The sequence below is a fragment of the Cantharellus anzutake genome (genome assembly GCF_015039405.1).
Source record: "Cantharellus anzutake strain C23 chromosome Unknown EI90scaffold_85, whole genome shotgun sequence".
In the NCBI taxonomy this organism is placed as follows: Eukaryota; Fungi; Basidiomycota; class Agaricomycetes; order Cantharellales; family Hydnaceae; genus Cantharellus; species Cantharellus anzutake.
This window is the reverse complement of record NW_024067035.1, coordinates 144,631-216,091: the sequence shown is the minus strand read 5'-3', so window position 1 is coordinate 216,091 and position 71,461 is coordinate 144,631. Positions and strand designations below refer to the sequence as shown.

Here is a 71,461-nt window from a genome sequence, read left to right as displayed (position 1 = left end):
CCAGCGGCTTGGAATGCGGGATTGATAACCGAAGTTAATGGTATTGTGGGTGAATGAGCGGGGATGCCTGGATGACTGAAATGTCATGTGGCATGGGAAAGCGGGGAACAGGATGGCAAGGAGACAACGGCAGTGCAAGCCAGACTACAAGTAGCCTGACCAGCTGAACACTCCCCCCTGGAGATGTGCTCGTTCTGCATTGGCAATACCCCCCCTGGGAGCAAGCCAATTGGCGTCGTCTGGGTTGGAATGGGTGAGGAATGCCTAAGTTAACCTACTCCCAGGACTTTGGAAGAGGCATCGGGGTGCAAAGCAGTGGCAATCATGAGATCAGTTGCACGCTTGCCAGAGGTTTGGATGTCGGATTTGAATGAGTGGAGGGGTGCCTATCTGAACTGCTTCCAGGACTTTGGAACAGATGCCCACAAGGGCTCGGGGTGCCAGCGGCTTGCTAGCGGCGTCAGAGGGGTCGGATTGGAGATCAGGATTGGTAGAAGTCGGGTTTCCAAAATCTGATTGAGGTCGGATTGGGACTGATGGGGGTTGCGATAAGACTAGATGGTGGGTCAGAAAGGACAGGAAGTGGCTCCTGCTCAGGCTCGCAGATTGGGACACAATCTGTAGCACAGAGTGGTATAGCCAGAGTCGGGTTGGAACTGAAGTGTCGTGCATCCAGTGAATAAGATATTCAGCGACCTAAAAACCCCATCTGAGTGCCTATCCAAGGCCCCAGACGGTCACAGAATGCGGGTTTGAGCTATACTAGCATCAGGGACCCAAGAATCCCTACTGAGAGCAATCCAGCTTCAGTGGGAGTGGTTTTCGTGTGATTATCAGCCATGGGAAAGATCCGTGATCAGCGACGTGGCACGGTATCACGGGAAAACTGAGATCGGAGTCAAAACTAGGAATGATGTTGAGACAACCTAGGGAGAGAGCTCTAATATACTGTTAGACACTGGTCCGGGGTCGGCACCGAGGGTCGCCGTTGCAGGCCGCTATAGGCTGCGATGGCCATGATGCCATGAACAAGGCCCGAGGGTAGGGCATTTGGCCTCAGCGACTCTAAAGGAGCGCTGTGCCCCCTAGCTGTCTCTTGGCCCTCATTTCAGACTTACTGGGGTTGCCTTGCTGGGGTCAGGACTTAGGAGGTCATGGTCAAATCGATATTAGAGCTAAGGTACAATAAAGTATCCTACAGAATATATATAGGGAGAAAGAATGAATGGAAGCGGACCCGGGCTGAAGGCCGAAGGGTCCGGAAGCAAAAGGGAACAAAGAGCGGGGTTGGCCACACAGCGGCTGGCAATGACCGAGGGTCAAAACAAACAATAACAGATAAATAAAGGAAGGAGCATAGGGCCACGATAGCAGCGATGGTATCGTAGCGGCGCTGGACTCGGAGTTGGGCCGGAGTCGGGTGTGGGAATGGTGGCAGCCCTGTAGGGGCCAAGTGGGCAGGGTAGAGGAGTCATGCTGGGCATGGTGCCAGAGGAGGACTCGGGGCAGGAAGGTTGGTGTGGCAGTGGGGGAGTCGGTCTAGCATTGGGGAACCACGGGCAAGTGGGGAGTGAGTGGGGAGTCCTCAAGGAGGATAGGGATGAGGGTTGGGGCTCGTGCTCACGCTCGCGCAGTGGGAACAGGCTCAGGCAGCATCGGGATGGGCGGGGAATGGGCTGGAATCCATGGCCATGACACCATATGCCAAAGATGTGCTTAACAGCACCACCCTTGGACTACCCAGGAGTGAATGACTTCACCCAAAAGGTGAAGGAAAACCTAATGGCAGTGCATGACATGATATATACAATTGTGCTGCCCAAACAGTCCAGATGAATAAAAAGAGATGCCTGGACCCACCTTTGAGAAAATGCGAGCTTGCATACTTATCCACAGATAAGTTGAACCTACCTGAAGGAAGGGCAGGCAAACTAAAGCCCTTGTATATAGGTGTCAGGGCAATAGCCCCAAACCCCGAGTCCAATGTAACAACAGTGTATATAGAGTCACATGGCTAAGCGGCAACTTCCGGTTACCACTTAACACCATTGTAACACTTATTGTCTGGTGTGATGAGCAACCCCATAAGACCTCACACTTTTTTAAGTGTATGAGGTGTGTTTAAAAAGTAAACACAAACCACCAAGCTCTAACATCTACATCAATCTGACTCGGTAGCACTTATGGCGCCTAAACACACCTGCAAGGGCAAAGTCACATCTGCAGCAACAATAAAGAAAAATGAGTGGTTCATAAAGGAACTGCAATCTCCCATCATGGGAGATTCACAACAAAAGTTGTCATCAGATGATGATGAGGATCAACACAATCCTCAAAAACAACCACTTCAGGGCCAGTCCCTGAGGGTTCAAAAAACTTGTGTGGAGTAAGTGCGGGGCCCAATACCCCTAGAACTCCATGTTACACAAATCTTACCCACATTGGGGAAGATTGTTAGATACAGGTGGATTCGGATGATTCCGGAAGGGAATCAGAGACTTAGTGTGGAAGGACCTCAGCCTCAGTGACTCATGCAGAGCGCTGTGCCATTGCTGGTTGTCCTGGGGTCCCTAATTTTGGATCTAGCAGAGGGAAAGTCTCTTAGGGGGGGAATCAAGTCGATTTTGGACTGAGGTTACAAGTTACTAGGTACATTGTATATAAGGAGGGTGTTACAAGAATGGGTTCCAGGGAACCCAACCTGAACCGTTTGGCTCACTAATGGAGGTGGCTGCATAGCCATCGGAGGGAGAGTGGAATGGGATGAGTATCTGGAAGTACAACCTGTGGGTTGGCCAATGGTAACTTGGCACTCCTGGGAGCATACCGGTAGCAAGTATGATGTGGGCTCCTTGAGGGAGCCACCTGGCTGTCTGCTAATGGGGACTTGGCGCCCCTGGGAGCGTGCCGGTAGCGGGTGTGCTGGGAGTGGTTGGCTAGCGGTGACTTGGGGCTCAATGGAGCGTACTGGTAGCGTGGGATACTGGGACTCCCAAAGGGAGTCACCCAGTTGGTGGCTATCGGTGACTTGGCGCTCACAGGAGCGGTAGCAGGAGTTGTTGGGGAAAGCGGGCTGGTGGACCAGTGCATGGTAGTGGGTGACCATGGGAAGTGGGACCCGCAGGTGCGTGGCCAGGCATCCTGGAGCTGCCTGGACCATATCCCTCTCCTAAGGAGGTGGGATAGGCTACAGTTCCTGATAGGGAACTTCTGGTTGGAGGGGAGTGACTGCTCAACCACCCAGTGGACTGGTGGGAACGGGCAGCAGGAGGTTGGGCGTGGGAATGCCCTCCTCATTGCAGTTTTGTCATGGAGAGGATGAATAGGGAGGTGGACATGGTTCTGAGGTTACAGGTTGAGTTTACAGTGGTGCCAGCACAATGGTGAGGATGTTACAATTGCGGTACAAGGTTTGTGGGTTATGTATTCGATAATGAGAAAACATTTTCAGCATCTGCCTTACACATCATATGACTTCTAACTATCTAATAGAAAAGTTATAATGGTCAAGGGAAGTCCCTTGAAACTCAACAAATCCCCCAGCCAGCACCAAAACCCGGTGGGAAAGCTTGGCATGGGGTTTGATGGAGAAGTAAAATGGGGGGAGGCCCTTTACGATGTCTTTGACTTAGATTCGTATTTCAACACTGAGGATGAACCTGAGGATGATCACAAAGACCCCGATTTGGATCTGTGCCTCAACAAAAACGAGGATAATTTTGAGAAACCCATTGAAACCTTTGACCTTAAAGCATGTCTTGAGGATGAGGACCTCTGCAACTTGGCCCTCCAAGTCATGGATATCTATGACCATTTTGACGATGAGGATTCCCGCCAAGTGGCGCATAGCACCCCCGAACCAGTTCTGTGCCTCGATGCCGAGAAATTCAACAAGATCCTGCTTGAGAGGCGCGATTTGGACTCTCATTCCAGCAATAACACTCCCTGCGCACTTGACAAGGATTATGATCCTGATTGGGAGGAGTATCTCCGAAAGACTAAAAGCCAGCAGCCACCCAGGATTATCGAGACTCAAGCAGACGATCCTTCGCCACTCACGCAAGATACTAGCTCTAGCCAGGTGGTATTCGAGAGCTTTGGCCTTGAGTCCCAAGGCGATGACAGTAGTAGCACTTGGTCCATCGGCACGGATGACCAAGCTGAGAATTACTATCGGCAGCTCTTGGAATCTGAGCACATACGCGAATTCGGGCGCCCTTATCTTGGTGCCAGTACTACGTCTAAGAAACCCTCATTTTTGGCTATGGTAACCGCGAAGATTCAAGGACAAATTAGCAACCGTCCTTGCACTATGCTAATTGACACCGGCAGCGAGCTCAACATCATGACAAGCGAGCAAGCTTATGGTCTAGAACTTCCAGTCGACCCTACTGGCGCCATGTGGGCTCTTCGCGGTGTATCTGGACACCAAGTCGCCTTAGAAGGTCTTTGCAGAGACGTACCCGTTACCATTGGGGGAATTGAAGTTACCCACAACTTCTTTCTTACGCGAGATACCCTTCATGGAAAGGATATGATTCTAGGTCAACCGTGGCTCTTCAGCCACTCTACTAAGATCGAGTATATGCACGATGTAGGGATGGTAATTCAAATCTGGAATGAGGGAAACCGAGATAGCGGAGCATCCGTCCGCATCAAACTTCCGATTATGAATGCCCCGCGAAATGTTTATCCTGTTCAAGCTCGTCATTACGCGAGAGCTGCTGCCACCACATACAACATTAGTACAGTGAGATCTGGGTCAGATCCCCAGACATCAGAGCCGCCACAGTTCCTGAGCCGCTTTCCTTCGACATTCACCACGCCAGAGACAGAGCTTAAAGAGCTAAGGCCTGACGGCCTCGATCATGTACTAGCGGACCGTAACATGGAAGATCCAGAAGTCCTTAGAGCGCTTAAGAATGCTTGGATACCCTCCAAGATACCCCATGGTCTGGGATTCACGGATTATGTTGAACGGGTCAGCCTAGTCAAGGGACCGGGCTTGAACTCAGCTAAGGAAACGTCGACTGAGATGGAATGCTTTCCATTCCCCATGCGCGATTCTGGTCTCGTATACGCCTCAAATTGCCCTGAGCCGGCAACCCGAGTGACATCCTTGACTGCACTACTGGAGCAAAAGCTTAAAGAGCCAAGGCCTGACGGCCTTGACTATGTTCTGGAAGGACGGGAAGCAGCCCATGCTGAGGATTCAAGAGCTGCTGCAGGTCCCTTGGCACTGTCTGGTCCGAATTCTACGGGAATTGTCGAGCACGTCGATACCGCTAAGGGAATGGCTGCAGCACAAGATTTCGCGTGCACGCATCATGAGCCCGTTGTCGCAGAGTCATTGCCTGTAACCGCTCAGAACTCAGAGACTGGATGCACCGTTGTCAAGCCTGAATCAACGGAGGCAGCAATGATAGCTCGCATCGCACCGAAGTCCTTCACTGGACTTGATATATGTTTTCTGGTTAACTTCTTGACTGCTCAAGAGAAGCCCGTTGTCCACGCCGAAGTCATTGAAGTCACACACCCGCCAGAAAGCTGTGAACGCTCCAGCGGGAGCCATGAGGATTCCTTATGCCGATCCCTAGAGCTTAGCCCCAACAGTTATGACAATCGGGTTGAGAATCCAGATCTGGAGTTCCCTCCAAGCCAGCCGCGATGGTTAGGACCGCATATGGTAGACAAGAGACTTCGCAGCGGCGCCCTTGTGTTGCAAGAGTTAGATCGTGAAGAGTCAATAATCCGAGAACCCGTTAAGCTTTCCGAAGGTTATGAGGAACCAGACAACGAGGCAAATTATGCGTCCTACGCCACTAAGCCTAGGCACCCGACGCCACCCAAGCCCTGGGAGCTCAAGGGCGAGAAGCTAGCTGAGTATTGGCAAGAGAAATACGAGCGCGTGCACGCCAGAGCCGAGAATCCAGACCTGAGGTTCCATCCAAGCCAACACGAACATGAATTCGAGAAGTTCATCGATGAGGACAACCAATTTTGGAATTCCCGCCATGCCACTCAGCTTAAGGAAGACGGTGACCTGAAGACCTTGCCTCCCGGCCGCCCTGACTTATTCGATTGGCTGCCCTGGGGCGGAAAGGGCTCTTACGTTCCTCAGAATTCTTATTCCACACCAAGCGATCCCGAGCATGAGTTAGAAGTTAAGTTATTATTGGGCGGGCCGACTATTGAGGTTATATACTCGGACAAGAGCCCCATGCTTGTTGCCGCTCCCGCCACTGAGGCCAGCGGCCCGACTAATGACGAAACTCCCTTAAGAACTATGCAACGCGAGCTCGACCACTACCCCCTGCCTCCCTTCGAGTGCTCCATGGGCTATGGAAACCCTAATGCGCCACACACACGTCGCCGTAGGAGTCGAGGACGCTATCGACGCCGCCCACCAGAACCCAGCCGCGAAAGACTTCAAGAAGGCAGACGCGCCTTCCGACGATCCCTCATCTGGCAGCAAGAGACAGATGACAACAAGACAGCACCTAGAAGAACGGCATAGCCATTCCTAGGGTCAACTCCTGTGGCGTCACCCGTCCAGAAGGCTGCACAACCCGCCGATAGTCTCACTAGGCTAAGTGAGATGCCTGTAGCCATAGTACTAGCGCCAAAGATTTCACTTGCAAGGGATTTTATCATCAAGACCAATGAGTGGACCCGTCGGGTTAGGGACATAGACAAAGACTCCGTCAAGAAGTTTGTTGGAACTATGCCTGAATTCAAACCACCCGCTGTGATCCCCAGAGACCCCAAGGATGCACCCGCTGACGTTGAGCCAGTACCTAAGTCTCCCAGCCCCATGGATGAAAACCCTAAGGCGGAGCGAGATGTTAAAGGGAAAGCACGGGCCCATACTGAAGAGGATTCTGCCTCGAAGAAGACCTCTGTGTCACGTAGGAGTTCTCGTCGGGAATGACATCAATTCCGTTGTCCCCTCCTCATGATAAGCCAACCACCCGGGCCCATGTATTTATCCACTTGCCAATGCAACGTGCCTGCCATTTCGTATTACAATAACACTCGTTTTATTTATACATTAAGGATGTTGAGGATATCGTGAGGGACCACAATCAAGAGCAAGGCCTATATGTTGTGGGGACAACTCCGTGTACCGCAAAAAGTCGGATTCTGTGGAATTTGGTCACCAACACGCAGTACATATCCGCTGACGCTCACGATACTCATTCTATCACTATCCAACACTCCTTACACTCATTCCATATTTTTCCATATTTTCCCCATCATTCCCGACAACCCCAAGCAAAATTCCCACGCCCAACCACGCCGCCAATTTCACCCCCTCTCCAGACCTCCATACCCACACTCACAACCCAGCCGTCTTTCCACCCGATAGTGATGCTCTACCACCCTTCTTCACCCCCGGAGCATTTCCCAGAATGGCAATCCCATACCTGGATGGTTCAGCACGGAGTATACTCTCACATGGTCTTGACAGCACCTGTCAATGGCCACATCTCAAGAACTACTGCACCAAATGGGACGAATAGGGGCTCGTTGGAAAGCTGGAGATGAGGAGCTTGCTGTCGGGAGGATAGGCGGGCGCTGTGGCGAAGCGTTGCGGAGTTAACTTTTACATTTCCCATTTCGGACCCGTTGTCACATTTTCCCCATTCATTCATATTTCTTTTATTGTTTCTTTGTTCCCAATTGGATATTCATCATTTACGGTTGCCTAACGGCCCGTTTACATTCCCCCACTCCATTCATTCCATTTCCAACTCATATAAAATAGATAACAGCTTGTACATAACAAGTTAGTATTGAATAGACCCGTGAAGGGACAAGCAGAAGTTGCATCCAAGTGGAAAAGACGCCATCCACGACCCTAACGCCCCCTCTGAGCTAGTTGCTCACGTCTAAGACCCCTCACATCATAATACTCAGCCTTGACATCCAAGAGAGACATAGGTGAGTGTTTGTTTGAGGTTTTTGCAGACTCAGTAGCACCCACGGACCAAAACCCGGCCCAACGAACCACACCCGCGCACACTACCACCCTCCCCCTTCTCTCTGTCTCGAGTCTAGGTGATAGACCCGTTACAACGCTCTCGACCCCAGGTCGGTCCCTGACACAGATTCCTCACATTGTGAGGATGCAAAGTGTTAGGGCACACCGTGCCATGCCGCACCCTCCCGCTGCTCCTCTTTCCTTCTTCTCCCTCTTTCCCTTTCTCCTTTGTCTTCTTTCTTTCCTTTCTTTCTTTATACAGACGACCTCTCCCCTTACCCATGTAGCACGGACATGTCTGGCACCGAGTACCCCACATGGATACTGCGCCGCCAGATACGTTGCGCATCTTCACTTGTACTTTTCTTTTTTGACACTCGGGACCGCCCGCGGAGCCATCCATGATAACCCGGCTCCACCCAGGCTGATGTGGCACCCCCCACATGGCCCATTCCCACCTGTATATAAACCGAGCCAAAGCAGAACCAAAGAAGCAGCCTTCTTCTCACTACTGCTTCAGGCAAGTGTCTTACTTTAGTTTAGCTTAGTCTTTCATCCTAATAACAATCACTACTGCTTCAGCCTAAGAAGCCAGACAGGGACACGAGCCCGAGTGAGGGCCATTCGCTATATAGTCCCACCACCCCGCCACCGCCTGGGCTGCTAGCACCAGGGGCTACACTGCTGCCCCCACCTCTCCTGTACCGTCCCTGACTGTCACGGCCATGCATTCTGGCCTGTTAGCTGCCCATCCCAATGGCGCCCGAGCCCATTCCTGCTACGCAAGTGTGAGTGCGAGCCCTGACCTCAGCCCTATCCTCCATGAGGACTCCCTGCTCACTCCCCCACTTGCCCCTAGGCTCCCCTGCACCTGGCCGACTCCCCCACAGCCACACCAACCTCCCTGCCCTGAGTCCGCCTCCGGCACCGTGTCCAGTGCGACTCCTCTACCCCACCCACTTGGCCCCTACAGGGCTGCTACCATTCCCGCACCCGACTCCGGCCCAACTCCGAGTCCAGTGCCACTATGATACCATCGCCGCTATCATGGCCCTACGCTCCTTCCTTTATTTATCTGTTATTGTTTGTTTTGACCCTCGGTCATTGCCGGCTGCTATGCGGCCAACCCCGCTCCTTATTCATGTTTGCTTCCGGACCCTTCGGCCTTCGGCCTGGGTCCGCTTCCATTCATTCTTCCTCCCTATATATATCCTGTATGATACTGTATTGTACCTTAGCTCTAATATCAATTTGACCATGACTCCCAAGTCCTGACCCCAGTAAGTTTGAAATGAGGGCCAAGAGACAGCTAGGGGGCACAGCACTCCTTTAGAGTCGCTGAGGCCAAATGCCCTACCCTTGGGCCTTGTTCACAGCATCATGGCCATTGCAGCCTATAGCAGCCTGCTAACGGCAACCTTCGGTGCCGACCCTGGACCAGTGTCTAACTGTCAGGGCAATAGCCCCTAACCCCGAGTCATATGTAAATTAGATACATATAGTCACGTGGGTAAGCGGGAACCTCCGGGTAACTGCTTACACACCACCGTAAAATACACATTCTTGTATCACTTACGGCTTTGTGTGCTGAGCTACCCAAAGACCTCACACTAACACTGACACAAAGGCCCCCAGTTCAACAAAGTCCATTTGGACTGCCTAATCTGTGGACTAGGGGGACCCACATTTGACCTTGGAATAAGACTCCAAGATGAAACTGTCCTCAGAGGAGATGAGGGCATATTCCTTGAAGTTCTCAACATACTGATGAGAACCTTCATAAAAGCATCTGCCACGTTAAACATGACAAAGAAGTACCACAATGTAAAATACAAGGTGGGCAAAGGCTTAAAACAGTTCTACTTAGAACTGTCAAAAGCAGCGTCCCAAATGGTGACGCTGCCAGACCAGGCATCTTTCAATGCCAGGTTCCTAAACAACATTCCCCTCAAATGGAAGAGGGAAATGATTGCTCATGACAGAATCAGAGCGGACTTCTCCTCAAACGAGGAGATGATAAAAGCAATATCTCGTGTGGATGAGATAATCGATGGGCTGAAGATGTCTTCAGCATACAAATTGGGTTACTACACCCAAACAACTACCATGGCAACCACAAGCTGTGGTAGAACCCTCCCATCAGGGAAAAGGGCTGAGGAGCCCAGACTGTCAGGGACAGTGCAGGAGAGGTGGCGGTGGTGGTGTAGTGCCTGGTGCTGGCGGCTCGGGTGGCAGCGGAGTAGCAGAGCGGTATAGTGGATAACCCTCTCTCAGGCTTGCATCCCTCCGTGGCTTCTTAGGCTGAAGCAGAAAATGTATTGTTATTAAGATGAAGGGCTACACTAAGTTAGGGTACTTGCCTGAAGCAGAAAATGAGAAGAAGGTTACTTCTTTGGTTCTGCTTTGGCTTGGTTTATATACAAGTGGGAATCAGTCATGTGAGGGTGCCACGTCACCCCTGGGTGGAGCCAGGCTATTGTGGGTGGTTCCACAGGTGGTCCTGAGTGTCAGAGAAGAGGAATACAAGTAGAGGTGCATGGTGCATTCAGCGCCACGGTACCCATGTGGGGTACCTGATGTCGGATGCATCCATGCTACAGGTGTAAGGGAAAAGGTCATCCATATGGAGAAAGAAGGAAAGAACGGGAGAAAGACAGGAGAGAGAGAAGGAGGTGGCATGCCCTGACACAAATCCAGATGGAAAGAGGACTCATCCTCGAAATATTCAAGGAAAACTGACCAAAAATCAGTTTCAATTTGCAGCAAATGCGGAAAATTAAGGCAAACAAAAGATTACCCTAAATATCACACAATAAGCGACGAAAAACCAAGGCGCATAGCTGCCATGGAAGTTGCCCATCTATCAGAAGAAGAGTTGGAGGACTCATCAGAAGACAAACCAGAGAATAACTCTGGTGACTCTGAAGCATCAAGCTTCAAAGTAGAGGACCCATATGAGGGACCTCAATACTCACCTGATTCAGAGGGCAAGGAAGTTAATGTTGGGACCATAAGGATGGGCTCAATGTCAGTCATTGACCACGAAGACATCAATTACAGAGTCAAGTTGGCAGTAACATGCCAGTTAGAAGAATCTGCAGACAAGAAAGTCGCAGAGGCTTTGGTGGAAACACCAAAGAAGGATGCCTTGGGAACCTATGCCAAGGAACCCAAGAAGAACAAGGGGAAAGGGAGGAAGGACCAGAAGTCTGACAAACCCCAAACCCCCTTATTCGATGCGAAATTTTGCATCTCAAAAGATGCAGGGAAATATCCTGTGAACAGACTGCTTTATAGTAAGAGGATGCTGACAGCCCATGTCAAAATAGCAGGTGTAAAAGCCTACATGCTGTTTGACAGTGGGGCCGAAACGGATGCGATATCACCAGTTTTCATCCATGCAGTCCACATCCCAATTCTCCAGTTGGAGAATCTGGTCATCCTCCAAATGGGGATGAAAGGAACAAGATCAAAAATCTTGTTTGGAATGAATGTGGGCATCAAGATCAACAACCACATTGAGAAACATTACTTCGATGTCATCAACATCAACAGATACAACACCATATTTGGTGCCCCCTGGTTGAATAAAAACCAGGTAAACCTAGACTTCCAATCTCACAAAGTGAGAACGGCATCTAAGGGCAACATAGACAAAAAGCCTCCCTGACTGGGAGGCAAGAAAGAAACACACCTCAGGGTAATCCAAAAGAGATTCCCTGAAGGTTGGCTCAATCTGTTAGAACTGGGTGAGAGCAGATGGTTCCAGAGTGGAACTGGAGACTTAGCAAGGAGGGACCTTGGCCTCAGCAACTCAAGGGAAGCACTGTGCCATTGCTGTTTGTCCATTTGGTCCTTAATTTTAGAAGCAGTGAGCAGGAAGTCTCTAGGGGGCATTTCTGGTCGATTTTAGACTGAGGGTCTAAAATGAGTATGTACAAGCACCTGTATATAGTGGGGAGACAAAAGCACAAGGAAATCAATGGGTGTCAGGATAATTGTTGTTCCTTTGGATAGGTCCGATCACTATCCAGGCAACACTTTTGGGTGGAGCTCAGTGTTCCGGGTTGTCCAATGGTGGGGAGGAGACAGGCCAGAGGTGGGGAGGAGCTCCGAGGGTGACGGGGTGTTGAAGGGACTCGGAATGGAGCGCTGCACCAGGTACATTCTCGTTGTCCCCAATTTGCCAGGGGAGCTGGTGATGGAGGAACCAAGGCCACCAGCAGAAGGGGGCTGGAAGCCCCCCCCACTACTTAATGGTGGAGGTGTTAGCGAGGGTCAATCGTTCGTCATGCGATTCATTGGGTTTTATACCAAGGCATCTCTGGGGGTGCCTGTTACTCAGTTCTTTGGAGCAGCAGATGAGTGGGACGTGATAGGCATCCTGGAAGAGGTTTTGGAGGGCTCAAGACTGTTTATATTATAACTGGGGGAATTATTTACTAGGGGGGTACATGCATACATATAGTGGAAACAATTGGATCCGAAGGTAAACAAAGGTTACCAAGGGGAAGGGGAAGTAAATAGAAAGAATCCAAAAGACAAATAAGGAATAGGCAAAAAGCCTGAATTACATCTGAGGTTTTGTGGAGTGGGAGAATTAAAAGCCAACTGAATGGCAAGGTCTGGAAGCCTCTATGAACAAGCAGGGAACTACAGAGAAAGACGTCCAGAAAGGTCTGGAGCCCGGAAGTTGTAGTCCAGAAGATTGGGGCTATAGAAAATATCAAATGATAAAACAGTAAGATTATCAAGACCGGAGGTAAGATAGGAATGAGGAGGTACCGGAGGTGTGGAGACCAGAAGCAGGAAGGAGGGTGGATAGGCAAGTTGAGATTTATCAACAATGAGCAAGCCCAACTCCTTTGAACAAGGTGTCTGAGGAGGTGGAGGTATGGTGGTGGTGGTCTGGGGGTGATGCAGATGTAGGTGGGTGGCAGAGCGGGAGAGAGTCAAAGGAGGAGGTAGTCCTAGGGCTGTTGGCATCAACCAGAGGCAGCAGAGAGAGGTTGGGAGGGCTGGTGGAGGTCATAGGAGTTGTGTAGTGATAGGGCAGAGGGAGGCAGAAGATCTGGGATATGACAAAGGGGGTCTGAATAGGAACAAAGGCATCTGAACGGAGACAAGGGGATGATGGAAGTGGAGTGGTACCGAATGTCATGGGTTAGACTCTGTGGTACATCCGAAAGGAGGTAGGGAGAGTGAAGCCCAGAGGGGCAGGAGGATGAGGTGAAGTGGGGTTGATGACTAACTGGCTAAAATGGAAGGAAGCAGTAATCCAAATAGGGGTGAGGGGAAAGTGCAAAGATACATTACAAGCAGCAAAAGTGCCGAGTATGGTCTGTGATGCTCAGAGGTTGTGGAGCTTATGGAGGTTGCAGAGGTGGGGTTGAAAGTCTGAGGAATATTGGCAATGGTGTTTACGTAGAATGAGGTCACCAATGCAATGGACTTAAGCTGAGGTGGAGTCAAAGTCCGAGGTCGGAACCATGATGGAATCTCAGAGCAAAGGTACAGGTGGTGTCTGAGTACAGGGTATGGGATGGCAGTGGGAGGTCGTAACTTGGTGGAGGTTGGCAGGAGAGGAACAGAGGCGAGGAGTGAGGATTGATGTCAGGTCCGAAGGTGGATATCAGAGTGGACAGGGATAGGGTGGGAGAGGGATGGAAGGAGAGGAGGTGACGTGAGGAGCGAGGAGGGGAGTGGTGAGGTGTGATAGGAGGTGTGATGAGGAGGTGTGAGAGCAGGAGTGATGTTTGGTCTGAAGGTGGATATCGGAGTGGATGGAGGTAGGGTAGGACTCCAGAGGTGGTGAAGCAGAGGGTCTGGGAGTCGGATTGGGATCGGGTATGTATGGATGTGACACAATCCTAGTCCGGAAGGACTAGAACTTCCAGATGTACCACACCTGGAAGGACTCTCCATGACTAACCCCGAGTTTGAAATACTCGGGGAATGGTGGAGAGAAAAGTTTGAAACTGTAATGGCACCAGCACCATTAGAGATGCCTCCCCTGAGGGAGGTTAACCATTGGATCCCATTAAAGGATCTGAACAAGAAATTCCAGGAGAATACCTTGAGATGCCCTGCAGCACTGCAGGAAGCACTAGTGACTAAAATAGATCACAACATAAAAGCAGGATGCTGGTATCCTGCAAGCAGCAAGTGAGCGTGCCTGCTACTGTGCATCTGCAAAGCAGACAGATCTTTGTGCACAGTAATTGATGCAAGAAATCGAAACTCAAACATGATTCTCGACATCACTCCAATGCCAAACATGCAACTGATTCAAGAATCAGTCGCCAGAGCAACATACCGATCCAAGATCAATATGCCAAATGTGTATGAACAGATTTGTGTGGATCCAGACAATGTCCACAAGATGACGTTCTCTACACTGTAGGAGTGCATAACGGGTGTTGTTATGGAAATGGGCTTAGACTCTTATGGACCATGCACACAGGTAAGACACTTCCTCACTCTTCACTTTATTCTTTGCCAAAACCCATGCCAAGCTTTCCCACTGGGTTTTGGTGCTGGCTGGGGGATTTGTTGATTTCCAAGGGATTTCCCTTAGCCATTACAACCTTGTATTAGATAGACACAAGTCATATGACATGTATGGCAAATGCTGGAATGGTTCTCATTATCGAATATAACCCACAAACCTTGTAACGCGATTGTAACAATCACACCATTGTGCCACCACTGTAAACTTGACCTGTAACCCTGGAACCATGTCCACCTCCTTATTCATCCTTTCCATGACAAAACCGCAATGAGGAGGGCATTCCCATGCCCAACCTCCTGCTGCCCACTCCCATCCATCCAGTAGTTCCCTATCAGGAACTGTAGCCTATCCCACCTCCTTAGGAGAGGGATATGGTCCAGGCAGCTCCAGGATGCCTGGCCACATACCCACAGGTCCCACTTCCCACAGTCACCCATTACCATGCACTGGTCCACCAGCCCACTTTCCCAAACAACTCCCACTACCGGTATGCTCCCATGAGTGCCAAGTCACCGATAGCCACCAACTGGGTGACTCCCTTTGGGAGTCCCAGTATTCTACACTACCGGTACGCTCCATTGAGTGCCAAGTCACCATTAGCCAACCACTCCCAGCACACCCACTACTGGTATGCTCCCAGGAGTGCCAAGTCCCTGTTAGCAGACAGCCAGGTGGCTCCTGAGATACTCACTACTGGTACACTCCCAAGAGTGCCAAGTTTCTGTTGGCCAACCCACAGGTTGTACTTCCAGACACTCATCCCATTCCACTCTCCCTCCAATGGCTACACAGCCACCTCCATTAGTGAGCTGAACAGTTCAGGTTGGGTTCCCTGGAACCCATTCCTGTAACAGGTGTGCTCAATTTCATGGAACTGTATGCAGCAAATACATCAAAATTGGGCTCTCGCCCTTGTACATTATTAAGAAAGAAGAAAGAGGGTTTTTGTCATATCCCGGAATCCCGACCCTGCACACTCCCACCACACCACACCTTCCTAACAATTTCACCATCCCCTACACCATGCCTCCCCACTCCCCAAGCCACCTTCCTTCCTGACTGTCTCAGCTCTGGTCTGGTTGCAGCACACCGAACCTTGGTCACTCCCATCCCGGAAACTTGGTCCCGAGTCGGAACATTTGGAGACTCCGGGTTTGCTCCAATATCCCGACGGACCTCCGACATCCCATGACACACACTTAAACCATTTCTCTTCATTTATTTGAGTCACCCAACATCCTTCGGATACGCAACTCCGCTTTCGGAGTTACCTGCATCCTTCGGTGATCTCACTCATGTCATCACTTATTAGTCACCTTCCATTCTTAGCACGACTATCTTCTTCTTACCATTCAGTCGGCTAACCCCCTTACCCATTTCTCGTTCCCATTTATTTTCTGGCCTCTTACTCCACCCTCCTTGTTCCGACACCTCGGTTCCCCGTTAAAGATATCGTTCGGGACCTTTCGGTACCTCTCGGTATCATTTGGCACCTTTCGGTGTTGTCCTATTGTCATTTGGACTTTGACTAAGTCCTTCCCATTCCCCTTTATAAATACCCGTAGATTAGAACCTGTAGTTCCTCAGTTCTAATCTCGACTAAAATGCTACCCAAAGTCCCTCTGAGTGAATCCCGTTCCCATTCTACAAGATACCTCAGACATAAGAAATACAAGGACTAACTGAGATGTAACAGAGGCACAGCACTCCCTCCGAGTCGCTGAGGCCGCATCCTTCTTAGAGCCTCTTGTACCATCCAGCAGAACCGGGCTTCCTGGAGAAGCTTCGGTCCACTACCGGAGCTCTTGGATCCCCCTCTAGTTGAGCCCTGCCTGCATTCGGACTCATGCATTTACCCCTACGATCCGGGTTTTTGACAGTTTTTGTACGAACCGAAAGAGCCTTTTTGTGAAGGAATTGGTTGAGATTTGGTGGATAAATTCAACCTGAGATGTCCTCATGAGCGAAGTCCATGCACTTGACCGCGACCAAGGGAACAAGGTCAAAAGTTGATGGAAGAGGATGATCTTGGGGTCATTAAATCCATAAAAATGCCCAAAGACTCAGTGTTGAATTTCACCCTAATCGGTTCAGTGGTTGTGGAGATATTCTGATTATCAGGCATGATGGGAGTCATGGGACTGTCATATCCATCCATGGCCATTGTCTTCCACTATCTCCAATCCTTCTGGATTACCTCCACTCCTTCTTCACTAACCTCGGAGCCCCCATATTCCGCAATCACCTCCAACTCCCTCGATGGTCACCACCCCCTCTTTCAATATATTACCTATGCCTCCCTAAGTACAGAGCCCCAAAGGCTTCTGGACAGCTCTGACGTCCGCTAGCACACTCCCACCCCTGCTGGGCAATTCACTTGCTTGCCCTGCAAGTCTACCTTCTTGCCTATCCCTCCTTTCCATTTCTAGGTTATCACCTGCCATTCTGCTAACCCCATAACCTGACTCGTTGGTAATATTCAGTCGGCTAATGTTTAACTCCATTAGCTCTGCTCCACTCGGTCCTGCCATTCACAGGCCCGCCTCACTGTAACTATATATACTTAACTTGTAGATAGGTTACACCCCAGTGATAAAATCGACTAGAGTTGATCCCCCTTTTTAGTTCTTGTTGCCAGTAAGTAAATTAGGGCATGGATGTGTAACTAGGCACAGCACGCCTGGTCTGAGTCGCTGAGGCCAAAGCCCTCCACCATGGAGACAACTCCTTTGTTTCGCTTCTGGTTTCTAACAGGGACGATATGAACTATGTGGATGCTCACGTAGTGAAATTCCAAGAGAATACAGGCTAGTTAAATGATACAAATGCTGAAGAAGTCATTGGAGGAGTCTTGGAATTATGGCATATTATTTGGTCCAAGTGTCCCTGTGCACAGATAATCAAGAATGTATTCTGTGTCTGAGAATTCCTGTTCTCAGTCAAATCTCCACCAAATTTCACAAAATCGGTATCGTTAGAAAGCTATGGATGAGGAGAGTCGAATGGAATAAAGGGACGGAGTTTGGACGCAGTGTTTGGAGTGGTATGAGGAAGTTTGTGTTTTTCTTTTCATTTTCTTTTGTTGTTTGAAATTTTATTCTCAGCCAACGGCAGCCAAACCTTACTGTCATTGTTGGTGGAGGCTTAGCTCAGCTAAACCCATATATTTCGGACTCTTTTCACAAGTTGTATGTTTGCTGTATGGGTATATGTACGTAGCAATTGAAATGGAATAGACGATTCCTGTCAGGGCCCAGCCTCTGTCCGGGGGCAGCCCTACCTCGGAGCTGGACACTTGCGGTGTCCCAGGCAGCCAGGTGCTGGATCCTATCCCAAGCTCCTCAAACTCACTAAGTGGGGACCGAGTTGAGAAGAAGGGTAAGGATCCCTATTCCCTGCTTGGCTGCTATAAAAGGGAAATGTACTGTACAGTTCATAATTGTCAGGGCATGCCCCAACATGCCCCGCCCGATCCCCACTCCGCTTCCCCGCTCCGCACCGCCTCTCCCTCCTTTCCCTCTTCCTTTCTCCTGTTCTCCTTTCCTCCTTTCTTTCTTTCTCTCTTTCTCTTACATGGACCACCCTTCCCCTGCTCAATGTATCATCGGCACACACGCCCATCTCCTTTCCTGTATCTTACATCCCTATACCGCCACCACCGCCGCCGCACTCGCCTTGCACCCACAGCGGGCCCTCTCGGGATCTTCCATGGAAGCACCCGGAGAGCTGTGGCTGTGTGCAAGGGTGATGTGGCGCACCCCACGTGACCATTCCCGCATGTATATAATAACACCTGGAGTGGGAACCAAAGAAGTAGCCTTCTTCTCACATTTCCACTTCAGACTAAGTGGTCGGGGACGCTCACCCCGCGACGGGATCGCCGCTACGCATAGCCGCTATCCGTCCCCCCAAGTCCCGCACCCTGGGACCTCACCGCTTTCGGAGCTGTCCCTGACAATAATGTGACTATGGGTAGGAGCATGTTCCTGCAATGCAGAAAAGGTGTCACATAGGTTAAGGCAAGTTGCTCACCTTGACCCACGTGATTTTTCCCATGGGTTCGCATGCAGGCTGTAGTTGTGAGAGGTATTTAAAGATGGGAGGATGAGGGAAGTGGGGGGAGGTCAGTGTCATATCCGTGCATACCTGATCTCAAACCGACTCCCGGACCTCCATCTTCACCACCTCCAGAGTCCTACCCTACCGCTGTCCATTCCGATATTCACCTTCGGTCCTGACACCACACCTGACACCACACCTCCCCTCATCCCTCAGGCCACCTCCACCCTTCCATCCTTCTCCTACCCTATCTCCATTCTCTCCAATACTCATCTTGGACCAAACATCACTCCTCTCACTCCTCCTCTTCCTCCTCACGACACCTCCACCCTTCCATCACTCTCCTACCCTTCTCCCATCCACTCCGATACTCACCTTCGGACCTGACACCTTTCCTCTCCTCCACTCCTCTCCCCTTTCCTCTCTCCTCTCTCTTCCCTCTGGCCCTCTTCCGTCGACCCTCTGCCAAGTTACGACCTTCCACCGCTGTCCCGTACCCTGTACTCAGGCACTGCTCGTACCTTCGCTCTGAGACTCTGTCATAGTTCCTACCTCGGACTTTGACTCCACCTCGGCTTTAGTCCATTGCATTGGTGACCTCATACTATGTAAACACCATTGCCAACATTCCTCGGACTTTCAACCCTGCCTCCGTAACCTCCATAACCTCTGTAACCCCTGAGCTCCACAGATCATCTTCAGCACTTTCACCGCTTGTAATGTATCTTTCGCATTTTCTCCTCATCCTTATTTGGACTGCTGCTTCTTCCCATGTCAGGGCACACCTGCCTGACCCGGTCCCACCTGACCTGGTGCCCCACCATCCGCTCCTCCTGACCTCCCCCCTCTTCCCCTTTTACTCTTCTCTTTCTTCTCTCCTCTCTTTTCTCTTCTCTTTCCTCTTTATTCTTTTCTTATCACACGGACGACTTCCTTTGTATCAATGTACCATTGACCCGGCTGCTGTGTAACATGCCCGGACCCGGACACACCGGATGACCTCCCACATATCCTGGGACCTCTTACAGAGGTACCCAGATGGATGTGGCTGTGTGCATAGATGACATGGCGCTTCCCACGTGGCCTCAACCACATGTATATAAACACAGCCTAAGTGGGAACTGAGAAGCAACCTTCTTCTCACATTTCCCACTTTAGCCTGAGTGGCCAGGGACCCTTGTCTGCTTTGGGCCCGTTGTTACGCACGCCCACATCATACCTACCGGACCCTCAGCCCTGGGCGATGTACCTGGGCGCTCTCAACCCCGGGTCAGTCCCTGACACCCCACTTCCCCTCATCCTCCTGCCCCTCTGGGCTTCGCCCTCCCTACCTCCTTTCAGATGTATCACAGGTTCTGCCCTATGACCTTCGGTACCGCTCCACTTCTGTCATCCCTTTGTTCCCATTCGGACACCTTCATTCCGATTCGGACCGCCTTTGTTTCCTTGTGCTTTCGCCCTCTCCATTATATATCGGCACTTGTACATACTCGTTTTAGGCCCTTAGCCTGAAATGCCCCCTAGAGACTTCTTGCTCACTGCCTATGAAATTAAGGACCAAATGGACAAACAGCAATGGCACAGCGCTCCACTTGAGTCACTGAGGCCAAGGTCCCTCCTTGCTAAGTCTCCAGTTCCCCTCCAGAATCGTCCACCCTCGCCCAGTTCTAACAGTCAGGGAAGGTGGTTGTATGGTCAGGTGTGGTTGCCCTGACAATTCCCCCCTCTCCCTCCATCTTTGAAGTCTGTGTACTTAGTGTGTTGTGAGTGGCCACTTGACTGGTAAGGGCAACAGAGGCCCTTAGGGAAATCCACCATGACAAGAAATTGAAGAATACATAGTGTTACCTCGAGTTCTCCCCCTCGTTGATTTCATGGACCTGTCAATCATCACACCCCTAGCCACTACTTCCCTAATCTTTGGGGAGTGAGTGAGAGTGCTTTCCTACCATCTTCAGAGTTTGGTCTCCACTCCCGCTTGCAATGCCCCATGGGATGTACAACTCCAAAACGATGCAGCAAGGAGACTGCAACGCTCCCTGCACTTTCCAGCCCGTGTTGACCTGGGAACTACGAGGAGAAATAGGCAGACATCTACATGTCTGGTTCGATGATATCTTCACCAGCACAAGCTCAGTGAAGAACCACAATGAAGCACTATTGTGGTTATACACTCACCTCAAGGGGGAAAAGTTCTACATAAGCCAGAAGAAATTCCAGCTGTTTGCTCCAATCCTAGATGTTCTAGGAAGCCACATGGATGAACAAGGCATCCATGCCCAAGCGGATAAAAATGGAAAAAATCTGCAACTGGTGAGAGCCAGTAGACCACACAGGAGTCTTACAATTCCTGGGAATGGTAGAATATCTATCGATATTCATGCTGAATGTCAGTGGCTACACAGGGCCACTGCAAACAATCTGCTCGAACAAGCAAATATTCAGGTGGACCCCACTCCACCAGAAATGCTTCAATGAGATAAAACACCTCATGTGCAGGACTCCAATTCTGAAGCCTGTCCAGTGGAATCCACTGGAAAACCTCCCGATAGAAGAGAGGGACAAACTCCATGTCTGGGTTATAACAGACACATGCCCAGTGGGCATGGGTGCACTAATTGGACAAGGCAAAAAGTGGCAAACTTGCTCCCCTGCCACGTTTATGTCCAAAAAATTCACAAACACTCAGCATAGGTATTTTGCCTACGATCTCATGGGGGCCATGAATTCACAGTAATCACGGATCATAAAGCTTTGGAATACTTCAAAGCGAAAAATCACAACTCAGGAAGACACCTGAGATTGCAAGCTTTAATTGTGAAATAAAATACATGGAAGGCCACAAGAACAAAGTGGCAGATGCACTTTCACATTACTACGACTCATCAACTGATGAGGATCTGCTATCTCAATGACTACATGTCAGCAGATATCCACCTGGATAAAAATGCAGAAGACATCATCCCTGACAGAGTCAAGGAGTACGAGGAACTGCTGCTAAGCAGCACTCTGAGCGAAAACTCAGAGAAAAAGAGACTCGCAGCAATATGTGCAAGTAATAACCTAGAGGAAGCTCTAGGGGGGAGTGACAACCTAGAGGAAACTCTAGGGGGAGCACCCAAAACCTGGAAGAAATCATACTTCCAGAAGACAATCTTCGAAAACAATTCAAAGAGAAAGACCTCATCAAAGTGATGAAGTCTGACTACAAAGAAAGCCAGATATATGTCAGGGCATGTCTTCGGGTTGCTAGTGTAAGTAGTGCATTGCCACATGACCCATATTCCCATCAACTTCTTCTTCTTTTCACTTCTTCATCTCCAGTTTGATCTGGTCTGCGGCTGTCGGTTAAGATGCCGCATGATTTTCTATCTTCTTTGATCTGTTGCCACCAGTTATTAGTTAGTTGTCTGATAGCTGCCTCTATCATGTACATAAGACCTTGCGCTGACATGGGCATGTCCCCCAGCTTTGATATCGACTAGGTTTCTGGGGCCATCTTTGCTGTGAGCATGCACAACCCTGAGAATATACCAGGAAATGCAAACTTCTCCATAAAAGATGGGCTGATAACCTGACTTGGAGAAGGAGGGATGACCCCAATAGTAGTTCCGAAAGGGAACTATGAGAGGAAGTCCATTTGAGGAATAATCCTCGAAAACATCCATGAAACCCTTGGACATAGGGTCCAAGAAACTGGTGGAAATCGATGAGGAAGGACTCTGCAAGTCTTGTGGAACCTGTCAAACGACAAAGAAAAGCACCAGGAGAAATCCCAGACACTCCCAACCCCAGAAACACCATGGTCATCTATAGCTATGGACATCACAGGTCCATTTCCAACAAGCTTGGGATACAATTACCTCTGGGTAATCATCTGCAGGTTGATGTCCAACATCCACCTGATCCCAATAAAAACAACAATGAATGCATTGGAATTGGCATTTGTATTCCTTTGTGAAGTTGTAAGGCTTCATGGATTGCCACACTCAATTGTGTCAGACCGAGACTCCAATTCACATCAAAATTCTGGTGCAAACTACACTGAATACTAGGTGTGCAGTTGAAATTTACAACCACATTTCATCTGCAAGGTGATGGCCAAGTGGAGAGAATGATACAGAATGTAGTACAAATACTACATGCAATGGTCAGACCAGATCAACGCAACTGGGCAGCAAAGCTGTCGATGGCAGAATTTGTGATTAATGTGAGCTCAAATGCATTGACAGGATTTGCCCTGTCCAAACCAATCTATGGCCATATGCGAAAGATGTGCCTAACAGCACCACCCTCAGACTACCCAGGAGTGAACGATTTCGTCCAAAAGGTGAAAGAAAACCTATTGGCAGCACACAATGCAATAATACAATTGTGCTGCCCAAACAATCCAGGTGAATAAAAAGAGGTGCCTGGACCCACCTTTGAAAAAAGGAAAGCTTGTATACTTATCCACAGATAAGCTGAACCTACCCGGGGGAAGGGCAGGCAAACTAAAGCCCTTGGATATAGGGCCTTATGAAATTCTGGAAATAATTCCAGATACGTTGAACTATGTCCTCAAGTTGCCACCACAACTTGAGCAACACAGAGTCCACCCAAGATTCCATGTATCTCGGCCCACGCCTCATGAGCCAAATGTGTTGTAAACAGCATTCCAGATAAGGCAACCCGGTTTCTAGCAGCTCACTCATAGCACAGATGTAAGATAGAAGTGGGAATATAACTAGTGATATGGGGATAATGTCTGTGCATATATATATATACAAAGGAATGAATAAAGAAGAAAATCTACATAAAGCAACTCCTGTGCAGGCTGCATGCTTAGTAAAATCCTCCACATTATCCTCCACATGCCCCTGGATATCTCCAGTGACTCGCATTTCCAACAAAATGACCAAGAAATCTTCATTCTACGACTTCAGGGAAGACCCCAATCATGAAATATTAAACCATGTGTGGGTTCATAACAAACTCTGGTTCAAAGTCAAATGGGAGCTAGGGACACCACATGGGAACCCCTAGAAAATTGTAACAACCTTGTCCACCTGGACAAGTACCTCACATTACAAAATGTGAGGGAACCAGTATCAAAGGAGATAGGGAACTCTCAGCATCACTACACCCCCAGAAATGGAGGTGGAAAAAGTGAACCCAAAGGGCGATTGATTGCCCACAGCCGAAAGCGTGGGAAGATTCTGGGCAAGTGACTCACCCAGAAAACTTGCCCAGACAGCCACACAAAAATCCCATGACTTAGATGTCACATGGGCCAGGCAACATTGTCGCCTAGACCACATGAACACCAGGTTCACATGGAACTCCACACACTTGCAGCGAATCTCACACATGCAAGAACCACAACCCCTCCCACCACCATGAGAAACAAAATGACAAGATGTCATTCTCTGGGGGAGTGTTCGATGAATGTGTGGAGTTGTCTGGAAGCAGAGAAGGGACTCAGGAGTGGAGGGACCTTGGCCTCAGCAACTCAAGTGGAGTGCTGTGCCACTGCTTGTTGTCTAAGGTGGTCCTTAACTTCAGGTTAGCAGGGGGAGTCTCTTTGGGGGACAATCCAGTCGTTATTCTTGTCGATTTCAGACTGGGGGTACAGGAAACTAAGTACAGAGTATATATATAACGATACAGGAGTGGAGTCAGAGAACAAAGGGAACTGGAAGGAGGACAAAGGGGGACTGGATGAGGGAACAACCCCAAGGGTCAAGGGTTGGGACTCTATGGTGCTTCCCAAAAGGGCAAGGCCAAGAGGGGGAGGAGTGGAGGGGGTTGTGGGGAATGACAGCTGACTAATATGGAAAGGAAGCAGCCATCTAAATAAGGAAGAGGCAACAAGAGGATTAAATGACACCATACAGTAGAGACTGCAGGGTCTGGAGTTGGAAGTCAAAGTCCGGAATATTGGCTAGACGTAATAAATGAAATGTAATAAGGAATACAAGGAGATAAGATGGAGGAGGAGGTCAAAGTCCGGAGGTGGAGATGTGACCAGAGTTCCAAAGGTGGAGGTGCGATGGGGTTCCAGTACAGGAGTCTGGAGCTGGAGGTAAGGAGCATCACAGACTCTGGTCTGGAAGGTACGAGGTTGGGATTGGACCCGGAGTTGTCAGGGCACAGCCCTTGACCCTTTCCCTAACCACCCTCTCCCCACTTTTCCCCATTCCCCCTACCCTTCCCCCCACTGTTTCACACAATGATGCATGCATGCAAACCTGTGGGAACGTTCTGGGCAAGCAACTAGCCCAGAAATGTACAGCCATGACTGTTGGAACATTCTGGGTGAGCAGCCCACCCAGAACTTTCCCATGGGTCACACCCATTATGGAAAGTCGGCAGCAAGCGGGAACTGTATAGTTCCTAGGGTCCTTTTGTGTCGGCCTCACAGGGGGCTGAGAGGCTTACCCTTCTTCTCAGCTCATTCCCTGTGAAGGCAAGTGTACTTACCTGCTTTTCAATGAATACCAGCTCATTCCCTGTGAAGGCTGAGGCTAGTCCCCTCAGCGACTTCGAGAGCAGCCGGAGAGAGCACCCCAGCCTCCACACCCAGCCTCGCCCTCCAGCCACTCCCAGCTGGGGTCCAGATCCTGACAGGAGTAAACCGGAGTCAGACTGGAGGTAGTGTTGGACGTTGTGTTGGAGCCAGAGGTAGAGTGGTGTCAGGGCAATAGCCCCAAACCCCAAGCCACATGTAATTAAGATACATATAGTCACATGGGTAAGCGGGAACCTCTGGAGAACTGCTTACACACTACCGTAAAATACACACCCTTGTATCACTTATGGCTCTATGTGCTGAGCTACCCTGACACCTCACACTTTTTTAAGTGTATGAGGTGTGTTTTACAACACAACCCACAAAAACTTAACACCAATCTTAACATCTGACTCGGTAGCACCAATGGCACCCAAACATGCCTGCAAGGGCAAGGTCGTGTCTGCAGCGACGCTAAAAAGAAATGAGCAGTTCATTAAGAAACCGCAATCTCCCATCATGGGAGATTCGAATCAACAGCTGTGATCAGATGATGACGAGGATCAACACAATCTGGTAAAAGCAACCACCTCAGGGCTGGCCCCTGAACCTGAAGGTTTTAGAAACTTACATGGAGTAAGTGCAGGGCCCAATACCCCTAGAACTCCATGACATACCGATCTAACCCAAGCTGGGGAAGATCCCTCACCTCCTCAGGAGGTGATCGACTTGCACAATAAACACATAAGCGCCAAACCATCAGCCCAAAAAGCTGATTGGATAGAGTCGCAGGAAACTCCAGGGCCCAACTATCCCCTGGAGTCCTCCCCCATGTCCCCAAGTCAAGCCCCAAAGGCAGACAAAGGGAAACAAAGGGAAGAGCCTCCATGTCAGCTATCCGAAAAACTACTGGACTTGTTCCAGGTTCTGTCCGAATGGAGGATGGAAAGCAAAGACCAACTTCTTCTCAGGCTTCCAGCCTGAGAAGGCGCGAAAAAACCCCCTGAGAGCAGGATCTCCCAGAGTGCAGAAGCTCCAAAAGAACTTCCGCTGTTTACACTACCCCACACCATGCCAGACAAGGCAAGGTCGCCAACCTCAGAGGAGGTCTCCAAGATAATGAAGAGGAGGTGAACCGAAATGAGGGAGTTTGCTGAGGAAGCCTTACAGAAAAGTAAGGAAAAACCAGCAAACAGACCCCTCTATGAAAGGGAAGCACCCTCCACAATGGCCTCGCCTAAACTAAACAAAGCAAGCATGGAGTGTTCACTCCAAGAACCCCTTCTGGAACCCCCAGAAGCAGCAATGTTAACTGGGGAGAGTCACTGCTCGCCCAACCAAACTTCCTCCTGGAAAACCAGGAATCGCACATAATAAACGCAATAAACTCGATCCAAAAAAGATCAAGGAAACGAACCACAATAGTATGGCTCATCTAGAGATAACTCTAGAAAGAATGGCCAACGCAATCGACATGTTGACTGAAAAAATCAGTGAGCAGACAGACCTGCTGAAGGAGATAAACTTCTCACAAAATAGTGAGGAAACAAAAAAATACCCCTGGGCCACGGGCCAGGACAAAAACAGAACTTGTGAAAAATTCATGAAAAGAACCACCAGTGAAAGCACACTGGAATATCATCAGCGACTCGACAGAGATGCTAAGGAGATCCTTCTCCCAAGGATAGGAGAAGATGATGCCAAAAGAAGGCATCGTTCAGAAATTAGGAGGAGAATCCGCACGTACCAAAGGTTCGGCCAAATGTCCACCTTCAATGAACCTCTCAAACAGAGAGGTAACTCAACCACACTCTCTCAAACAATGAGAGAATCCAAATACAACTTCAGGTGAATGCACCTGAAACCAAAGAAACGCTGCAAGGAAGATTCCCCCCAGCGAAAACCCCCCCAAAGGAGAGATCTCCATTGGATAGCGACCCCGTGAAGGCAGGGGAGCAAGAGGAGTACCTAGAGAAATGGTATGAAAAGGCCATAAGAATGGCCGAAGTGAGAATACTCACTCCCTACCCAGAAGGAGTGAAGCCTGAAGCCCTAAAAAATGGTCAGGGGAGAACGACATGGAATCGTTCTGGCAGTGGTTCACAGAACTACTGGGATTCCTCACCTTGCGAGGATGCAAAGGTCCCCAATTCAACGAAGTCCATCTGGACTGCTTGATTCGCGGATTAGGGGGACCTGCATTCAACCTCAGAATAAGACTCTGAGACGAAACCCTCCTCAGAGGAGACGAGGGTATCTTCCTCGAAGTTCTCAACATACTGATGAGAACCTTCATTAAAGCCTCTGCCATGTTGAACGTGACAAAGAAGTACTGCAACGTTAAATACGAAGCGGAAAAAGGCCTAAAACAGTTCTACCTAGAACTGTCTAAAGCAGCGTCCCAGATGGTGACGCCGCCAGACCAGGTGTCCTTCAACACCAGGTTCCTAAACTACATTCCCCTCGAATGGAAGAGGGAAATGATTGCTCATGACAGAATCAGAGTGGACTTCTCCTCAAATGAGGAGATGTTAAAAGCAATATCTCGTGTAGACGAGATAATTGATGGGCTGAAGATGTCTTCAGCCTACAAATTGGGATATTATACCTGAACAACTACCACAGCAACCACAAGCCACAGTAGAGCCCTCCCATCAAGAAAGAAGGCTGAAGAGCCAAAATCCAGATGGAAAGAGGATACATCCTCGAAAAACTTGAGGAAAACTGACCAAAAGTCAGTTCCAATTTGCAGCAAATGCGGCAAAATAGGGCAAGCGAAAGATTGCCCAAGACACAATGCAACAAGCGATGAAAAACCAAGGTGCATAGCTGCCATGGAGATCGTGAACACATCAGAAGAGGAGTCGGAAGACTCATCGGACGAAAAACCAGAGAACAACTCTGGTAACTCCGGAGCATCGAGCTTCGAGGTAGAGGACCCATACAAAGGACCTCAACACTCACCTGACTCAGAGGGTGAGGAAGTCAATGTTGGGACCATAAGAATGGGCCCAATGTCAGTCGTCGATTACGACGACATAAATTATAAAATCAAACTGGCTGTAGCATGCCAGTTAGAAAACATGGCAGACGAAAAAGTTGCTGAAGCCTTGGTGGAAGCACCAAGAAAAGATGCCTTGGGGAAATACACCAAAGTACCCAAGGAAAACAAGGAAAAAGGGAAGAAGGACCAAAAGTCGATCAAAACCCCGACCCCCTTGTTTGATGCGAAATTCCACATCTCGAAAGATGCAGGAAAATACCCCACAAACAGACTGCTCTCAACAAAGAGAACGCTAACAGCTCATATAAAAATAGCAGGTGTAAAAGCCTACACACTATTTGACAGTGGAGCCGAAATGGACGCTATATCGCCGGACTTCGTCCACATGGTCCATATCCCAATTCTCCAATTGGAGAACCCAGTTGTCCTTCAAATGGGGACGAAAGGAACAAGATCACAGATCCTGTTTGGAACAAATGTGGACATTGAGATCAACAGCCACATAGAAAAACACTACTTCAATGTAGTTAACATTGATAGATACGATGCCATATTCGGCACCCCCTGGTTAAACAAAAACCAGGTAAGCTTAGACTTCCGGTCCCACAAAGTGAGAACAGTGAACAAGGGTAACATAGATACCCTTGGAGTCAGCGAAGACCATGTGACGAGATCACATGGATGGAAAACTTGAGCAAGAGCTCGAGAACAGCCAAAAAAGAAGCCCCCCTGACAAGGAGGCAGGATTGAAACACACCTCAGGGTAATCGAAAGAAAGTACCCTGAAGGTTGGCCCAATCCTAGTCCGGAAGGACTAGAACTTCCAGACGTACCACATCTGGAAGGTCTCTCCATGAACAACCCCGAGTTCGAAATACTCACGGAGTGGTGGAGAGAGAAATTCAAAACCGTAATGGTGCCAGCACCATTAGAAATGCCTCCCTTGAGGGAGGTGAACCATTGAATCCCATTGAAGGATCCAAACAAGAAATTTCAGGAAAACACCCCCAAGATGTCCTGCAGCACTGCAGGAAGTACTAGCGACCAAAATAGATCGCTATGTAAAAGCAGGATGGTGGTATCCTGCAAACAGCGAGCAAGCATGCCCGCTACTGTGTATCTGCAAAGCAGATGGATCTTTGCGCACAGTAATAGATGCGAGGAATCGTAACTCAAACACGATCCTCGATGTCACACCAATGCCAGACATGCAACTGATCCAAGATCAATATGTCAGATGCATATGAACAAATACGCGTGGATCCAGACGATGTCCATAGGATGACATTCTCTATGCCCTACAGGACGTACAACTCGAACACGATGCAGCAAGGAGACCGCAACGCTCCCTCTACTTTCCAGTCCCTGCTGACCTGGGAACTATGAGGAGAAGTAGGCAGACACCTACATGTCTGGTTCGATGATATATTCACCAGCACAAGATCGGTGGAGAACCACAATAAAACATTATTGTGGTTGTTCACTCGCCTCAAGGGGGCAAAGTTTTACATAAGCTGGAAAAAATTCCAGCCATTTGCTCCAATCCTAGACATTCTAGGAAGCCGTGTGGATGAACAAGGCATCCACACTCAAGCAGATAAAATGGAAAAAATCCGCAACTGCTGAGAGCCAGTAAGTAGACCACACAGGAGTCTGTCATATCCCAGAATCCCGACCCCACACACTCCCACCACACCACACCTTCCTAACAACTTCACCATCCCCTACACCCTCCCCACTCCCCAGGTCACCTTCCTTCCTGACTGTCTCAGCTCTGGTCTGGTTGTGGCACACTGAACCTTGGCCACTCCCATCCCGGAAGCTCGGTCCTGAGTCGGAACATTCGGAGACTCTGGATTTGCTCCGATATCCCAACGGACCTCCGACATCCCATGACATATCCCTAAACCATTCCTCCACCCATTTCATTTATTGGAGTCACCCAACATCCTTCGGATATGCAACTCCGCTTTCGGAGCTACCTGCATCCTTCGGTGACCCCACTCAGGTCATCACTTATTAGTCACCTTCCATTCTTAGCACGACTATCTTCTTCTTACCATTCAGTCGGCTAACCCCCCCTTACCCATTTCTCATTCCCATTCATTTTCCAGCCTCTTACTCCGCCCTCCTCAACCCAACACCTCAGTTCCCTGTTAAAGATATCGTTTGGGACCTTTCAGTACCTCTCGGTATCATTCGGCACCTTTCGGTGTTCTTCTATTATCATTCGGACTTTGACTAAGTCCTTTCCATTCCCCCTTATAAATACCTGTAGATTAGAACCTGTAGTTCCTCAGTTCTAATCTCGACTAAAATGCTACCCAAAGTCCAAGTAACATCTGAAAAGTGTAATATCTCCCATGGGCTCCATGGATATCCATGGCTTTTCATGGCTTTCCATGGGCTTTCATGGGCTTTCATGGATTTTCATGGGTGGCCATGAACACCCATGAACACCCATGGAAGCCCATGAAAGCCCATGTACAACATTATCTTCCAATTTCCATGAAATTCCATGGGTACCATGAATGCCCATGAATACCCATGGGAGCATTATTAGAAGGTCCATGAATGTCCATGGATGTCCATGGATGTTTATGGAGGTCCACAGAAGTCCATGACAGTGCATGAACAACAACATACTTGTCAGGACTCAGCCCTCATTCAGGGGCAGCCTGACCTTGGAGTTGGGTGTGTGCAGTGTTCTGGGCAGTGGGGCACTAGATCCTGCCTGTAGTTCCTCAAACTCACTGAGGGGGCTTAGTGGGGAGTGAGTTGAGAAGAAGGGTGAGTTTCCCTATCCCTGCTAAGCTACTATAAAAGGAAGTGGACTGTGCCAGTTTATAGTGTGACTGCAGGCAGAAGCCAGGTGCATTCCCACAGCTTGGAAAGGGTGTCACATGGGTCTGTATGTGGGCTCCTGGTTGTAAATACACATGGAAAAATAGAGAAAAATGGGGAGAGACTGGGGGGAGGGGTTTCAGGGTTGTATGGTCAGGTGAGGTGCCCTGACAATACTATAGCAAGTGAAATATCAGTTGAAATTGCAGGACTCCATAAAATATAGAGACCCATGGGGACCCAACCAAAGCCTTTATACATATGTCTTCACAGGTGTCATATCCATCCTCTGCCACCACCTCCAGCCATCCCTGATTACCTCTGCTCCACTGCTCATACCAACCTCAGAGCCCCCAAATCCCGTCTTCCCCTCAGAGCCCCCCAATGGTTACCACCCCCCCATTTCCATATATTACTTACACCTCCCTAAGTATGGAACCCCAAACAGCTCTGATGTCCACAAGCACACCCCTGACTCCATTGGGCCATTTAGTTGCCTGCCCTGCAAGTCTGCCTTTGGACTGCCCTCTCCATTCTCCTTTTGGGTTGTTGTCTGTTAAACCTGTAACCCATGTTGCCAGTTGACTAACCCTTGACCCTGTTACATATGTCAGCTCCACCTGGTCCCTGCCATTTATGGGCCCTCCACCTAGACTTCCCATGTATCTGCAAATTAGGGCCCCAACATGCTACTGGGAACAGTGCTCCTGGCTTGAGTCACTGAGGCCAAAGCTGTCATATCCATCCACAGCCATCATCACCCTTCACCACCTCCAGTCTTCCAGATTGCCTCCACTCCCCCATCACTAACCCTGGAGCCTCCAGATTCTGCAATCCCCTCTGACACCCCTGATGGTCACCACTCCCTCATTTCAATATATTACCTCCTCCCTAAGTACAGAACCCTGAAGGTCTCCGGACAGTTCCAACATCCACAAGTGCACCCCTGCTTCTGCCAGGCAACTTAGTTGCCTTCCCTGCAAGTCTACCTTTGGGCCAATCCCTCCTTCCTGCTTCTGGGTTATAGCCCATCACTCCACTAAACCCTGTAACCCAACTCATCGGTAATATTCAGTCAGCTAACCTGTAACTCTGTTAGCTCTGCTCCTCCTGGCCCCTGCCATTTATGGGCTGCCTCCTATGTAACTATATATACATTACATGTAGATACATTACACCTCAGTAATAAAATCAACTAGAGTTTTCCCCTCTTCTAGAGTCCCTCCTCAGTCAGTAAATTAGGGCATGGACATGTTACTAGGCACAGTGCTCCTGGGATAAGTTGCTGAGGCCAAAGCCCTCCACCACAGGACATTGTCTTTTGTCCCAGATCTGGTCTCCGACAAAAGCCCTCTGAACACTGAATCATACCTCCCTTTCAAATCCAGTCTTTGACAACAGGAGTCTGTAGAAATATTAGAGCTGTGGGGCTGAATTGGTCCATTTCCATAGGTTTTGGGTGCAGGATAGGGGGTCAGCATAGGGATGATTCTACAGATAATGTGGCAGAGGTTGTGAGAGCTTGGTTTACAATAACATAGTTGGGTCAGGTTTTGTGTGATGATAGTTGTTGGATACTAACTATTTACATGGCATGGGATACTGTACTCCACAGAGCCTGTAAGAGGCTAAAAATGGGAAAATCCCATTTCTATAATAATAAATATGAACTTTGATTTTTGTGCCACAACTGTGAGTGTCCACTGAATATGTTGGTGTGCTTGTTTAAGCACTGGTGTAGCCTCACACTCCCAGTCCATCAGTACATGCCATATTGAGGCTACATACATTATTAATGAGGGGATTAAGGTTAAGGGTGGGGAATTCAATCCTTACAACCAATCACAGGTGCATCATACATGTGAGGAGCCCAGGGAAAAACATGCATACATCTCCATCAGTTTTGATCACAGCAAAATTTATAATAGTATTGGTGAATATAGACATGTCAGTGCTGCCTATCTTCAGTAACTTTCATCATTAATTATGGCAATATTTGCTTCACACTTGATTGAACAATGGAAACCCCCCCCCCCCTCTGCTCTGACCATCTGCACATCACTGTGGCAGCATAGTGTCAAATCCTTGTAACAGAGCAAAATAACAGCACATAGAAGCTGTTACATAAATGGCCTTTGGGAGTTCATGAGCACCCATGGGCACCCATGGGCACCCATGAGAGTCCATGAATGGGAGTCCATGAATATCCATGGGATTCCATGAACACCCATGGGAGTCCATGAACATCCACAGAAGCCCATGACCACTCATGGGAGGCTGTAAAAGTCATGTAATTTGTCAGAAAATCCATGGAACTCCATGAAAATCCATGAAATTTCATGAAATTTCAAAAAATCCCATGGAATCCCATGAAATCCCATGAAATTTCATGAAATCCCATGAATCCCATGGAGCCCATGGAGCATCTATCACTTTTCACGAGTTACTGCAAAGTCCCTTTGAGTGAATCCCATCCCCTTTCTACAAGATACCTCAGACATAAGAAATACAAGGACTAACTGAGACATAACAGAGGCACAGCGCTCCCTCCAAGTCACTGAGGCCACGTCCTCCTTAGAGCCTCTTGTACCATCCAGCAGAACCGGGCTTCCTGAGAAGCTTCGGTCCACTACTGGAGCTCTTGGATCCCCTCTAGTTGAGCCCCACCTGCATTTGGACTCATGCATTTTCCCCTACAATCCGGGTTTTTGACAGAGTCCTAAGATCCCTGGGAATGGTAGAATATCTATCGATATTCATGCCAAACATCAGTGGCTACACAGGACCACTGCAAACAATCTGCTCAAACAAGCAGACATTCAGGTGGACACCACTCCACCAGAAATGCTTTGATGAGATCAAACGTCTAGCATGCAGGGCTCCGATCCTGAAGCCTGTCCAGTGGAATCCACCGGAAAGCCTCTCAGAAAAAGAGAGGAGAAAACTCCATGTCTGGGTCATAACAGACACATGCCCAGCAGGCATGGGCGCACTAATTGGACAAGGCGAAAAGTGGCAAACTTGCTGCCTGGCCACATTCATGTCCAAAAAGTTCACCAACACACAACATAGGTACTTCGCCTACAAGCTCGAGGCACTGGGTGTCCTCGAAGCACTCATGAGATGGCAAGACGATCTCATGGGAGGCCACAAATTCACAGTAATCACGGACCACAAAGCTTTGGAATATTTCAAAGCGAAAAACCACAACTCAGGTAGACACCTGAGATGGCAAGCTTTCTTCACAAGCTTTAATTGCGAAATAAAATATGTGGAAGGCCACAAGAACAAAGTGGCAGATGCACTTTCATGGTACTACGACTCATCAACTGACAAGGATCTGCATTTCGATGACTATGTGTCGGCGGACATCCATCTGGACAAAAATGCAGAAGATACTATCCCTGACAGAATCGAGGAATATGAAGAACTGCTGCTAAGCAGTACTCTGAGTAAAAACTCAGAGAAAAAGAGACTTGCAGCAATACGTGTGAGAAATACCCTAGAGGAAGCTCTAGGGGGAGCACCCAAAACCTGGAAGAAATCATAATTCAAGAAGAGAACCTTCAAAAACAATTCGAAGGAAAAGACCTCATTGAGGCAATAAAATCTGGATACTCGCAAAGCCAGATCCACCGGAAAATCCTAGAGAACCTGGGGGATTTCAAAAACTTCTCCATAAAAGATGGGCTGATAACCCGACTTGGAGAAGGAGGGACAACCCAATAGTAGTCCCAAAAGGAAACTACAAAAGGAAGTCCATTCGAGGAATAATCCCTGAAAACATCCACAAAACACTTGGACACTTAGGATCCAAGAAAACAGTGGAAACCCTCCATCGATACTTCTGGTGGAAGTCGACGAGGAAGGACACCCACAAGGTCTGCAGGTCTTGCAGAACTTGTCAGACAACAAAGAAAAGTACCAGGAGAAATCCCGGACTGCTTCACCCACTCCCGACCCCAGAAACACTGTGGTCGTCAATAGCCATGGACTTCACAGGTCCATTCCCAACAAGCTTGGGATATGATTACCTCTGGGTAATCATCTGCAGGTTGATGTCCAACGTCCACCTAATCCCAATAAAAACAACAATGAATGCATTAGAACTAGCGTTCGTATTTCTTCGTGAAGTTGTAAGACTCCATGGCCTACCACACTCAATCATATCAGATCAAGACTCGAAATTCACGTCAAAATTTTGGTGCGAACTATACCGAATACTCGGTGTGCAGTTGAAATTCACAACTGCATTCCACCTGCAAGGCGATGGCCAAGCAGAAAGAATGATACAAAAAGTAGTACAAATACTACATCCGATGGTCAGACCATGTTAGAACTGGGCGAGGGTGGACGATTCCAGAGGGGAACCGGAGACTTAGCAAGGAGGGACCTTGGCCTCAGCGACTCAAGTGGAGCGCTGTGCCATTGCTGTTTGTCCATTTGGTCCTTAATTTCATAGGCGGCAAGCAGGAAGTCTCCAGGGGGCATTTCAGGTTGATTTTAGACTAAGGGCCTAAAACGAGTATGTACAAGCACCAATATAATGGAGAGGGCAAAAGCACAAGGGAAACAAAGGTCGTCCGAATCGGAACGAAGGCATCCGAATGGGAACAAAGGGATGGTGGAAGCAGAGCAGTACCGAAGGTCATAGGTCAGAACCTGTGGTACATCCGAAAGGAGGTAAGGAGGGCGAAGCCCAGAGGGGCAGGAGGGTGAGGTGAAGTGGGGATGATGACTAACTGGCTAGAATGGGAAGAAGCAGCAGTGCAAATAAGGATGAGGGGAAAATGCGAAAGATACATTATGAGTGGCGAAAGTGCCGAAGATGATCAGTGGAGCTCAGGGGTTACGGAGCTTACGGAGCTTACAGAGGCGGGGTTGAAAGTCCGAGGAATATTGGCAATGGTGTTTATGTAGTATGAGGTCACCAATGCAATGGACCAAAGCCGAGGTGGAGTTAAAGTCCAAGGCAGGAACTATGACAGAGTCTCAGAGTGAAGGTACGAGCAGCGTCTGAGTACAAGGTATGGGACAGCGGTGGAAGGTCATAACTTGGCAGAAGGTTGGTGGAAGAGGGCCAGAGGGAAGAGAGAGGAGAGAGGAGAAGTGGAGAGGAGTGGAGGAGAGGGAAGGTGTCAGGTCCGAAGGTGAGTATCGGAGCGGACAGGAGAAGGGTAGGAGAGTGACAGAAGGGTGGAGGTGCTGTGAGGAGGAAGAGGAGGAGTGGGAGGAGGGTGGCAAGAGGAGTGGTGTTCGGTCCGAGGTGAGTATCGGAGCGGATGGAGAAAGGGCAGGAGAAGGATGGAGGAGTGGAGGTGGCATGAGGGGTGAGGGGGGGTGTGGTGTCAGGTGTGGTGTCAGGACCGAAGGTGAATATTGGAACGGACAGTGGTAGGGTAGGACTCCAGAGGTGGTGAAGATGGAGGTCCAGGAGTCGGGTTGGGATCAGGTATGTATGGATATGACAGACCAGATCAATGCGACTGGGCAGCGAAGCTGTCGATGGCGGAATTCGCGATCAATGCGAGCTCAAACACATCAACAGGATTTGCCCTGTTCAAATTAATCTACGGCCACATGCCAAAGATGTGCCTAACAGCACCACCCTCAGACTGCCCAGGAGTAAACAAAAGGCGAAGGAAAACCTCATGGCAGCACACAACGTGAGAACACACAATCGCGCCACTCAAACAATCCAGGCAAATAAGAAAAGACACCCGGACCCACCTTTGAGAAAAGGCAAGCTTGCATACTTATCCACAGATAAGCTGAACCTACCCAAAGGGAGGGCAGGTAAACTAAAGCCCTTATACATAGGGCCTTACAAGATTCTGGAAACATTTCCAGAGACCTGAAACTACATCCTCAAGTTGCCACCACAACTTGAACAATGCAGAATCCACCCAAGATTCCATGTATCCCGGCTTGTACCTCATGAGCTGAATGAACAAGAAATCTTCCCAAATAGGGAAGCAAACATATTCTACGACTTCAGGGAATACCCCGATCGCGAAGCAGTAGTTCGTGAAATCTTAAACCACACATGGGTCCACAATGAACTCTGGTTTAAGGTTAAATGGGAGCTAGGGGACACCACATGGGAACCCCTAGGAAATTGCAACGACCTCGCCCACCTGGACGAGTACCTCACACTACAAAATGTGAGGGAACCAGAAAACCTCCCTATCAAAGAAGACAGGGAACTCTCGGCATCACTACACCCCCAAAAATGGAGGTGGAGGAAGTAAAGCTGAGGGACGATGGCCCACAGCCAAGAGCGTGGGAAAGTTCTGGGCAAGCAACTCACCCAGACAGCCACACCATGTGCCAGAGATCACATGGGCCAGGTGAGTAACTCGCCTAGACCACGTGAACCACAGGCTCACATGTAAAATCACACACAACTGCAGCGAATCTCATGCACGCAAGAACTAAAACCCCTCCCACCACCACAAGAAACATAACAACAAAATGTCGTTCTCTGGGGGAGGTAACCCTCGGTTCGATCCAAACAAGCCACTGGGCATCGAGATACAACAACCCAGGGAGCAAGGCTCCCCGGAACAACAACAACACCAGGCACAGATAAGCGCCATGGACTACACGACACACGTGGCACAAATGAGTGCCACGAACCAACAACCATCCGCATTGCCAACAGGCACCATATACCCCTAGCCTCCTCAGAGGGGCTTCCAACCATATGCGGTGCAAACTGCACTGATGGCACAACAAGCACCATTCCAGGGGCAGCATTTGCTGCTGCAGCCCCAGGTATACTCCCCGGGGAACTTCCCTGGCCAGATCAACCCCTGGATCAGCCAATTCGGCCCAGGTCCAACAACACCCCAGCCAAATGCCGGCTGGGAATCAGCTATTGCATCAGCGGTAGCTGCTCAGACAGGTCAGCTCCACAAGGAGCTGAAAGAAATGAAGTCCCTCATAGGAGGGAGACGAGGGAGCAACAGTGGCTCCTCGTCCAGACCGTCCAAATGGGCACGGTCTGATAACTTGAGGGCATCAGAAGATGCCTGCAACAATTGCACCCAATGGAGGTGCGAATACAACAGAGCACGAAGAGATGCCGAGGGCATCTTTGACTCTCTGAAAGACACAGAGAGAGAGGTCGATCTCCAAAAGAGGAAGATTGAATTACTAAAACGCGAGCTCAGAGAGGCATGCGCACTGGCAGACCTTGCTGCCAAACCCATCATGACAGGGGCCTCCCAGGTCAGGGGGAGGGGATACGGTGCTGGGGCACCGACTATCCCACCACCCCGTGGGCAGGCAACCCTGTCTGGGTTGCATAAGGGCCCGCCCTCAGAAGGGCAAACCCATGTCGAGGGGAAGAGGGAGAGTGGTAGGCAACTGATGGCAGACCCTAAAACAGGGACCACTGCCAGAGGCGGCGGGCTGCTGAGTACCTCAGCACCCTATGGGCAAGCTACCCTGCAGGGAAGTGTCCACATGTTATACGAGACCACTGAACTCAACGAGTTTGGCAAAGTTGAAGCTCCAGTCGACATAACAATCAACCCCAACTTCCCCATGAGGAGAATAGCGGGGTCAGAAGTGGCGCATGATGCTGCATATGCTTGGTGGACAAGCGTGAGTGGGAAAGAATTCGTACACTGGTACAAACAGGCTGAAGCCACCTTCAAAAGCGGCAAGGTACATAGAGTCCTTCGCAAAAAAGCGAAGGAAACCGAGAAATACTTCTTGGGACTCCCAAGTATTGCAAGACTCATGGAGGAGTACAATTCCCTGGAGAACAAGGGAAAAATCTCCTGGGAAAGTCTAGGCAAAGCTGCCTATATAAAGTCCCAGTTCAAACCACTCAGGACTCCTGAGGAACGTGTTGCAAGAACTGCGGAACGGGAAGCAAAAGCTTCCAAATACCGGGAAAGAGATGCAAGTCTCCACACTGGACAACCAGGCCAATGACCACCCTTCCCCACAGGAAGAACGGTAGACCTACTGTACTCCACACCTGAGCCAAGTAGCTCAGGAACACAACAACCTGCTCCCACCCAGGGAGCGCCCACTTCGTTGAGCCCACAGCTCGACAATGTAGCCCAGGCTACATCATCGCATCCGATGCAGCAATCGGATGTCCAAATGAACAACCCAGAGGAAAACCCTCCTCCAGGGCAATGACTCCACCCTTGAGGAAAGGGAAAGTGACATGGTAATATGCCATCAAGGTGCCCGTGAAAACACCTTCCCCCAACTCGAGGCCCTGCACACAATATTGTATGCAAGGAACCGCAAGTAACAATTGCAGAAATCTCTACTTCGTCATAAAACCCACATCCACCACTGCTCGTGTGTAAACACCATTTACACACAAACCCTCATGGAACAAGTGAGGAACACCAAAGACATACAACCTTTGGGTCGAAATTCATTTTTGACAAACTCCATTACTTTCCTCTCTGTGATACCCATGTATCACTGTTCACTTCAAAGTGATGGCCCACACTCACTTATTCCCTAAACCTTTTTTCTCTCTCCTTCACCAACATGTACAAATCGCCCACTTTAAAGTGGTGACAATAAAACGCTCATTGATAATTTCAAACTCAATGTAAATCAATTCTTAAACTTTATTTTCTTCACCATTAACCTTGTATGTGTCGCAAATGCAACGCAAGGGGGGAGAATGTCAGGGCAATAGCCCCAAACCCCAAGCCACATGTAATTAAGATACATATAGTCACATGGGTAAGTGGGAACCTCTGGGTAACTGCTTACACACTACCGTAAAATACACACCCTTGTATCACTTACGGCTCTGTGTGCTGAGCTACCCTGAGACCTCACAGTCAAGGTGAATGTGACACCTTTTCCAAATCGTGGGAACATGCTCAGCTTCTACCCATAGTCATGTTATGAACTGTACAGTACATTTCCCTTTTATAGCAGCCAAGCTGGGAATAGGGAAACTTACCCTTCTTCTCAACTCAATCCCCACTTAGGCAAGTTGCAGTGTAAGGCTGATATAGGTATCAGCCTGGGTAGAGTGGTGAAGTCTGGCAAAGTGGAGTAGAGTCAGAGTAGAATGACTGGGATTGGACTGGGTGTGCTGGTGTCTAAATGTGGTATGAAGTACCATTGCTCAATGGAGCCTCAGGGAGAACAACCTTGTCATAGGACAAGTGGGATTGTGGCCCATTGTTAGAACTGGGCAAGAGTGGACGATTCCAGAGTGGAACCGGAGACTTAGCAAGGAGGGACCTTGGCCACAGCGACTCAAGGGGAGTGCTGTGCCATTGCTGTTTGTCCTGTTGGTCCTTAATTTCAGACATAGCGAGGAGGAAGTCTCTAGGGGGCATTTCTAGTCGATTTTAGACTGAGGGTCTAATCGAGTATGTACAAGTGCCTACATATAATGGAGAGATGAAAGCACAAGGAAACAAGGGTGGTCTGAAATGGAACAAAGGCATCTGAACAGAGACAAAGGGAACTACGGAAGCAGAGTGGTACCGAGGGTCAAGGGTTAGACTCTATGGTACATCTAAAAGGAGGTAAGGAGGGCAAAGCCCAGAGGGGCAGGAGGATGAGGTGAAGGACTAATTGGCTGAATGTAAGGAAGCAGTAGTCCAATTGGGGATGAGGGAGAAGTGCGAAATGTATACTACAGGTGGTGAAAGTGCTGAGATCAGTCTGTGAAGCTCAGAGGTGATGGAGCTTACAGAGAAGGAGTTGGAAGTCCAAAGAATAATTGGCAATGGTGTTTACATAGAATGAGGTCACCAATGCAATGGACCGAGGTGGAGTCAAAGTCTGAGGTCAGGACCATGGCAGAATCTTGGAGCGAAAGCACAAGCAGTGTCCAAGTACAGGGTACAGGATGGCAGTGGAAGGTTGTAACTTGGTGGAGGTTGGTGGAAGAGGGATGGAAGGAGAGGAGTGAGGACAGGAATGAGGAGGGAGGTGATGTCAAGTCCAAAGGTGGATATCGGAGTGGACAGGGATAGGGTAGGTCTCCAGAGGTGGTGAAGTGGAGGGTCTGGAATTCAAATTGGGATTGGGTATGTACAGATATGACACCCATCCAACAAAGTGATGCCAAAGCATCAGGCAGGGGTGGGTGGTCAACCAGTGGTGTGATGGCCAAAGGTGATGGGGAAACTAAGGTGGAAGCAGCACAAGGTGCACTATCCCAGGATGGTGTGCTTAGCATTGCTAATCGAATGCCTGGCAGTCTCTCCTTCATCTGGGATCTGTCAGGGGACACACATGCTCACACAGGTTGCTCCGATAACCTAGTTGTGATTAAAGCTGGGGGAAAGGGATGTCCCCATCTTAGGTCAGCTATATACATGTAGAGTCCAGCAATAAGGAAACCAAATGGATTGCCGATAGAATCATGTGATCATAGAATGTTCCAGAACAATGCCGGAGATGATCCAGGCCACTGGGGCTTAGGTAAGCGGAGTAGATGGGAATTGCCAGCATACTTCCCACATGCATACACACAGCCAGCATAGGGTCCAGGGTCATTGTTGATCCCTGACAGAATCAGCATTTCTAACATAAACTGTCATTCTACTCACATGACTACCATCTGTGCTGTTTGTATATACATGTTGGGGGCTCAACTCACACCATACACAAGTCCATTGATGTTGGAGAAGCCTCACACCCTTAGAGTGCCTGTATGCCTAAGGAATGGTCAGGGTGCCATATCCTGACCCTCTCCACTCTGATCTGAATCTGACTCCACTATCCAATGCCTCCTTGGAGTTGGCCTAGTGGTTGAATGAAGTCCTACTTGGTACAACTCTCCTGCCAGAGATACACATGCATCTGGCCTTGCCAACATGCTTTCTGCCATCTCCCTGTTTGAGAAGATATGCTTCAGATTGCTCACCAGGTTATCCCTCTGCTTCAGGTTCATTCCAAACTTCCTCTCCACATTTTCACCCATGAAGAGCTCCACAACTGCCTTTTGAATTTCCTCCATCTTGATGTATTGGGAAGTAGATTCTTTGCTTGCAGGCACTAAAGTCCACCCAAGATTAGTGTAGTAGTAATAGCACATACTTCACTGTACTTACAATTCTGTCTTGCAGATGTGCCAGGCATTCCTCCCCTCATTTGTCCACCACCAATATCCAGCTCAGGTGCCTTGTTTCTCATTGCAACTTTTTTATGGACTGCCTTTTCATGAAGGGCTGGTGAAGAGGACCCATGAGGATAAGATGGTGCATTAACTTTTGAATGTGATGTACCACCAATGCGAGGTGGCTTTGAGCTCCTACTGGGACCTGCAGATGGATCAACTTCTGGTGAGCCAGCAGTGAGAGGCTGGGCTCCAGGGGGTTCAACAATTGATGGCCTTGAAGTGCCAGAATGGCTGACACTTGATAACCCTGAGCCAGAGGGGCCTGGCTTTGGAGGGATTGTAGGTGGTGATGGGTAAGGCTCATTAGGACCCCATCCAGGGGGAGATGGAGGAGATGGAGGGGCAGGAGGAAGACTCCCCTTTAGGGGAGGAGGAAGGCGTTTTATTACCTCATCCCGCATCAACCCTGAGGGTGATTCAGCAGGGAATAGACAATTACTTTGGGGAAATAGGTAAGCACCCTCTGCATTAAAAGGACAGAATGATGCAAGGATGTGGTACCAGGGTTCACTGAGCTTTGCCATGCGTTCCAAACTTTGACGGTCCAAGCGATCCCGACCCCCTATGGTATCCCCATCGTGTTGAGTAATTTTCTGGTAATTCTCATGGTCTGCTATGAAATGCTTTACAATCTTAATGAGACAATAGGTTAGATCTGCCTAAACCTCCTGCAGTCCACTTACCCAATGCCCACTGATCTTCCTTTGTGCAGGTAAAGTTGGGTCATTGGAGTCCCAAGTTTCATTCCCAACAAGATGAGGTATGAGTGTGTCATAAAATGCCTCAGGCCCAGGGGTGAAGTATGCCCTATAGAACACTTCATTATACACCCCTCCCCTAGGACTGATTGACCTCATTGCATTTTTTCCCCAAATAAAGCCAACAAACTAGTGCTGACATGTGAGCCAACCCCAGCAGAATGCAACCATGACACATACACATTCAAAGCAGAAACGGATTTCCTCTAATTTCAAATGGAGTGGACTCCCTCTTGTCATGATGTGATCAGGATGATAAAACTAAAAAACCAAAATAAGTAAAACTGAGTTGGGATTTCATGACTGCTCACCATGTCAGGCTGAAAGATCCATGGGCCAGCACCCTTTGGCTGCAACAGATTTCCTGGAAAATTTTTAGGGGCATTCTGAGCCCTCTTAAACTCTTTCCACTCCCAACTTGTCACCTTCAGCCCAGCAGTATTCTTATTTGATAGAGAATTCTGTAATGCATCTTTAATGGCCTTGAATGAGACCCCAGCACAACCACGTGTGGTTGGAAGGTTCTCTTTATTGATGAATTGCCAGTCAGCAACCTCATGAGGAGGGAGAGGTTGGTCCACATTTTTCTGACAAATAATTGCCAGCTGCCACATGGATATCTCAATAGCAGATGCAAAAAACTAAGGGGTTAAATGAGACAATAATGCACAGGAAAGTATATCCACTCACATTCTGCATTCCTTTTGCACATTCCTCCAGAGTCTTTCTCTCATCCTGCACAAATGCAGGTATGTGTCTCAATACATACAAAGCCTTCACCATTTCAGAGGAACGAAAGATCCCCTTCAAGTCACTGATTGCTTTGTTGTTCCCAGAAATGGTCTGCCACCACACCTGGTAATCCAAGGGGGCTGGCTTGGGATTTGATTCTGAGACAAAGGAAAGGAAGGCAGAAATAAGATCTCCCCACAAGTTGGGGGCTTTGTTGTGCTGCACATTATCAGCCAAGACCCAGGTTAGAAACATGCCATTGGATTCAGTTTGAAGGGCTTGCAGAACAAGATTAGTAATAGAGAGGGGATTTGTTAAAGGGCATACATTGTGAGTATACATTCATCCACCAGTATGCATCTCGATGTGCATACAGTTCATCAATGGGGAACTTGTGTGATGCAGAAAGCTTTGCATTGTGTTGCCCCTTGTATTGAGAAACAAGCGTTTGGCGAATCATTTCCTCCATAACTAGCTTGCGATGTTGTCCATGGCAGACTTGGACCTTGAACTGAGTTGGGAGGAAGCCCTCTGCATCAGGTGCTACTCTCTCAGCATAGAGCAGCAGCCCAGACATGGGATGGTTCACCCTGTCAATTGCATCACCCCATGCTTGCACGTGGTCATTGACAAAGTTCTGCTGGATCATCCGATTTCCAGGGAGGGGGACCATTTGAGAGAGATGGACCTAGTCAGAAAAATGCAATTAATACCTAATAATCCCAAATTCAAAATACCATACTTTAAATATTCCTAGATGAGATGTCTCCAGTAAGCTGCGGAATGCTTTCATTTTTTCAGCACCCTTATCCAGCAGTGCAAAGGCAGAAAAGTCCTGCTGCTGGAGTGATTGGTTTATCTGTGAGGCCATGCCTAAACGCGGAAGGTAATCTGGAGCAACAATGAATTAACAATTTGATCAGAGATAAGAAAGGCAAAAATGTTGTAGGTTCACTGCCTCCCGCTACCAGCACTGCATCAGAACATGTGCAGTATGTCCGGAGACTTGCCAATCATGAATCCACTCAGATCTGAGTGTGATAAGTGGCACATGCAGCAAATTAGCGCCGTGTGAAAAGGTTGATCAAGGAGGTATCATAGAGGGGGCTGATATAAAGCCATTAGCATGCACAAGATACCTACCAGGACTGAAGTTGATCGGTTCAGTATCGCGGAAGTTATAAGCAAGGAGATGTGTCGCAGTAGAGCAGAGCGAAGGTGTGGGATATGTGGCAGTGTGTGAGGGACCTCAAGGTCGGCTGTCGCCGATGGCTAAGTCCTAAAGGATTATCGAACTCACTAGGTCACTGAGAGTGTCACAGGTCCAAAAGGGCTTGATTTATGAGAGCAAATACAAGAGGTTCTGTCTAACTAACAAAACTTGGACGGGTATCAGACCACTCCACTTACACCCGCACTGCTACTCGCATCCAAGAACTGGTGTTAGTCAAGTGATCGGATATATAGACCTAAGATTGCATAGAGAATTTCGATTTCGAAGGCTTCAATGATTAACTTGCGGGTTTGACGATCCTTCGGATCCCACCTCGGCGGTTTCGTTCTGCAAATTGACCATCGACAACTCGCCTAAGCTACGCGCTAGACATAGATGGTGAAGAAGGTGCAGCGGCAAAAGGTTGGTTTGATAAATGGTTATCCAACTCATCATGCATCGTGGATCCGAAAGGGTGGGACCGCCGGGTTGGGTAACTCCATATTGAACCTTGGTCCATAGTTCATATAACGCTCGTCCGCGACGCTCGTAAGGGCCGTAAGGGCGTGTTGGACCACGGCGAGGTCTACCTCGGACCCCAGCGGCCGCCCGAAGGAGAGCCTGGTGGTCGTGTGTACCGGGTGGAACAACCAAGTGCGAATATGGGGTGTATATCGGTGAGAAGTCCTGAGTAAGAAAACTCAGTGGCATGCCGAGGATATCGTCGCAAGTGATAGTCCTTTTATACTTTCAGTGATGTCTGATATCGGTAAATCATCCTGTTTCAAATTTGAAATGCTCACTCCTAATATGTTCGAGTAATCATCCAGCGCTGCTCTTCCGCGTAGCGTCATGTATGGTTCCCAGCTGGTCGAGCCGTTAGACCATTGCACGAAAAACTTCGCATTGTTTCCTTGTCCGTCATGTCGTATGACTCGCCTGACAAATGAATCATCAGACGCTCCCAGCCCCACGTGGTTATCAATTTTTCTGCTGGGGAATAAGATATCATCGTTAGGGATATGAGGTCACAACAATTTTGAATGAAATACTGGGTGTATTCCCCGTTTCAACTCGTCTGATAGTTCTAATTCGAAGCTCGCGCCCGGCGACGCTTCTCGAATAATCTTCAGTGGGCCGATGAACTAATTTCCGTGATATCCCTTTACCTAAGTTAAGGACAAATACACGAGGTCGCCCACTTTAAATGTCACTTCTTTTCGGTGCTTGTTGGTAATCCATGTCTGATTTAGCGTCGTGTGCGTCAAGCATGATTGATGCTATTTTTCTTGCTGCCGTCCGGATACTAGGATACGGTGATTCGTGTGATATGAGCAAAGGGTTTGGTTGTCGTATCCCATTCAATTCAAATGGTGAATAGCCTGTGCTATCGGAAGTCGACATGTTGATCGCTAGTTCGAATTTAGAAGCCCAGTCTTTCTGGCTTTGAGACACTGCCTGTCTCAGCATTTGGCCTATCGTCCGGTGGTGGCGCCATCCGTTTCGGGATGGTAAGCGTTAGACAGTCGAAGTCATACGCCTATTAGTTTATGCAGTTCTGTCCAGAACGCTGAGGTAAATAGGCTGTCGCGATTACTTACTATCCGTTTTGGGTCGTGCAACTTATGCACTGGATCAAAGAAGACCCCTGCCATGTCGGGTGCCATATAGGCTTGAACCGTGGGTACGAGGTGTATCATTCCGCTCAAGTCGATCCCGATGGATTCCCATGGTTGAGAAGGGATTGGCAATGTTTTCAGGAGGCCAAATGGAGCGATTGTACGTGATTTTGTTCTGACGCAGACTGGGCATGAAGCGCAAAATCTTCGAGTGTTCTGCAAATTCTTCCACCAGACGTGTAAAGAACGAGAACCAAACGTCACATTTGGAACACACCGTAAATTGGCCATTCCTCATCAAAACTTCGTTGTCAGCATTCCTCATGACTGAGTCGGCACTAGCAAGTAGGGCGGCGTGGACGAGGACGGGCGGTTGGTTGGTCGATTGGTTTGTTAGCGAACAGACACGGTCTCCACCCCTCTCCCCACCCAACCTATATATATATATATAGACGCCGAGCGACGGCACGACAGGATGGACGAGGCGATAGATCTGGGAGGAAAGTGCGTCAGTCTCCGGCCACCTTTTTTTCGCTCACCTCTTTCCTTCCTTCCAGCCAGCCAGCCCTAGCGCGGGACGAATATCTGTGGATACGCGCCAGGAGAGACGTGGACGCGTCGAGAGCGACGGGACGATTAGGGTAGGACGAAGCGGGTCAGTCATCCCATGTGTTCTTCCACTCATCACCCTTTTCCTTTCCTCTTTAAGCGCCGAGCAATGGCGCGACGGGATGGACGAGGCATTAGGGGCGATGGATTTGGGGAGGGGAGGGAAACCACGGTCTGTCGACTCATCCAGCCACGTTCTTTCTCGCCTCTTGGCATGGGCATTGGAACGGTCATGGGCCGTTCGGCCTGCTCGCCTCATTCCTCCTTGTGATCCCAGCACGCGATGGTGACGGCGACGGCGACGGTGGCTGGGGTTGGGTGGGATTGGGATCGCGACGCGACGGCGCGCGCTTCCATTGTCTCGTTAGCCGAGCGTGTGTGTGCATTTTCGCTCACTCACCCGTTTTGCACCCGTTTTCGTTCGGGGAGTCCGTCCTTTCCTTTCCTCCTCCCTCTCTTTTTCCTCTTCTCTCTTTTCTGATTTTTTTCTTTCCTTTCCACCCTTCCGAGCGGACGGCGACGACGGAGATGATGATGATGATAGATCTATCTTAATACCCCGCGGCCCCGTGATGTCGTGGCAGTGCGGCTGTCCGGTCGATACACCGTAGCATACATGAAGGGGACTTTCTATACATGATGTGTGGGTAGTCTGGTTGGTATCGTCTGGTGTCAGTGATCCTCGGGTTATGTGGTGTCGGTGGGTATTGTCGAGGTGTTGATAAAAGAAATAGAAAATAAGGAAATAATTTATTGTGTTCGTCTCGCCCGTCTCTTCCTCTCCTCCGCCGTTGCTTCGTTCTGTGCTTTCGTGGTCTCTCGTCTACCCGGCTGTCCGGGTTCCTGGGGTCGTGTTCCTCTCCCCGTGGCGGCCGTTGGTCTGGTGTTTGTCACATGTTCTGGACTTTTTGATGAAGGACGCAAGTCTTTCAATGCCTTTCACTTTTCCTACGAGGGTGTGGAACCTGGTCTGGTTGCCGCGTCCAAGTAGGTGTCTGTGTCTGTACACTCGGGGGCATTCCGCTAAAATGTGGGTCCTCATCTGTGTGGGTTTGCCGCATTGGCACCCTTTGCTCTCCATTGTTATGCCGAATCGGTGGTAGTATTCGCCGATGTGGGCGACGACGGAGAGAGAGGACAACGGCAACGATGGAACGTGCTTCATGTCATGTGAGGAGCGGTTTTGATAAGATAGACGACATTCAATCCCACCTACTCTACTGGCGCGACCAACAACCTGTCACGCGTCAGAAGGTCTTGGATTGAATTGAAAATCAACAAAATTGGATTGACTAGAACTATGTAGCTGAACTGCCTTCGGCTGCCAGTTAATTTCATAAACATAGATAGCTGCGATCTCAAGTATCGGTGATCGATGGAAAAACAGAACGAATATCGATCTCACATAACAATCAGATTGTTAAGGACATAACTACAGTGTGGCCCGACAATCTCAGCTGTCGTTGAACGGTACAAACATAGAAGAAATTTCCCCCCCTCTTCCTCCCCACAGAGGACATTAGATGTATACGTGGCATTCCATTCAAATGATACAAACCTCGCGTTGGGATCATGGTTCTGAATTGTCTATACAGTGAGTGGTGTTGAACATCGCTGCGATTTCCTTGCATCCTGGTGTGCGTGAATTTATACATGTGTTTCGTGTATCTAACATATAAATAATCATGGTCGGTCCTGGAAGACATCTGATTGGTGTTCAGCGGAAGTTGATGTTAATTGCAGACCACCATTCTGGCGCACCGGAAACTGCGTGGCTATCCAAATGCTCAGGAAATATCAGCATCGTCTTCGGGGGAAACTGTGTTTGACTCAGGGTGGATGTCAGTGTCATCGCAGGGGGAGTATTAGAGTTCTTGGAATATAGGCATACGCTGTAGCCAACTCACGCTGTAGTAAATCATGCGCTGTTGTCCCGAGTCTGTGGCAAGGGTGGCACGCGTCTGCTTTCCCTTTCCACTCACTATCTTCACTATTTTGAATTTGTTCCGTTGAGGTGGATTCTACCAACAGATCATGACTTGGACCGGCCAGGTGGGATGTGAATCGTTATTCCAGGTTGGGGTTGGGGGCACGGGAAGCATTGCCAGCATTAGTAGGTGAGGTGGCGACGACAGCAGCTAAGGACGGAGGTAATGGAGGGAGCGGTGGAGTGCGTTTGGTGCCCCATGGCAACTCCATCCCAAAGTTTCGCTTTCTAACAATCAAGCTTCACACCACACATAGGGGTCGGACCACGAACGAAATTGTTCAGGCACAGGTACTGCTGAATCATCATGCTGTGTACGGCAATGTCTAGATCGAATAGCTTCAGGATGGAAGGACCCGAGTTAGAGTGGGAATGCATCCTCGGTTCAAGCATGGATGAAATATGTTGGAATATGAGTCACATGATGAAACTGAACCGGAATATCCGGGAATATTCTAGGGGTTACTAGGCGCCTGCATAAGCGCTGGGCATAGAAGAGCCTGGAATATTGTTGAGAAGTATAAATATGGGCGCTGGAGCGCTGTGTGTATTTTAGTTATATTTCTTTCTATATTACATCTGGGTTGCGAGTGAACTGCTGAAGCGGGTTACCATATTTGGAACGCCGCGTTTACAACAGGTTATGAGCCCAGCCTGGGTCTAACCGGATTACTCTATTCACTCGACGTTGCCTCATCTGATCGCTACACTTACATAATATGGTGGAAACCGAGGACACAACCGAACTATAACTCCCTGGTGGGACAAGTGCCAAAATTGACCAAGGATAATTACTATGATTGGAAATTCGGTGTCTCCCTTGTACTCCGGAGGGCTGGCTGTTGGGACATAATTCAGAAAGGGAAAAACAAAAGCGAAGACTGGAAAATCCCAAAGAATGCCCAAAACAAGGCTGACGAAGCTCTTACCATAATTGGGCTGACCATAGACCCATCACAATACAAGTTGATCAGCCATTGCAAAAATGGTGTCGAGGCCTGGTACAAATTGGCAGGACACTATGAGAAGAACTCCAGGGCCAATAGAATTTGATTGACGCAGGCATTTTATAACTTCAAACACGATCCCGAAAAGCCGATTGACGATTATATTAATGGGCTCGAATCGATCTGGAACCAGATGCACAGAATCGGAATGAATGTCGATGATTCGGATCTGGCCGATGCATTGATCATGTGCTTGAACCTGAAGTTCAATGCCATTTCGGCTTCTTTGACTTCCCACAAGAACGAGCCATCTTCGGAAGCAGTGATGGGTATTCTCAGGGATGAGGAGGCAAGGATGGGGACATATGGAGAAGAGGGTGCCTCCCCAGGAGCATTTATTGCAGGGGGAAAGCAGGCTAGAGCAGAGCTGGTTTGTTGGAATTGCCAAAAGAAGGGGCATTACCGGCGTAATTGCCGAGAGAATAAGGAAACCCAAAATAGAAACGAAGCCATCTCGATGATGAATTACTCTTACTAAATTGGGAACGGAAGGATCCGAACGCTGTCAGGACTGTATAGGATGGGAAAATATCGGAGGACGAGAACGTGATTGATTCCGGGCCCTTCGAATTTGTTGTACAGGGCAGGTTTTTGGATCAAGGACAAAGGAAACATTAGAAATTTGCCGTACAGGGCTGGATTTCTGGATCAAGAAAATTGTCGGAAGGGGTATGTGACTTGAGGGGGGATGTTGGAATATGAGTCACATGATGAAACTGAACCGGAATATCCGGAAATATTCTAGGGGTTACTAGGTGCCTGTGTAAGTGCTGGGCATAGAAGAGCCTGGAATATTGTTGAGAAGTATAAATATGGGCACTGGAGCGCCGTGTGTATTTTAGTTATATTTCTTTCTATATTACATCTGGGTTGCGAGTGAACTGCTGAAGCGGGTTACCATATTTGGAATGCCGCGTTTACAACAAAATATGGACCTCGTTCGGTCATGAACCCGACAATTGTCAACATAAAAGAGAGACGAATGTCTCAACAAACGCGAAATCCGATCAGTCTGGAGACACATGGGAATGAGAGACGCTCCGAAGTCGTCATCTGCGAATGAAACAGCCAATGAGTTGTGTTTAGAACCTGGGTTTTTCCCAAAATCGAGACCAGATTGGAAAATGATGGTGAGCATGAATCAGTCATTGGGGAGATCCGAGGACACACGATTGTGGGATTCTGTAACACACAATCGTACAGGGATGGTAGTGCACAGGAATGAGAATGTTTGGCTTGTTCAATAGGATGCGCGTCTCCTGACATTCACCCTCAGTTTAAGGGTGAATGAAGTATGGACCTCTTTCAATGCAACAATCATCCACATGAAACAGAATGTGGAACAGATGCATGCGTCAACAAACGTGAGTCCGGGACCTGGGTTTTTCCAAATCGAACAGACATGGAATCCAAGTGTGCAGGCATGAGAACATTTGCAATGATTAAAGACTACAATACACCAGCGACACAGTTCATGCCACCGGACATGGTCAAAGTTGAGCAGTGAATCGCAATGATTGAAAAGTATGATACGCCAGTGACACAGTACATGCCACTGGACATCGACGGTCAAACTTGAACAGTGAGGAGCAATGAGATCCCACGAACACGGGATGGAGTGCAGAGAGGTGATAGAAGAGCATGTTAGTCAGAGCAGTCATGTGTTGCGAACAGCCTAGATTGAGGAGCGTATGAGAGTCCAACAGCCAGCTTGGGGATGGGAACCGCCTAGAACGAAGCTAAGAGCCAATAAGATGGCGAAACAACAGTCATGGGATGCAAACTGAGCCAATCAGAATCGATCGCAACCTCACTTCGGTGCTAACCGGACCAATCAGATCTCACCCACAACCGACCATGATTATTTATATGTTAGATTTATGGCTCCAGTAACTCCTGGAGGCCGTGGAAAGAGGTTGTTGGTCATACAGTATTACTCATCACGAAATCACTAACTGTAAAGAAATGACCATAAGTCCATTCCCACGGTTTTCGGGGATTGCCGGATCCTGCACAGGTAGTTGTGCGACTAGCGACAATTGCTGTGTGGAGTTCAAATTGTTTCATCTTTGCCACCTATTCTGAGAATGATGCCGTGGTATCCACCAGTATGGCTAGAGTGGGGAACTGCACTTTGATAGATAGTATGTAAGCTGGAAGGTTTTGTTGGTCCAAGGGGTGTTGGTTTGGCCATTGCCAAACCCCATCCTAGGGGGTGTGGGGTGTGGAGTGGGAGAATAGTGAACCAACTGAATAACACAGGTTGAGTCTGTCTGCAGGGCACTATGAGGGAAACATCCAGAACCCGGAAGTTGTAGTCCGGGATATTTGGTGGGAAAATATAATATAAGGAGTAATTAAAGAATCTGATAAGTGGAGGTAGGGTAGGAGATAGGAGGCACCTGGGGTACAGAGGTCAAAAGGAAGGACAATTGGAAGTCCGGAGGTGCAGAGATCTGGATGGGGAGGGGTAGGGTAAGGTAGAAGGAAGTATGACCAATAATAGTTGTGTGTAAGGCAGGGATGTGTCAGGGCACATACCCTGACTTAGCCCGGACTCGGACCCGCGTCCGGACCCGCTCCACTTCCCATGCACTTCCTGCGCTGCACGCTCCGCGCACCGCATGATCCGACCCTGGATCCCACCTCATGTGACTTCTGGGTATCCCCGGAAGCTTTCACCATATTGCTGTATCATTCTTTATTCTTTCTATTTCCATTTACACAGACGACTTTCCTTGATCAATGTACCATTGACCCGTCCACAGTCCATGCACGACACACCCAGCCCTGGATGCTCTGGACGACCCCTGGGTGCACCCAGCACATGTCCCTACAGCAGATCTCTTCAGGATCCCCCATGGGGATACCCGGATGGCTGGGGCTGTGCATGAGGACGATGTGGCAATCCCCATGTGACCCAAGCACCATGTATATAAACATACCTGGGGTGGGAACCAGAGAAGCAGTCTTCTTCTCACCATTCCCACTTCAGGGACATCTGCCTGTGCTGGACCCGCTGCTGTATGCACCCGCTTCATACCCCACTGGGCCCTCAGCGCCGGGCAATATACCCGGATGCTCTCGACCCCGGACCGGTCCTTGACAATCTCACCATCTCATGAGTGCCTCGAGGATGCCCAGTGCCTCGAGCTCATAGGCGAAGTACCTACATTGTGTGCTGGTGAACTTTTTGGACATGAATGTGGCTGGGCGGCAGGTCTGCCACTTTTTGCCTTGTCCAATTAGTGTGCCCATGCCTGCTGGGCATGCATCTGTTATGGCCCAGATGTGGAGTTTGCTCCTCTCTTCTTCCGAGAGGCTTTCCAGTGGATTCCACTGGATGGGCTTCAGGATCGGAGCCCTGCATGCAAGACATTTAATCTTGTCAAAGCATTTCTGGTGGAGTGGTGTCCACCTGAATGTCTGCTTGTTTGAGCAGATTGTTTGCAGTGGCCCTGTGTAGCCACTGATGTTCGGCATGAATATCGATAGATATTCTACCATTCCCAGGAATCTTAGGACTCCTGTGTGGTCTACTGGCTCCCTGTCAGAGACCAGGTTCGAGACGAAGGAAAGTCTCCATGGCAGAGGGCTTCGGCCTCAGCGACTTATGCCAAGAGCGCTGTGCCTAGTAACACGTCCGTGCCCTAACTTACTAACTGGCAATTAGAACTGAAGGGGGATAACTCTAGTCGATTTTATTACTGAAGTGTAACCTATGTACAAGTTGGATATATATATGGTTACAGCGCAGACAGGTCCGCAAATGGCGGAGCCGAACGGAGCGGAGCTAACGGGGTTAAACATTAGCCAACTGAATATTACCGACAAGTCGGGTCGTGGGGTTAGCGGAAAGGCAGGCAATAACCCAGAAACGGAAAGGAGGGATAGGCCCAAAGGTGGACTCTGCAGGGCAGGCGAGTGTATTGCCCAGTGGAGGCAGGAGTGCGCTAGCGGACGTCGGAGCTGTCCGGAAGTCTTCAGGGCTCCGTACTTAGGGAGGCGTAGGTAATAAATTGAAAGGAGGGGGTGGTGACCATCAAGGGGTACCGAGAGGATTGCGGAATACGGGAGCTCCGAGGTTAGTGAGGAAGGAGCGGAGGTAGACCGGAGGGATCGGAGGGACCAGAAGTCAATGGCCAGGGATGGATATAACACTCCCACCAGTTGTGGATTTTTTCCATTTTATCCGCTTGAGCATGGATGCCTTGTTTGTCCACATGGCTTCCTAGAACGTCCAGGATTGGAGTGAATGGTTGGAATTTTTCCGGCTTATATAAAACTTTGCCCCCTTGAGGCAAGTGAACAACCACAATAATGCTTTATTGTGGTTCTCCACCGAGCTTGTGCTGGTGAATATATCGTCAAACCAGATGTGTAGGCATCTGCCTACTTCTCCTTGTGGTTCCCAGGTCAATGCACGCTGGGAAGTACTGGGAGTGTTGCAGTCTCCTTGCTGCATTGTGTTTGAGTTGTACATCCCATGGGGTGTAGAGAATGTCATCCTATGGATGTCGTCTGGATCCACACATATTTGTTCATATGCATCCAACATATCGATCTTGGATCGGTATGTTGCTCTGGCAACTGATTCTTGGATCAGTTGCATGTCTGGCATTGGTGTGACGTCCAGAATCGTGTTTGAATTATGATTCCTCATGTTGATTACTGTGCAAAGATCCATCTGCTTTGCAGATACACAGTAGCAGGCATGCTCGCTCACTGCTCACAGGATACCACCATCCTGCTTTTACATAGCAATCTATTTTGGTCGCTAGTGCTTCCTGCAGTGCTGCAGGACATCTCAGGGTGTTTTCCCAAAATTTCTTGTTCGGATCCTTTAATGGGATTCGATGGTTCATGGGAGGCATTTCTAATGGTGCTGGCGCCATTATGGTTTCGAATTTCTCTCTCCACCACTCCCTGAGTATTTTGAACTCAGGGTTGTTCATGGAGAGACCTTCCAGATATGGTACATCTGGAAGTTCTAGTCCTTCTGGACTAGGATTGGGCCAACCTTCAGGGTACGTTCTTTCGATTACCCTGAGGTGTGTTTTAATCCCGCCTCCTTGTCAGGGGGGCTTCTTTTTTGGCTGTTCTCGAGCTCTTGCTCAAGTTTTCCATCCGTGTGATCTCGTCGCACGGTCTTCACTGACTCCAAGGGTATCTTACCCTTGTTCACCGTTCTCACTTTGTGGGACCAGAAGTGTAAACTTACCTGGTTTTTGTTTAACCAGGGGGCACTGAATATGGTGTCGTATCTATCGATGTTAATTACATCGAAGTAGTGTTTTTCTATGTGGCCATTGATCTCAACATCCATGTTTGTTCCAAACAGGATCTGTGATCTTGTTCCTTTCGTCCCCATTTTGTTAGAGACCAGAAGTGAGATGAAGCAGTTGTCTCCATGGTGGAGGGCTTCAGCCTCAGCGACTCAGACCAGGAGCACTGTGCCTAGTTACATGTCCGTGCCCTAATTTACTTACTGGCAATGAGAACTAAAAAGGGGGATCAACTCTAGTCGATTTTATCACTGGGGTGTAACCTATCTACAAGTTAAGTATATATAGTTACAGTGAGGTGGGCCTGTGAATGGCAGGACCGAGCAGAGCGGAGCTAATGGAGTTAAACATTAGCCGACTGAATATTACCAACGAGTCAGGTTACGGGGCTAGTGGAATGGCAGGCAATAACTGTCATATCCGTACACACCCGATCTTGATCTGACTCCCAGACCCCCATCATCACCACCTCCGGAGTCCTACCCTACCGCTGTCCATTCCGATATTCACGTTCGGTCCTGACACCACACCTGACACCACACCTCCTCTCACCCCTCATGCCACCTCCACTCCTCCATCCTTCTCCTGCCCTACCTCCATCTGCTCCGATACTCACCTCGGACCAAACACCACTCCTCTCACCACACTCCTCCTACTCCTCCTCCCACTCCTCCTCTTCCTCCTCACAACACCTCCACCCTTCCGTCACTCTCCTACCCTTCTCCTGTCCACTCCGATACTCACCTTCGGACCTGACACCTTTCCTCTCCTCCACTCCTCTCCCCTTTCCTCTCTCCTCTCTCTTCCCTCTGGCCCTCTTCCACCGACCCTCCGCCAAGTTATGACCTTCCACCACTGTCCCGTACCTTGTACTCAGACACCGCTTGTACCTTTGCTCCAAGACTCTGTCATAGTTCCTACCTCGGACTTTGACTCCACCTCGGCTTTAGTCCATTGCATTGGTGACCTCATACTACAAAAACACCATTGCCAATATTCCTCGGACTTTCAACCCCACCTCCATAACCTCCATAAGCTCCACAACCTCCGAGCTCCATGGATCATCTTCAGCACTTTCGCTGCTCATAATGTATCTTTCACGTTTTCCCCTCATCCTTATTTGGACTGCTGCTTCTTCCCATTCTAGCCAGTTAGTCATCATCCCCACTTCTCCTCATCCTCCTGCCCCTCTGGGCCTCACCCTCCTTACCTCCTTTCGGATGTACCACAGGTTCTGCCCTATGACCTTCGGTACCGCTCCGCTTCTGTCATCCCTTTGTTCCCATTTGGATGCCTTTGTTCCGATTCAGACCCCCTTTGTTCCCTTGTGCTTTCGCCCTCTCCATTATATATATTGGTGCTTGTACATACTGTTTTATGCCTTTAGTCTAAAATCGACCTGAAATGCCCCCTGGAGACTTCCTGCTTGCCACCTATTAAATTAAGGACCAAATGGACAAACAGCAATGGCACAGTGCTCCGCTTGAGTCGCTGAGGCCAAGGTCCCTCCTTGCTAAGTCTCCGGTTCCCCTCTGGAATCGTCCACCCTTGCCCAGTTCTAACAGTATCATTACACACCTAACCCCACTCCCCCAATTGCTGCACCTGCCATGTGCATTCCCACCTATAGAGCGGCACACCTCCGGGATCTCCTGCAGAGATACCCAGGGAGGTGTGGCTGTGTGTGGAGATGACATGGCTCCCCCCACATGACCCCTGAGGAAATTTGTTCCGGTGCGACTACTGGACTTATTCGGAGCTCCAAATTCTTATGACGTAAACCAGCATGACTGGACAAATGACATAAAATGGACAAGCCTGGTATCGAACCCAGGACTTCTAGCGTGCATCCATACACTACTCGCCTGTTATGCCAGGGGGGGGTGCCCCTTCCCTGATGGTTTGGGAGATCACTTGATCCCTTCCTCCAACAACCCCAACTGCATGTATAATAGCGCCTGGGGTGGGAACAGAAGAAGCAGCCTCCTTCTCAACTTCCCACTTCAGACTAAGTGGTCAGGGACGCTCACCCCATGACAGGACCACCGCTATGCATCGCCGACACCTGTCCCATCGAGACCCTCATGCCGGGACCTCACCGCTTTCGGAGCTGTCCCTGACAGAGTACCAAGAGGGTGACCAAGCCTGGCTCAATGCCCAGAACTACACAACCAACCGCCCCACCAAAAAACCAGACCACAAATGGCTTGGCCCCTTCAGGATAATCAAAGTCGTCTCCCCTGCCTGTCAAAATCCAACTCACTGCACAACAGAAAGGAATCCACCCAGTTGTATCTGTAACAAACATCAGGCTGCACCACCCAGACGAAATTGCAGAACAACCCCTCAACCCCCCCTGGGCCCGGAACATGTAGATGGAGAAGAGGAGTACTGTCAGGGCAATAGCCCCAAACCCCGAGCCACATGTAATTAGATACATATAGTCACGTGGGTAAGCGGGAACCTCCGGGTAACTGCTTGCACACTACTGTAAAATACACACACTTGTATCACTTACGGCTCTGTGTGCTGAGCTACCCCCAGACCTCACACTGTTTTAAGTGTATGAGGTGTGTTTTACAACACAATCGACTGCGGAGCCACCTGCAGTAACCCGGCTTCGTCCGAGGGTGATGTGGCACCTCCACGTGACCCATTCACACATGTATATAACTTAGCCAAAGCAGGACCGAAGAAGTAACCTTCTTCTCATTTCCCGCTTCAGGCAAGTACCCTAGTTTAGTCCGGCTTCCCACCCTAATAACAATACATTTCCCGCTTCAGCCTGAGAAGCCACACAGGGATGTGAGCCCGAGTGAGGGCTGCCACTATACGGTCTCACCGCCCCGCCGCCGTCCGGGCCACTAGCGCCGAGCGCTACGCCGCTACCTCTGCCTTCCTCGAGCCATCCCTGACACACACTCACTTATTCCCTAAACCCTTTCTCTCTCCTTCACTGACATGTACAAAAATCGGCCACTTTAAAGTGGCGACAACAAAACACTCATTGATAATTTCAAACTCAATGTAAATCAATTCTTAAAACTTCATTTTCTTCACCATCAACGTTGTATGCATCACAAATGCAACACAAGGGGGGAGAATGTCAGGGCAATAGCCCTGAACCCCAAGCCACATGTAATTAGATACATATAGTCATGTGGGTAAGCGGGAACCTCCGGGTAACTGCTTACACACTACCATAAAATACACACACTTGTATCACTTATGGCTCTGTGTGCTGAGCTACCCCCAGACCTCACAAGTACGAAGTCGAAAAGGTATTGGACTCCAAATGGCTATGCTGGAAACTCTGGTACCTGGTAAAGTTCATGGGCTGGCCAAACTCAGAGAACCAGTGGCTCCAGTGGGACCACTTAGCCCATGCCCCTGACTGGATCGAGGAATTCCACAGCACCCAGTGCCACCATCTGCTCCTCCCGACCTTCCCCCTTTTCCCCTTTTACTCTTCTCTCTTCTCTCTTTCTTCTCTTCTCTTTCCTCTTTCTTCTTTTCTTATCACACAGACAACTTCCTTTGTATCAATGTACCATTGACCCGGCTGCAGTGCGGACCCGGACACACCGGATGACCTCCCATATACTGGATACTCCTGGGACCTCTTGCGGAGGTATCCAGACGGATGTGGCTGTGTGCATAGACGATGTGGCACTTCCCATGTAGCCTTAACCACATGTATATAAACACAGCCTAAGTGGGAACTGAGAAGCAACCTTCTTCTCACACTTCCCACTTTAGCCTAAGTGGCCAGGGACCCTTGTCTGCTTTGGGCCTGTTGTTACGTGCACCCACATCACACCCTACCAGGCCCTCAGCCCTGGGCGATATACCCAGACACTCTCAACCCCGGGTCGGTCCCTGACAGAATCCCAGTAGTTCTGTGAACCACTGCCAGAACGATTCCATGTCGTTCTCCCCTGACCATTTCTTGTCAGGGAAAGCCGGCCCATTCTTTAGAGCTTCAGGCTTCACTCCCTCTGGGTAGGGAGTGAGTATTCTCACTTCGGCCATTCTTATGGCCTTTTCGTACCATTTCTCCAGGTACTCCTCTTGCTCCCCTGCCTTCATGGGGTCACTATCCAATGGGGATCTCTCCGTTGGGGGGGTTTTCATTGGAGGGAATTTTCCTCACAGTGTTTCTTTAGTTTTGGGCGATCTCGCCTGAAGTTGTATCTGGATTCTCTCATTGTTTTGAGAGAGTGTGGTTGTGTTACCTCTCTGTTTGAGAGGTTCATCAAAGGTGGATGTTTGGCCAAACCTTTGGTATGTGCCAATTCTCCTCCTGATTTGTGAATGGTGCCTTCTTTCAGCATCGTCTTCTCCTATCCTTGGGAGAAGGATCTCTTTAGCGTCTCTGTCGAGTCGCTGATGATACTCCAGTGTGCTTTCACTGGTGGTTCTTTTCGTGAATTTTTCACGAGTTCTATTTATGTCCTGGACCATGGTCCAGGGGTGTTTATTTGTTTCCTCACTTTTTTGTGAGCAGTTTATTTCCTTCAGCAAGTCTGTCTGTTCGCTGATATTTTCAGTCAACACGTTGATTGCATTGGCCATTCTTTCTAGAGTTATCTCTAGATGAGCCATGCTATTATGGCTCGTTTCCTTGATCTTTTTTTGGATCAAGTCTATCATGTTTATTATGCATGATTCCTGGTTTTCCAGGAGGAAATTTGGCTGGGTGAGCAGTGACTCTCCCCAGTTGACATTGCCGCTTCTGGGGGTTCCAGGAGGGGTTCTTGGAGTAAAAACTCCACACTCGCTTTGTTTAGGTGAGGCCATTGCGGAGGGTGCTTCCCTTTCATAGAGGGGTCTGTTCGCTGTTTTTTCCTTACTTTTCCATAGGGCTTCCTCAGCAAACTCCCTCATTTCGGTTTGCCTCCTCTTCATGATCTCGGAGACCTCCTCCAAGGTTGGTGGCCTTGCCTTGTCTGGCATGGCATGGGGTAGTGTAAACAGCAGAAGTTCTTTTGGAGCTTCCACGCTCTGGGAGATCCTGCTCTCAGGGCATTTCTTTGCGCCTTCTTGGGCTTCCAGCCTGAGAAGAAGTTGGTCTTTGTTTTCCATCCTCCATTCAGATGGAACCTGGAACAAGTCCAGTAGTTTTTCAGATAGCCAACATGGAGGTTCTTCCCTCTGTTTCCCTTTGTCTGCCTTTGGGGCTTGACTTGGGGGCATGGGGGAGGATTCCAGGGGATAGTGGGGCCATGGAGTTTCCTGTGACTCTATCCAATCAGCTTTTCAGGCTGATCATTCAGCACTTACATGTTTGTCACACAAGTCAATCACCTCCTGAGGAGGTGAGAGATCTTCCCCAGCTCGGGTTAGATCGATGTGATGTGGAGTTCTAGGGGTATTGGGCCCTGCACTTACTCCACGTAAGTTTTTAAAACCTTCAGGGACCAGCCCTGAGGTGGTTGCTTTCTCCAGATCGTGTTGATTTGAATCTCCCATGATGGGGGAGATTGTGGTTTCTTAATAAACTGCTCGTTTTTCTTTACTGTCGCTGCAGACATGACCTTGCCCTTGCAGGTGTGTTTAGGCGCCATCGGCACTACCGAGTCAAATTGTTAAGATGAGATAGATTTGGTGGGTTGTGTTGTAAAACACACCTCATACACTTAACAAAGTGTGAGGTCTCAGTGGGTAGCTCAGCACACAGAGCTGTAAGTGATACAAAGAAATGTATTTTACAGTGTGTGTAAGCAGTTAACCAGAAGTTACCGCTTACCCACATGACTATATGTATCTTGTAATTACATATGGCTTGGGGTTCAGGGCTATTGCCCTGACAGCATGGGAATCTCAAGCAGCAACCCAGAATTCCAGCCTCACTCATTCCCACAGCGTCTAATAAATTGGTAAAAATGTTTATCAGCTGCGTGAGAGTTATCTCTGGCTTGATTTCCAATTTCAGTTTTTGATTCTATAATTCCGTTGATAAATTGCTTATTGTCCTATATTTTCATATTTTTTCATCATTTCAGTTATTGATTGATATTCTTTTATTGTTACTGTTACCCTTTTTCATTATTTCGCCTAATAAGGTACCCAGGTGCCATATGGCACCAATATTCCTCATTTATTATTTCTAAAATGTTCCTTTTATCCTGTACATACCGGATTCTGGAATAGAAGTTCTCCCCTACCCCAAATTCTCTAAGGTGGGAGGAGTGAGTGTGTGGAGGTCCAACAGTAGGAATAAGGGCAGTGGTCTAGCTCACAATGAGTGATTAGTGGACACTGAGCCCGGACCTTGTGGAAATCCCAGAGAACCCACCATGGAGTTTAAGGATCAAGAGCATAGCGAAGTCTAGTCAAGAGAGTAGAGTTTGGAGAGTTTGGCCCCATGAGCTTAGTTGGCATAGTGAGCTGCGAGCCCTCTTTCAGCATCCTTCTTTGGTGTTTCCACCAATGCCCCTGCAACTTTCTTGTCTGCAGGTTCTTCTAACTGGCATGTTACTGCCAGTTTGACTCCATAATTGGTGTTGTCATGGTCAATGACTGACATTTGGCCCATTCTTATGGTCCCAATGTTGACTTCCTCACCCTCTGAATCAGGTGAGTATTAAGGTCCCTCGTATGGGTCCTCAACTTTGAAGCTTGACACTTCAGAGTTGCCAGAGTTATTCTCTGGTTTATCTTCTGATGAGTCCTCTGACTCTTCTTCTGATAAATGGGCGACTTCCATGGCAGCTATGTGCCTTGGTTTCTCATCGCTCATTGCATGATGTTTAGGGAAATCTTTAATTTGCCACACTTGCTGCAAATTGAAACTAATTTTTGGTCAGTTTTCCTTGAATATTTCAAGGATGAATCCTCTTTCCATCTGGGTTTGTGTCAGGGCACACCCAGTTATCTAGCTTGTTAAAGAAATGGGTTAAGGGCAATCCATTTCTTTCTGTCCTTATAAATGACTTGGAATCGTCCACCTCATGTACAGTGCCCCAAAAAACTGTTGCAATGTTTTGCACTTTTGACTTCAAGAGCTTATTAAGCAATGGGAAAGGGTTCTAAAATTTCAAATAAATATGTGAAACATGTGTTAGTATCTTGTCCATAACTCTACCAATTACATAAGCAATATGTCCATTTTTGGTAAAGTTATCCAATTCACAAGGGACCCATGTCATTGCAACGGTTTTTTGGTGTGCTGCCAGAATGGACTAAAACTGGAAATATCATCTGATAGGTCATGTGATATTGTTTAGAATACACACTAGTAAACAAATAAACATTTCTGGAGCATAAATATACATGGATTTTAAGCTGTAATCCCCAATTCTAGAATGTGTCAATTGGCTGCTTTGAAAATTGAACAAGTGCTTTCTCTCATTGTTTCTGGCCACAGTGCTCACCAGATCTCATCAATTACTGCTGTCACCATTCCACTGTTACCCATATTTGGTCTAAACATTGTCCTGACACTCCTAAGCCCAGTGGTGGTTGCCCATCTAAACTGTCAGACACCAATATCCATCATGCAATGCATCTTATCAACTCTGGTAAAGCCAACAATGCTGCACCAGTCACCCAAATTCTTCAAAAAGTCACCAGCACCAGCCTCTCAACTGAGGCTGTTCGTCTGCAACTAAAGGAGGCTGGTTGGAAAGCAGTGGTGAAGAAGAAGCAGCCCATGCTCAGCAGATATCATAAGATGGAGAGAATGGACTTTGCAATCAACCACAAAGAGTGGTCTCTGGAGGATTGGAAGAGAGTGGTGTGGTCTGGTGAGACTAAGGTGAATTGCTGGGGCTCAGATGGGAGGAAATGGGTGTGGAAATGGGGGGATGAACCTCTTACAGACAGGCTGGTGCAAGGCACAAAAAAGTTTGGTGGTGGTTTTGTCATAGTTTGAGGATGTATGACATCAGATGGAGTTGGAATGGCATGCAAGATTGATGGGAAGATGGATGCAGAGCTCTACTGCCAAATCCTGGAAGAGGACTTCCAGCAAACCCCCTCATATTATGACAAAAACCCAGCCCACATCCTCTTCCAACAGGACAATGACCCAAAACACACCAGCAAAAGGGCCCAGAACTGGTTCAATAACCATGGTATCAGGGTCATGGAGTTGCCCTCTCAGTCCCCAGACCTTAATCCAATCAACATTCATGGAACCATGTAAAGAGGAAGCTTGGGGAGTATGAAGAACCTCCAAGTAGTGTTCATGAGCTGTGGGATCAGTTTCAGGAGGAGTGGGAGAGGATAGGACCAAGTGTCTGCCAGGATTTAATCGAGAGTATGCCTAGGAGGATTGAGGCACTACTTAGGGCAAAAGGTAGTTATACTAAATACTAGTTAATGTGATTTTCCTTTCTCCAAAATGCACACCAAAAAACCGTTGCAATGACATGGGTCCTTTGTAAAGTGAATAACTTTACCGAAAATGGACACATTTATTAGAGAATTGGTGGAGCTATTAATGAGCTACTAGCGCATTATTTTTATATTTTTATGCAATTTTAGGATCCCTTCCCAGGGTGCAATAAGCTTGTGAAGTGAAAAGTGCAAAACATTGCAACGGTTTTTTGGGGCACTGTATGTAGGGTGGCCTAGTCATGTAATTAGAATTGTCTGATAGCCTTGGAGCTTTTGACAGAAAGCTGAGGCCTCACGGTGAATGGGAGTCTGTTACGACAGATACTTGGTGCTCGTTACGTGAGCGTACCGTGCATGGATGTATAGGATCACAGGTTGAGAGAATGTCCAGAACGGGACTAGTCAAGGACATAGGGCTAGCGGGTACTTGGCACTCGAGGGAGCGTACCGGTAGCGAGTGAGATAACGGCTCCTTGAGGGAGCTTCCTGAGATATGGTTGACGGGTACTTGGCACCCAATTGGGTGTACCGGCAATGAGTGATGTTCTAGCTCCTTGAGGGAGCTACTAGAGGCTGGGTTGATGGATACTTGGCGCCCAGATGGGCGTACTGGCAACAAGGTATGAGACTGTTCATCTGGTGAACGGTCTGTATTCGTGTCAATGGGTACTTGGCACTCGTAAGAGCATACCGGTGACGGAGGGGTTAGTCAATCGTAGGTCGAACAACATGTGGTGGGTTCGACGGCTACTTGGCGCTCGCGAGAGCGTACTGGCAACAGGGGGAATGGGCTTGTATCGAATACCAATCCGTCCGTAGAATTAACCAGATGCTCACCGTAAGGTGAGACAGACATGAGCCCAGTACCTGGGCGAGTGACGTGAGTCGTAACAAAAGGTGTTTGCGCATACCTGAGTTGAGTCGCATGCAAACTTGATGATCCATGGCTAGAGTTGTCAACCTCGGTAGGGATGACCCATATAGATGGTGACCGAGACATACACAATCTTACACAGACGATACAGTGTTGGCACAAGGAGGTTTACAGTTGTTGCACAGAAGAGGATGGTGTGTTATTCGTTAGGTTCTGTCTTTTTGGCTGTTGCCATACATGAACATGACGCTAACTATTGAATAAGAAATGATCACGAGAAATCTCGTGAAATAGAATAAATAATCTGGCCAGCACCAAAACCCGATAAGGGAAAGCTTAGTGCAGAGTGAACATGTAAGAAAGGGGGGAAATGGGGAGAAGGTAACAAAGAGAAGGGAGGATATGGAGAAGGAGGACCCGCTGTGGTGGACGTTCAGTCGACACGGTCGCGAGAGACTCCATTCCTATAACCATAGCTGGCCCAACCCCTACCCAGATAAGGCTGAGTACCCATAAGCCGATATCTGCATGTGATTTGCTGTAGTTAGAATGCAGGCTGTATTCAATGAGCTATTTCCACTATCACATCACCCCTTACCCATTATTGGCCCCTTTCCTGCATGATCTATCTTCCTCTTTCATGTCATCTTTCTATTAGCTTCCATGTTATCTCCATTGTAGCCATGCTCTCGTGATTGGTGGTAATCATGTATATAAGGCCTTATCGCCAGCTGGGTTGGCCCCCCAGCTTAACAACGACTAGTTTCTCAGGGAGACCTTCATGCATAGACTGACGTGTGGACTCTGACAGTTTGGGCTCCTCAGCCCTCTTCCCTGATGGGAGGGTTCTACTGTGGCTTGTGGTTTCCATGGTGGTTGTTCAGGTGTAATAACCTGATTTGTATGCTGAAGACATCTTCAGCCCATTGATTATCTCATCCATGCGAGATATTGCTCTTATCATCTCCTCATTTGAGGAGAAGTCCACTCTGATTCTATCATGAGTGATCATTTCCCTCTTCCATTTGAGGGTAATGTTGTTTAGGAACCTGGCATTGAAGGATGCCTGGTCTGGTGGCGTTGTAGGAGTGCATAACAGGTGTGCTCAATTTCATGGAACCGTATGCAGCAAATATGTCAAAATTGGGCTCCCGCCCTTGTACATTATTAAGAAAGAAGAATGAGGGTTTTTGTACGAACTGAAGGAGCCTTTCTGCAAAGGAATTGGTTGAGTGGACAACCTGAGATGTCCTCATGAGCGAAGTCCATGCACTTGACCGTGACCAAGGGAACAAAGTCAAAAGTTGATGGAAGAGGACGATCTTGGGGTCATTAAATCGAAAAAAATGCCCAAAGACTCAGTGTTGAATTTCACCCTAATCGGTTCAGTGGTTGTGGAGATATTCTGATTATCAGGCATGATGGGAGTCACAGGACAATATGAACTATGTGGATGCTCACATGTGAGTGTCAGGGCACACCTGCCTGACCCAGCTCCACCCGGCCCCACCTCACCTGGTGCCCCACCATCCACTCCTCCCAACCTCCCCCCTTTCCTTTCCCTCTCCTCTCCTCTCTTGTCTTTCTCCTCTCTTCCTTCTTCCTTCTCTTGTCTTTCTTCTTTCTTCTTTTCTTATTACACGGACAACTTCCCTTGTATCAATGTACCACTGACCCAGCTACAATGCAACATGCCCGGACCCGGACACACTGGATAACCTCCTGCATACCAGATGCCCCTGGGACCTCTTGCGGAGGTACCCGGATGGATGTGGCTGTGTGCATAGATGACGTGGCACTTCCCACATGGCCTTAACCACATGTATATAAACACAGCCTAAGTGGGAACTGAGAAGCAACCTTCTTCTCACACTTCCCACTTTAGCCTAAGTGGCCAGGGACACCTGCCTGCACCAGGCCCATTGCTGCACATGTCCACATCACACCCTACTGGGCCCTCAGCCCCAGGCAATATACCCAGATGCTCTCGACCCCAGATCGGTCCCTGACAGTGAGCTAGTCTGTGAAATTATGGGCTAGTTAAATGATACAAATGCTAAAGAAGTCATTGGAGGAGTCTTGGAATTATGGCATATTATTTGGTCCAAGTTTCCCTGTGCATGGATAATCAAGATATGTATTCTGTGTCTGAGAATTCCTGTTCTCAGTCAAATCTCCACCAAATTTCACAAAATCGGTTCGTTAGAAAGCTATGGATGAGGAGAGTCGAATGGAATAAAGGGACGGAGTTTTGATGCAGTGTTTGGAGTAGTATGAGGAAGTTTGTGTTTTTCTTTTCATTTTATTCTAAGCCAATGACAGCCAAACCTTACTGCTGTTGTTGGTGGAGGCCCATATATTTCGGACTCTTTTCACCAGTTGTATGTTTGCTGTATGGGTATATGTATGTAGCAATTGAAATGGAATAGATGATTCCCCCCTCTCCCTCCATCTTTGAAGTCTGTGTACTTAGTGTGTTGTGAGCGGCCACTCGACTGGTAAGGGCAACAGAGGCCCTTAGGAATCCACCATGACAAGAAATTGAAGAATACATAGTGTTACCTTGAGTTCTCCTGCTAGTTGATTTCACAGACCTGTCAATCATCACACCCCTAGCCTCTACTTTCTTCCCTAATCCTTTGGGGAGTGAGTGAGAGTGCTTTCCTACCATCTTCAGAGTTTGGTCTCTGCTCCTGCTTGCAGCATCACCATTTGGGATGCTGCTTTTGACAGTTCTAAATAGAACTGTTTTAAACCTTTGCCTGCCTCATATTTTATGTTGCGGTACTTCTTTGACATGTTTAATGCTGTTGTGGGGACAACTCCATGTGCCGCAAAATGTCAGATTCTGCGGATTCTACCCAACAACACACACTACATACCTGCCAATGCTTCCATTGCTCATTCCCTCACTATCCAACACTCCATACACTCATTCCTTATTTTTCCATATTTTCCCCATCATTCCTGACAGTCCCAAGCCAAATTCCCACACCCAACTCCAGACCTCCAACCCAGCTGTTTTTCTACCCGTTGGTGATGCTCTACCTTCCTTCTTCACCCACGGAGCATTTCCCAGAATGGCAACCCCATCCTCAGATGGTTCAGGTTCAGCACAGTGTAGAGCCTCATGTGGTCTTGACAGCACCTGTCAATGGCCATATCTCAAGAACTACTACACCAATTGGGATGAATGAGGGTTCGTTGGAAAGCTGAAGATGAGGAAGTTGCTGACTGGAGGATAGGCGGGCACTGTGGCGAAGTTAATCTTTACAATTCCCATTTCGGATCCATTGTCATATATTCCCCATTCATTCATATTTCTTTTATTGTTTCTCTGTTCCTAATTGGACATTCCTTATTTACGGTTGCCTATCGGCCCGTTTACATTCCCCCATTCCATTTCCAATCCATATAAAATAGGAAATAGCTTGTACATAACAAGTTAGTACTGAATAGACCTGTGAAAGAGGGAAAAGCAGTTACATCCAAGTGGCAAAGATGCCATCCATGACCCTAACATCTCCCCTGAGCTTGTTGCTAACATCTAAAACCGCTCTACTCATAACCCTCAGCCTTGATGTCCAAGAGAGACATAGGTGAGTGTTTAGTTGAGGCTCTAGCAGACCCAGTAGCGCCCCAGGACCAAAAACCTGGACCTCCAACCACATACACAATCACTACCACCCTCCCCCTTCTCTCTGTCTCGAGTCTAGGCCATAGACCTGTTACAATGTGGCAGATGCATTTATGAAAGTTCTCATCAGTATGTTGAGAACTTTGAGGAACATGCCCTCATCTCCTCTGAGGACAGTTCCATCTCAGAGTCTTATTCTGAGGTCAAATGTGGGTCCCCCTAGTCTGTGAATAAGCAGTCCAAATGGACTTCATCAAACTGAGGGCCTTTGCATCCTTGTGAGGTGAGGAATCCCAGTAGTTCTGTGAACCACTGCCAGAATGACTCCATGTCGTTCTCCCCTGACCATTTCTTGTCAGGGAAAGCCAGGCCATTCTTCAGAGCCTCCAGCTTTACTCCCTCCAGGTATAGAGTGAGTATTCTTACTTCAGCCATTCTTATGGCCTTTTTTCTAGGTATGCCTCTTGTTCCCCTGCCTTAGCAGGGTCACTGTCCAATGGAGATTTCTCCTTTGGAGGGTTTTCCACTGGGAGAGACTGTTCTCTCAGTGGTTCTTTTGTTTTGGGTGGTTGCACCCAAGGCTGGATAGGAATTCTCTCATTCTTTTGAGAGAGTGAGTTGTTACCTCTCTGTTCAAGAGGTTCTTCAGTGAAGGAGGTTTGGCCAAACCTTTGGTACATGCTGATCCTTCTTGTTAGATCATGCGGATTCAGACAACTCTGGAGTGGAATCGGAGACTTAGCATGGAAGTGTCAGGGCATGTCTTTGGGTCGCTAGTGTAAGTAGTGCAGCACCACATGGCCCGTATCCCCATCAGGTTCTTCTTCTTTTCCGCTTCTGATCTTCTATTTGATCCAGTCACATGGTATCGGTTATGATGCCATGTGATCTTCTATCATCTTTGATCCGCTTCTACCAGTTATTAGTTAGTTAGCTAGTTACCATCTCTACTGTGTATATATATCCTTTGCTGGCATGGGCATGTCCCCCAGCTTTGCTATCAACTTGGTTTTGGGGGCATCCTTTGTTGCAAGCATGCATGACCCTGACAGGAAGGACCTCAGCCTCAGCGACTCATGTGGAGTGCTGTGCCATTGCTGGTTGTCCTGGGGGTCCCTAATTTTGGATCTAGCAGAGGGAAAGTCTCTTAGGGGGGGAATCAAGTCGATTTTGGACTGAGGTTACAAGTTACTAGGTACATTGTATATAAGGAGGGGTCCGGAATCAAAAGGAGCAAGGGTACTCTGTCAGAGACCAGATTTGAGACGAGGGGATGTCTCCGTAATGGAGGGCTTCGGCCTCAGCGACTTCTGCCAAGAGCGCTGTGCCTAGTGACACGTCCGTGCCCTAACTTACTGACTGGCAATTAGAACCTAGGGGGGGTAACTCTAGTTGATTTTTCTACTGGGGCATAACCTATGTACAAGTGGGATATATATATGGTTACAGCAGAGACGGTTCCGCAATTGGCGGAGCCGAACGGAGTGGAGCTAACGGGGTTTAAACATTAGCCGACTGAATATTACCGACGAGTCGGTTCACGGGGTTAGCGGAAAGGCAGGCGGTAACCCAGAAACGGAAAGGAGGGATAGGCCCGAAGGTGGGCTCTGCAGGGCAGGCAAGTGTATTGCCCAGCGGAGGCGGGGGTGCACTAGCAGACGTCGGAGCTGTCCGGAAGTCTTCAGGGCTCCGTACTTAGGGAGGCGTAGGTAATAAATTGAAATGAGGGGGTGGTGACCATCGAGGGGCGCCGAGAGGATTGCGGAATACGGGGGCTCTGAGGTTAGTGAGGGAGGAGCGGAGTTGGAACGGAGGGATCGGAGGGACCGGAAGTCGATGGCCGGGGATGGATATGACATACTCCGAAAGGAGACAAAGGGAACTGGAAGGAGGAACAACACCAAGGGTTTGGCTCAATGGTGTTTCTCAAAGGAGGAGTGAAGGGCCAAGGCCCAAGGAGGAAGGAAGGAGGATGGGAGTGGGGAATGGCTGACTGACTGAATAGAAAGGAAGCAGCAGCCCAAATAGGAATGAGGGAGAATAGTGGAAATGAATAGGACAATGCAATAGTTGCAAGGTCCAAAGTAAGTCTGGAATGTCCAAACTTGGAGGCCAAACTCCGGAATATTGGCAAAGGTAAATAAATGGAATGGGCTAACCAATACAATGGGTATAAGCAGAGGTGGGGTCAAAGTCCAAGGTCGGAGCTAAGACTGGAGTTCCGAGATGGAGATGCGAACAGGATTCCGGAGCAGAGGTCCAGAGTTGGGAGCATAGGTGTTGTGTGCTTGTCTGGAAGGTGTCGAGGTTGAGGTCGGACCCGGAATGGACTGGAGTCAGACTGAAGGTGGTGTTAGAGCCGGAGGTGGGATAACCTCTTGGAAGTCGGCAAGGAGAAGGTGACAGAAGGGAAGTAGGGCTCCAGAGTCAGTTTTGGAGTTCCAGGAGCCCGGAGTGGAGGTCAGGATTGTATGGATATGACACTTCTCCTGATTTCTGAACGATGCCTCCTTTCGGCATCGTCTTCTCCTATCTTTGGGAGAAGGACTTCTTTAGCATCTCTGTCAAGTTGCTGGTGGTAATCCAGTGTACTTTCACTGGTTGTTCTTTTTGTGAATTTTTCACGAGTTTTAGTTTTTTCCTGACCTGTGGACCAGGGATATTTTTTTTTGTTTCCTCACTATTTTGTGAGAGATTTCTTTCTTTCAGCAAGTCAGTTTGCTCGCTGATTTTGTTGGTCAACATGTCAATCACATTGGCCATTCTGTCTAGAGTTATCTCTAGATGAGCTATACTATTGTGGTTCATTTCTTTGATCTTTTTTTGGATCGAGTTTATCACGTTTATTATGCATGATTCCTGGTTATCCAGGAGGAAATTAGGCTGGGTGAGCAGTGACTCTCCCCAGTTCATGTTGCCACTTCTGGGGGTGCTTCCTTTTCATGGAAGAGTCTACTCACTGATTTTTCCTTACTTTTTTGTAAGGCTTCCTCAGTACTCTCTCATTTCAGTTTGCCTTCTCTTCATAATCCCGGAGACCTCCTCCAAGGTTGGCAACCTTGCCTGGCATGGCATGGGGTTGTGCAGGTAGTGGAAGTTCTATTTGAGCTTCCACACTCTGAGGGATCCTGCTCTCAGGGTGTTCCTGGAACAAGTCCAGTAGTTTTTCAGACAGCTGATTTTTCAGCACTTACGCATTCATCACATAAGTTGATCACCTCTTCCAGAGGTAATGAATCTTCCCCAATGTGGGTAAAATTTGTGTAATGTGGAGTTCTAGGGGTATTGGGCCCCACACTTACTCCACTTAAGTTTTTTGAACCTTCAGGGGCCAGCCCTGAAGTGGTTCCTTTTTGAGGATTGCGTTGATC

The 71,461-nt window shown here is 48.7% G+C and overlaps 4 protein-coding genes across 4 annotated transcripts; 1 reads left to right on the top strand and 3 right to left on the bottom strand.

Moving 5' to 3' along the window:
* Window positions 1-6,598: 6,598 nt before the first annotated feature.
* EI90DRAFT_3132199 (uncharacterized protein) lies at window positions 6,599-6,931 on the top strand (the record flags this gene model as incomplete). Its single annotated transcript, XM_039064457.1, has 1 exon — window positions 6,599-6,931. The coding sequence occupies one exon, from the start codon at window positions 6,599-6,601 to the stop codon at window positions 6,929-6,931; it is 333 nt and encodes a 110-aa protein (XP_038910221.1).
* A 34,520-nt stretch (window positions 6,932-41,451) lies between these two features.
* EI90DRAFT_3081238 (uncharacterized protein) lies at window positions 41,452-44,707 on the bottom strand. The gene is made up of 9 exons (XM_039061938.1): window positions 44,660-44,707; window positions 44,259-44,407; window positions 43,844-44,204; window positions 43,475-43,794; window positions 43,096-43,425; window positions 42,965-43,045; window positions 42,710-42,913; window positions 41,959-42,658; window positions 41,452-41,902 (listed from the first exon to the last, which is right to left on the bottom strand). The coding sequence occupies exons 2-9, from the start codon at window positions 44,385-44,387 to the stop codon at window positions 41,574-41,576; spliced, it is 2,454 nt and encodes an 817-aa protein (XP_038910220.1). The 5' UTR covers window positions 44,388-44,407; window positions 44,660-44,707; the 3' UTR covers window positions 41,452-41,573.
* A 96-nt stretch (window positions 44,708-44,803) lies between these two features.
* EI90DRAFT_2613438 (uncharacterized protein) lies at window positions 44,804-45,870 on the bottom strand. The gene is made up of 3 exons (XM_039053337.1): window positions 45,782-45,870; window positions 45,533-45,719; window positions 44,804-45,476 (listed from the first exon to the last, which is right to left on the bottom strand). Exons 2-3 carry the CDS (start codon window positions 45,581-45,583, stop codon window positions 45,021-45,023), a joined length of 507 nt encoding a protein of 168 aa, XP_038910219.1. The 5' UTR covers window positions 45,584-45,719; window positions 45,782-45,870; the 3' UTR covers window positions 44,804-45,020.
* EI90DRAFT_2613526 (uncharacterized protein) lies at window positions 45,821-47,523 on the bottom strand. Its single transcript, XM_039053338.1, has 6 exons — window positions 47,358-47,523; window positions 46,888-47,307; window positions 46,626-46,782; window positions 46,331-46,573; window positions 45,899-46,204; window positions 45,821-45,843 (listed from the first exon to the last, which is right to left on the bottom strand). Exons 2-5 carry the CDS (start codon window positions 47,214-47,216, stop codon window positions 46,193-46,195), a joined length of 741 nt encoding a protein of 246 aa, XP_038910218.1. The 5' UTR covers window positions 47,217-47,307; window positions 47,358-47,523; the 3' UTR covers window positions 45,821-45,843; window positions 45,899-46,192.
* Between the last annotated feature and the right edge of the window lie 23,938 nt (window positions 47,524-71,461).

Coding starts and splice junctions, on each gene's coding strand:
- EI90DRAFT_2613526 (XM_039053338.1), bottom strand. CDS start 47,216: ATGAGGCGAGCAGGCCGAACGGCCCATGACCGTTCCAATGCCCATGCC. Junction 46,783..46,887: donor GGCTGGAAGGAAGGAAAGAG/GTGAGCGAAAAA, acceptor ATATATATATAG/GTTGGGTGGGGAGAGGGGTG. Junction 46,574..46,625: donor TGAGGAATGGCCAATTTACG/GTGTGTTCCAAA, acceptor GTCTGGTGGAAG/AATTTGCAGAACACTCGAAG.
- EI90DRAFT_2613438 (XM_039053337.1), bottom strand. CDS start 45,583: ATGACGCTACGCGGAAGAGCAGCGCTGGATGATTACTCGAACATATTA. Junction 45,477..45,532: donor ATTACTCGAACATATTAGGA/GTGAGCATTTCA, acceptor CATCACTGAAAG/TATAAAAGGACTATCACTTG.
- EI90DRAFT_3081238 (XM_039061938.1), bottom strand. CDS start 44,387: ATGGCCTCACAGATAAACCAATCACTCCAGCAGCAGGACTTTTCTGCC. Junction 44,205..44,258: donor CTCATCTAGGAATATTTAAA/GTATGGTATTTT, acceptor TTTTCTGACTAG/GTCCATCTCTCTCAAATGGT. Junction 43,046..43,095: donor GGATCTTTCAGCCTGACATG/GTGAGCAGTCAT, acceptor TTGGTTTTTTAG/TTTTATCATCCTGATCACAT.